This window comes from Cupressus sempervirens, chromosome 2 (genome assembly GCF_028749045.1).
Source record: "Cupressus sempervirens isolate cs-2001-9-10 chromosome 2, ASM2874904v1, whole genome shotgun sequence".
In the NCBI taxonomy this organism is placed as follows: domain Eukaryota; kingdom Viridiplantae; phylum Streptophyta; class Pinopsida; order Cupressales; family Cupressaceae; genus Cupressus; species Cupressus sempervirens.
The window spans coordinates 768209575-768281663 of NC_143119.1; the positions used below are offsets into that span (position 1 = coordinate 768209575).

General features: G+C 35.1%; 1 pseudogene across 1 annotated transcript in view; it reads right to left on the reverse strand.

Moving 5' to 3' along the window:
- The window catches only part of LOC149575713 (L-type lectin-domain containing receptor kinase SIT2 pseudogene), a 2667-nt pseudogene extending 1262 nt beyond the window's left edge, over positions 1-1405 (reverse strand). Inside the window, exon 1 of the transcript XR_016360215.1 lies at positions 1-1405. This exon is cut by the window's left edge and continues 1262 nt beyond it. The product of XR_016360215.1 is annotated as an L-type lectin-domain containing receptor kinase SIT2 pseudogene (transcript).
- Between the last annotated feature and the right edge of the window lie 70684 nt (positions 1406-72089).

A 72089-nucleotide genomic window follows, 5' to 3' on the forward strand; every position in this document is an offset into this window, starting at 1 on the left:
ATTGGTTCTCTTCGTTTCTTTCTTTTAAACCAAATTAATGTAACCGCTAGTGCTAGGAGAACAAGCATACCTGTGGTAACTCCGACAATTAGTGCCAATTTATGGAATTTGGATTTCGATTTCCCCTGTGAAATAGATGGAAGAATTGATGTATTCAACGCTGGGGCCGTTCCGTTTGTAGAGAAGCTCCAGGCGAGGATATAATTGGCTTCAATTGTCAATCCCGTTGATGCTGAGAAACCCACATACATTTCTTCTTCAAGAATGTCCGACAGACTTAGGTTTTTCATAGAAATCAGGGGAATCTCTGGGCGAGGGTTACCAGCAGGGGCTACCGTTACATTTAATTCTCGTAAAAGATTATCATAGTCGATCCAGGCTTGTATGTTGTGTCCACTCTTGAGATCCAGACCAAAAGATTGATTGCCAATCCAGTAACCTGCAGATTTGGACTGTTGAGAGATTAGGGAATTGAGATCCACACCCACATGATTGCCGTCAATATCATTGAATTCTTCGTTCTGTACGATGTCGAATTCAACCGCAAAGAGGTGATTGTAAGAGTGTCCCATGCTTGTAAAATTGTCGAAGATGCCGAGGTAGAGACCATCTAAAGCGGTGTCTTGAGATGGATGAGGGGCTATAATGAAGGCCAATCCATCTCCCGCAATTGAAATGTCAGTTGGGGGAAGTATGCAGAATACAAAAGTAGTGCTGAATGAAAGTGTATCATGAACAGACCCGGGATCTTTCATGCGCACAGGTTGTGAATGAACAGCTCTGCCCTTGACATGTTCTACTCGATCGGTGAGGCGGATGCCCGCATCAGGGATCACTGTTGCGTTTCCAGACAGACGTATGGAAGAGAAATTCGTTTGGTAAATGAATTTTGTTTGAGATTGGACAGGATGCCATGAACAGCAGAAGAGGAAGAAGAAGATAGAAACAGCAAGAGGCGTGCTTCTGCCTCCCATTGTTGTGATTATGGTGTAACTGGAGCATTCAATTGCGGGCTCATGGAGGTCTACTGAATTAACAAAAGAAGTAAATCGCCAAACTTGTTTGTAAGTGGGAAAAAGGAAATGGTTGAAAGTTGAAACTGACGCAGAGGAAAAAGTCGATTGAAATCCGCCCAAAACTGACCATAGAGTTCCCTCACGACAGATTTGCCATTTTTAAGACATTAAAAAGGAAATTGTTGAAAGTTGAAACTGACGCAGAGGAGGAAAAAGTCGATTGAAATCCGCCCAAAACTGACTTCATAGAGTTCCCCCACGACAGATTTGCCATTTTTAGGACATTAAGATAAAGGTGGGCAAAAACATCCATAGCTCACTTATGTCAAACAATATAAGCTGATCTGACACCAAAGGAAGACCAAAATAACTAGAAGTTTTAGGTGGCTTATGACACTCGTAGTTTGTCCCAGCAAGTATGTCAATGATAGAAATGCAAGAAAATTAGGGAAATCTTGGAAGTCAAGTAGGAAAGGTATGTTCAAAGAAGTACTAGTTTGACTGTGGGAATTTGGGGGTGTGGGTCGATTTAGCTATGGAGAAGTTCAATTTTTTTTCTCAGTGTAAAAGGGTTGGTATACTAACAATCTTATGGAGGTCCTAGCCATTTTATATGTTGTAAAGCAATGTTGTTTGAGGGGATGACCCAAGCTTATCTATGAATCTAACTCTCAAGTGGTGGTGAATTTGCTTATTTCGCAATTGCTTGAGGATGTTAGTTGGCAATTGGCTTCAATTGTTAATCAAACTCTTCTATTTTGTACTTCTCTAGAGTCTATTAGTTTTAATTACATTTATCGAGAATGGAACAAAGTTGTTGATTATATTCAGGATTGAAATATTGTGACTAGGGGACAACAACCCTTGGGTCTGTCTCGTGAGTTAGATGAACTTGTTGCTCAAGATACAACTCCTTGTTGAGCTCTCCTTTTTGTTTCTCTTTTTGTCTTAATGAATTTTTACCCCTCTTTTCATTTTGTTTCTCTTTTTGTCTTAATGAATTTTTACCCCTCTTTTCGTCAAGAAGGAGTAACTGGTGGAAATATAAGGGGGGACTGATGGTGAAGACAAACTGTTCTAATACAATCTTGACTCAATTTTATTGATTTGCTCTTTATGTCTATATATTAATTGGCTAATGGCATTAAGGATGAGACTTGAAGGTTTAGAAACTTAGAACAAATGAAATCTAACAAATGACAATTGACCATGGACATCAATTGTAAACTTACCAAAGAAAACATGTATTTCAAAGAGGAAATAATCAAACTAAATTAACTTGAAAGCAAGTTAGTAAGAAATCTTGTCTATGAAGCAAGAACTAAACCATATTAAAAATTATTTTTTTAAGGTAATAGAGAAAAGAAACACTTCACATTTACAAGAATTTGAATCAACAATAGAAAACATAAAGATCAAGGAGGCTTAAGGAACAAATAGAAGAGAAAAAATAGTAGGCAAAAGTAAAGAGAGGTTTGACAAAAAGTTGAAGAGAACTCATAGAGAACCATATTAGAGTGCAAATAGGAGGATTAAGGAATTAGGATAATACAACAACAAGTACAATAATAAAAAGATTGAATGACCATGGAGAATGTGAGCACACAAAAAAGTTAATAAGAGATTTTTTGCAAACAATATGGAATATATATGACGCATTCACCAAGTAAAATGGATTACAAGTGTTGCAAGATGGCATAACTAGAAATATAAGGGTGACATTGAAAAGTAGAGGACAAGAACAAAATTATGAGGGACAAAAGGTTTCTCAAAGGTACATAATCTGACCTAGATGAAGATTTTTTTTAAATACATATATAATTACTTTTTATATATCTAACTACAAATTATTATTTATAATTTTGTTTGTAATGCTTAAAAGAGGTAATTTGATAGTGTTACCAAATCTTCCTATTACCTAGTGTAATTCTTAATGTAGTCTTATGAAATATGCATGCTCGTATTATTTTGCTTATCTTAGAAGATATTGATATTTTTCGTAATTATAAAACAATAATGTAAGGAAGATTTAGACATTGTGTCTTTTGAAGTTTTCCAACCTTTGGTGAGGAAAGTCAATAGAATATTGGATTTTTCATCATCATATGTATTTGAATTAAATGAAGATGAGGGTATTGGCATTGTAGATGTCAAAGTTCTAAACCAATTATCTTCTGAGAATTTGAAGTCAAATATGGTTTTGGAGAAGAAAAGGGAATTTAAGCTTAAATCAATAATCACCTGCTCCCAAACAACTTCTACCTAGTCATTTTAAAGAATAACCTAACCTAACCTATATTTTAGAAAATGGGCCTTACATGATGGATGTGAAAGGTTTTTATGTCAAAGATTGGACCCTTGGACCCCTGATTTCAATCTCAAAAATGAGTCCATGGATGTTGTCGCTATTTGGGCAAGAATCTATTATTGGTTCTAACTAGTCGAGATTACTTTAGTGGCGAATCTTCACCATTTGGCGATCCCATCTCATGGGTCGATCATCATTTGGTAAATAGCACATGCAACGTAGGTCAACCATGTTGTCAAATATTTATTAGATTTGGGTCCAATGCTTGTGGTAGTCATCCATTAGTTATCAAATGATTGGTCAAAAATATTGGTCTAATCGCTAGTGCAATATACATTTTGGATACATTTATTTTAAACATTTCGCCATCCTTTGCATGTTGTTTCTTATTGGCCCATGTTCTTTTTCCATTACTACAACCAAATAATTTTCCCTTGGGTTGGGCGTCGCCTACCATTTTCTCAACGTGTGTCGACCACTAGCCCTATTTATCCAACTATTTCCTATTGTGGGCTTGCATAGGAATGTGCATTTTGCCTACATCTGAAATACCCACTTGTTAATCCTGCATAATTCGTCAACCTAGATTGGACTATAAGATATTATTATTCTATGCAATTCGCTCTTTTCTAGTTTGGAGACTGGCATTTCTTATTAATGTCAAAGTTTCAAAGTGCTGAGTGCATTGCCCATTGACTCGTGGACCGTGGTTTTCATAAAAGGCAAGTGATTTTTAATTTATTTTTTATGTCGACAGTGGTACTAGTTATTCTTTTAGTTTTACTGTCTAGTGTCCACCAGTGACTGGACATCTCACATGCTAAGATAGCCTATAGATTTGTGAATTATATTGGGTAGTACCATAGACTGTAGTACCTTTTTTTAAAGAATGAATCATATTATTGTTATTATATGTAGTCTAAGTAGTCTACTGTCATTGTTCATAGTCTTTGACTCGTCACTATTTGAGTCTTTTGTTCAACAACTAAGTTGATTTATTTATTGCAGCCTTTATCGATTTGCAATGTCAAACAAGAGGGGTAACAGGGGTTTCGGTAGGATCCTTGAAAGCCAAGAGAGGCCACCATTACCAAAATGCAAAACCATATTGGTATACTTTGGTGGTGGAAATGTTGGCCACCTACAAGATTCACAAGTTAGATCTCTAGTGCTTATTGAAAAATGAGATTCATCACAAGTTGGAGACTCAGACTGTATTGAAGAAGTTCAAGTTAGTGAACCTGATATCTCAGTCGAGGATGAACTTAAACACTATTTGGAGGCAATTCCCCTAAGTAGGGAGTTATAGACTGATATTATAGAGTTGGAGTCAGTTCCAGACCAGTTGGGTGAGAAAACCAAAAGTGATTCCATAAATCATGTTCATGCATAAAATGGGAAAAGAAAATTGGAATCAAAGAAAGATCGATCTCGCTAGGATCTCTCCAAAAGGAATTTTCAATTAGCATGGGCGGAAAAGTACTAGTTCATTGAAATAGTGGCCAATCCAATTGATGGTGAGCTTCTTGTAGAATGCAGATGTAAGATTTGCATAGAGATAACAAAGAAGGAGAAGAGTTTGTAGCTTAAACTTGATACAATAGAAAAGCATTTCGATAAAGTTTACAAAAAGGAAACTATAGATGGAGTTGAAAAATTTGTGCTAACTTGGAAAACAAAGGACAACTATTTGCATATCAGGAATGCCGAAATATATGAGTTACACTAGCAATTACAGGAGAAGCATTCTCCAATAAAAGGTTCCATTGAAGATTTCATTAGGAAAGCAATGGAAGTGCAAAATATGGGAAAATTAGTTAAATTAAGTGTGGTCTTTCATATTTTGAGTAGAGGATGTCCTATGATGGACTACCCTTCAATTACTACCTTATTGCACTTTTTCAAAGTTCAAAACTATCTGAATAGTCACTGGTCAGTAAATAGCAAGTGGGAATGGGCTAGATGTCTTGCACAGGTTGAAAAAGAAGATATAAAAGAAAAAATAAAACACTCAAAGTTCATTACATTGTCTCTAGATGAAGTTACAACGATTGATAATACTTCCTGGGTGTGCATGCATGTTTATACTGTAAATGATATTTGTCATCAACCATTTCTACTATCTGTTTCTAAATTGAATTGTAGTGTTACAACTGAAAATTTATATGATTTATTAAAGAGTACTCTAATTGAATGTGGAGGTTTGGATAACATGGAGATTGTCAAAAAGTCAGTGTGTATTGAAGCGATGGAGCTTCGGTTATGCAAGGTCATATGTCATGTCCCCTTTTCAAATAATTAAAAATAATAATCTTTTCTAAGGCAGGCAGGCCCAAAAAGGTGAAGTTTCGGAAAAAGGGGATAATCTTTGGAAGCTAATGGACTAATAAATAAAAAATATTATTAAAATATGTTTTATTAACCCCTCTTGGACATGAGTTAGGGTTATTCCCTCTTTTAAGGAGTTTGGAGGCATTTTGGGCTCATTCTAGAACTTGATTTTTGCTCATTTCTTTGTTATTCTTCAGAGGCTGTCAAACCTGTGGAGAAGGAGACCCAAGAACGGGAGTTTGCAAGTTTTCAGGAAGGCTAAGGATGGGAGTTTGAAGCTATTCCATGTGCATGCTCATGCAGAGTTTGCCTTTGTGCTGAACATTGCAGATTTGTGATTTTTCGGGTGTGTTTTTTGTAAGAGTTTGGTGTTTCCGGTTGAGTATTTCATATCAGTTTGGGTTGCTGCTATATATCAGACTTTTAAATGTTAAAATAGATCTGAATATATGTATTTGGATATGATTATACTTCTATGATAGATTATTAAGTTTTTGTGGTGATTCCAGGCTATTTTGTGCTATTGGAAGCCCGATGAGCATTGTTTTTGTCCTCCGTTTGGGAGCTATTGTGTGCATGTTATAAAGATCTAAAAATGTCATTTTATAGGTTGTTATGCTGCTCAAATTTCTATAAAAATTTCCACTTTCAAATTTATTAATAATAGGTGAAGCTGTGAAGCTTTTGGCACTATTTCTAGTATACCCGATTTGGGGTTTATTGAGAAATTGGTGGATCTTTGAAATATTGGTTGTTTGATTTTAAAGATCTGATTTGAGGCTTGAAATATCATATAAAATTAGAGAAATGGACATTTCTATGGTATCAGAGCTATGATCTTGCCAGCCTGAGGGTTTGTAGAAGTTTGCATGTTAGTTTTGACAACTACCCAGATCTTGCATGTCAAAATTTATGGTTGCATGCTACTTCTAATCATTTGCATGTTAGTTCTTGGTGAATTTGGTGGTTGCATGTTGCTTCTAATCAGCTGCATGTCAAAATTTATGGTCGCATGCAACTAAGTGAAAGAGAAAAAAGATATTTGCAGCGAGAAAAGAATAAAGAAATTTTGATCAAACCTCCAGTTGAAAGTAAAAGTACAAAATCCAAGGAAGGGAAAAGTATGGTTGATCCAGATGAGATGGCAAAGAAATTCTTCCAAGACATCCAAAATACTCAGAAGCAAACAGTGGATAGTTTGGCAGAAACTAGAGAGGCTTTGCAAATATTGACAGAAAAACTACAAGGAGTTGCATCTATTAATGAGAAAGGGAGCACTTCAAAGGAGCCAAGAAATTTGAAATCCACACCATCTAAATCAACCAAAACTATTTTCTTGCCTGCAGATGAGCCACCAGTACTAAATCTAGCCATTAATCTTGTGGAAGAGGTTACAGGTAACTTGATTGCATTAAGAGCTACTTACAATGGCTTAGATGATGACTTTCGTAGTTCGGTTCCTTTTAGAGAATATGTGGATATGATGAACGCTTTGATGCCCAAGAAAGAGAACAGGAGGGAGCATGACATAAGTGGAAGAGAGCTCAAAAATAAAATAAGCAAGTTTACAGTACCTACTTTTGATGGAACAAATAAAATTTCAGCTAGAGCATGGCTACAAAAATTACAGACTTTCTTCACACTTAACCCCATGAAGGAGAGTGATGTTGTTCAATTTGCAAGTCTACACTTGGAAGATGCAGCCTATGATTGGTGGTATCATGGAATGACTACTCAAGGTCATGATCAGGTAACTACATTTGATGACTTTAGTCAAAGAGTGATAGATAGATTTGACCTCAAGGATGATGAAGAGTACTTTAAAGAATTGTCAAAGTTGAAGCAAACCAAATAAGTTAATGAGTATATAGAAGAGTCAAAGCAAACAGATTTCCACAATCCATGAATATTGAAATGATTTCTGGGGAAGATTGTGTGAGAGTTTTTTCATCAATATAGAAGAGTTTCAAAAAGTGGCTGTTATGGTACCTGATATGAGTGAAAAGAGGATTGTTTATCTTTTTCTTGATGGTTTAGAAGATTCTATTAAGGGTTTGGTTAAGGCTTTCTCACCCTCAACCTTACAGGAAGCTATCAAAAGAAGCTTGCAACTTGAAACTTGCGTGCCTATGAAATCAGTCACTAATCAAAAACCCCCAAATCTTTGGCAACATAAGGGAAATTTTTAGAAAAAGACTTTCCCAACACTACCACCAAAAGATGTGATAAATTTGGCAAAAAAGAAGGTAGATGAAGAGACTAAGAGTGAATCACGAAGGAAAAAGCTTTGTTTTACTTGTAGAGAACCATGGGTTCCAAGACACAGATGTTTGGGGAAAGGTCAAGTGCACTATATTGAAGTTGCTTCAGAATCTGATTCAGATGAGCATGAGGAATTTCATGACACTAAGGAGGAGGTAGAAGAAGAGAAAGAAAAAGAAATCAGCAAGGATGGCACTTTAGCAGCATTATCAGGAGTCCCAAGATACCATCCCTTTCGAATTCGAGGGGTACTAGCAGGGAAAAGGTTGACAGTTCTTCTTGATAGTGGGGCAACTCACAATTTTATTGATGAGGGATTTGTCATGAAAAGAGGGCTTAAATCAGAAGATTTTGAGGGATTCAATGTTACTGTAGCTGATGGATTCACCATGCCTTGCACACGGGTGGTGAAACAACTCAAGATGACCTTAGGGGATTATGAGTTATGTGATGACTTCTATGTGGTTGGTATTAGGGAGACAGATCTTGTATTGGGTGTTCAATGGTTGCACTCTATTGGAGGCTATTACATGAACCATCAAACTATGGAGTTTAAATTTCATTCCAATGGGAAAGAAGTCATATTGAGAGGCTTATCGAATGGAGCACCTAAGGTAGTCTCTGCAAAGAGGATGGAGAGGACTTTTCAAAGAGGACAAGTAGCATGGGCAGCAGGAGTCATAATCCATCCAACAAGCTCTCCAAAGAATCAAGGTAATTTCCATTTTGAAATTCAAAATATTCTTGATAAGCATAGTATAGTTTTCAATGACTTGCCTCTAGGATTACCACCAGATAGAGGTTTTGAGCATGTTATAGAGTTAGAATAGGGTGCCAAACCAGTTATAACAACCCCATACTGCCATCAAAGAGGTTATAAGGAAGAAATTGAAAAAACTATTAAAGAACTCTTGGACATGGGATTCATAAGGCCTAGCTCTAGTCCATTTGCATCATCTGTGGTACTTGTCAAGAAAAAGGATGGTACAATGAGAATGTGTATAGACTACAGGGCTCTAAACAAGAAGACCATAAAAAATAGGTATCCCATACCACGCATAGATGAACTCATTGATGAGTTACATGGTGTTGTATACTTCTCAAAAATTGACTTAAGATCAGGGTACCATCAAATCCGAATGAGGAGTGAAGATGTGGAAAAGACTGCTTTCAGATGTCACTATGGGCACTTTGAATTTCTTGTTATGCCATTTGGCCTCACTAATGCACCTGCAACATTCCAATCTTGTATGAATAAGTTATTCAGCCAGCATCTTTGAAAATTTGTTTTGGTATTTTTTGATGATATCTTGATTTACAGTATAACATGGGAAGAGCATCTAAAGCACATAGACACTGTTTTGGGAATCTTGGAGTAGCAATCCTTCTATGCCAAGCTATCTAAATGTGAGTTTGGTTTGACAGAGATCCTATATTTGGGACATATTATAAGTTCTAAAGGAGTACAGGTTGATCAACAAAAAATCCAGACAATTTTGGATTGGCCTCCACCCACTAATCTTACACAGTTGAGAGGTTTTTTCGGGTTGTGTAGCTACTATAGGAGATTTGCCAAGGGATTTTCTCAGCTTGCTGCCCCCTTGACTAATTTGACAAAGAAAGGAGCTTTTGTTTGGATAGAAGAGGCACAAAAAACATTTGATAAGCTTAAGGAGGTAATGAGTTCATGCCCTGTGCTTGCAATTCCAAATTTCTCTTTACCTTTTCTTGTTGAATGTGATGCTTCTGGAGAAGGTATAGGGGCTGTCCTAACTCAAAGGGGACATCCAATAGCATTTGAGAGTAAAAAATTAAATAAATCAGAGAAAGGCTACTCCATCTATGATAAGGAAATGTTGGCAATCATGCATGCACTTCATAAGTTTAGACAATATTTGGTATGTGGGAGATTCATTGTAAAGACATACCATAATAGCCTCAGGTTCTTCTTGAACCAAAGGGATTTGAATGATCGTCAACAAATATGGGTAAGAAAATTGCAAGCTTATGATTTTGATATTGAATACATGAAAGGAAAGAATAATGTGGTTGTTGATGCTCAAAAAAAGAAAGGCTATGACATCTCCTAACTTAGCTAGTGATCAGTCACAGTGGGTTGTATCACTTTTTCATGGTGAGATGTTGACTGAGGTTGGTTTTTTTTATCAACATTATATTGCAAGGTATGTACATCAGTTAGCATTTGATCCTTGTGTTGAGGAGTGGATGGCAGGCAAATTTGGTTTAAGTTCCAATTCTTGCTGTTTATCTTGTGATGGCTTTTCACCATCAAGGGTGCATGGGAGTTATGGTTATGAGACAGTGGTCGGTGATCTACAGATTTGTGTTGACTGTAAGAGTTGTACAGTGTGTGATTTCTCCATACTTGGTAGAGTTTCATTCGGGAGCATTCACCATTGTTACAGAGTTGGATTGTACTTTTCGTATAGGCCAGTGGAATGCGTTGATGGTATTTACTGTGTTGGTAGTTTGATTTGTTTACTTGGGTTTTGATGTTCTAAGAGTTTGTGTCTCATGGGATTCTGACTGTGGAAGTTGTGACTTTGGAGTTTGGTTGAGCAGTAATTGTCAGTTTGATTATGGATTCCTCTTGGCTATATTGCAGAGGATATTGCAGGAGCCTGTATTAATTGACAATAGTATAGTTCATGACTACATTTGGGATCCAGGTGGATTGATTGGTTTATTGTTCAGCCATTGCTTGAGGAAAAGCAATATTTGGAAGGGGAGGACTTGTCATGTCCCCTTTTCAAATAATTAAAAATAATAATCTTTTCTAAGGCAGGCAGGTCCAAAAAGGTGAAGTTTAGGAAAAAGGGGATAATCTTTGGAAGCTAATGGACTAATAAATGAAAATTATTATTAAAATATGTTTTATTAACCCCTCTTGGACATGAGTTAGGGTTATGCCCTCTTTTATGGAGTTTGGAGGCATTTTGGGCTCATTCCAGAACTTGATTTTTGCTCATTTCTTTGTTATTTTTCAGAGGCTGTCAAACCTGTGGAGAAGGAGACCCAAGAATGGGAGTTTTCAGGTTTCTAGGAAGGCTAAGGATGGGATTTTGAAGCCATTCAATGTGAAAGCTCATGTAGAGTTTGGCTTTGTGCTAAACAGTGCAGATTTGTGATTTTTCGAGTGTGTTTTTTGTAAGAGTTTGGTGTTTCCGGTTGAGTATTTCATATCAGTTTGGGTTGTTGTTGTATATCAGACTTTTAAATGTTAAAATAGAGCTAAATATATGTATTTGGATATGATTATACTTCTGTGATAGATTATTAAGTTTTTGTGGTGATTTCGAGCTATTTTGTGCTATTCTCGAGAGCCCGATGAGCATTGTTTTTGTCTTCCGTTTGGGAGCTATTGTGTGCATGTTATACAAATCTGAAAATGTCATTTTATAGGCTGTTATGATGCTCAAATTTCTATAAAAATGTCCACTTTTAGATTTATTAATAATAGGTGAAGCTGTGAAGCTTTTGGCACTATTTCTGTCATACTCGATTTGGGGTTTATTGAGAAATTGGTGGATCTTTGAAATATTGGTTGTTTGATTTTAAAGATCTAATTTGAGGCTTGAAATATCATATAAAATTAGAGAAAGGGACATTTCATCATAAAGGTGTTCTTTGCAAAAAGATCAAGAATGATTTGGCACCCTACACTATTCCCATTCACTACATGGCCTATCAAATGAATCTAGCTTTTGGAATTGTCAACTATTTTGGTTGTGTAAATAAAGTGGAATATCTAATAAAAGAGATTTACCAATACTTTTGTTGAAGTCCAAAACGAGTCTGAGAATTTCAACACTTAAGCTCAAGGACTTACTGATGGGAGGAAGCTTCCTAAAGACAATGATACTAGATGGATCTCTTTGGATGGACCAACACATCGAGTAATCTCTGAATATCCTTTATTTCTTGGACTAATCCACTCTGTGTGAGACAGATTCCCTCAGCTATATTCAAGTATAACTAATGTTAAGATACTCTTAAATTTTGTAGCTATTCATACCCATGCTACAGGACATGAGAAATATTATAAAAAGGTTCAACAAAGAGCTATGTACATTGCAAAATATAATAAGCTACGTAAAATTACATGTAATAGCCTAGATACTCTGTATTGATTACTACCATTAGATGAATCAAAGTTTGCAAAGTGGATAGAAATCAGAAATTTGAACAATCATGTGAACTTTTTATGTATTGGTGCAAACGATGAGGTATGTGCCAGGGTACGTGGAGTTGACATACCACTGCAGTACTATGCTTGCATCAACCTTGACTCCAACCCCAATGAAGCAGGAAGCGAAGTAGATCTGAACCAGAAAAGGTACTTTCACATGTTACAAGTGAAAGACTTCAAGAAGATCAAAGACTTTGTGCTTGACTCTATCAAGCGAGTTTACTACAATCTTTTATTGGAAATTAGATTCATATTCCCTCCAGAGGAATTACTCAAAGCAATTCCAATTGTTTTTCCTCAATATTGGTCTCTAAACTGTCTGGCTAATTTTTGAAGAAGGATGAAGACTTTGATTCGACATTTTTGCAAACCTAAAGTAATCAATGAAGTAACTATAAATGGAATTTTAGATGAATCTTGACTGAGAGACCAATCATATTCTTTTGCAAACATAATGAGGGAACAATATGATCTTATGGAGAATCCAAATGAAGAGGGAGCGGTAACAAAGCTTTGGAAAAACCTTGGTGAGATCAATCAATTGAGAGAGTCAACACTAGAATATTTCAAGCTTACCAATTTATGTTTGACAATGATATTGGGTTCAGTGGAGGATGATAGAGTTTTTAGTACTTTGGGCTTTCTAAAGTCAAAGGTTAGAAATAAATTAGAGAAAAAATTGGATAATTGTTTGAGGCTCTATAATTCTAGGTGTGAGGTAGATAGCTTCCCTTATGACAAGGCTCTCAGCATTTGGAGAAACAAATTTCAAAGAAGAAGGATGGATAACATTTCAAACCCAAGTGGTAGTGGCAGTGGTAATGGTAGTGGTTCATGTCCTGATATTGGAAGCAATGAAGATGATGTTGACTTTGGCATGCATACTAACATTGATAGTGAATCTGAAGAAAACACAACGAACAATGAAATGTTATATGCAATAAATGAGGAGGATTCTAATGATAGTGATACTGAGCCAGTCCAGGTAGAGTGTCAACTATAGTAGCTTCTCAACTTCTGCGTGAGTCAAGTAGTAAGCTAGTAGCTTTGATCTAAGACTCTATCTACTAATTAATTATGTTTGTAGAAGTTAATTTATAGCCTTCATTCACTATCCTTTTATAGATGCTTAATTTTTTTTAAAACATGTTGATGTTACAAACTTACATGTTGAGATTTTCATTGATTGTATTTTTTAAACATGTTGAGATTTTCATTGATTCTAGTTTTAATACAATAGTACATGTTGAACTTGAGATTTTCATTCATTCTAGTTTTTAGACATTTTTACTTTTAGATTTTCATTGATTCTAGTTTCTTTAAGAAATTGTAACATAATGTATTTAACAGAATAAGCTCTATTTAAAAAAAATTGTATTATAATTTATAATTATAAATCAGCCTATAAAATAATACATTTAACAATTACAAAAAATTAAAACCCTTGGAAAATGACTCAATGTCAAATTGAAATGACCCTAAATTCCCTTTTGCAGATGCAAGGGAGCAACAATAGTTGTAGGTTAGTTTGTAATTGTATATATAATCAGATTATTACTACATAATACATTATGTGTGTACAATCACATTACCAATTTTCCACATTACCAATTGTACAATTTTTTCAAGTGGAAGTAGGGAAATTTTTTCCATATGCTCTATGTAGTAATAGTATGCCAGTGCCTGGCTGTCCAACTATCCTGATATGCTAGCTCTTGATTCATGTAACAATTAACATTAAACAAAGTTGAAATTAAAGAGCAACAAGTAACAAAATGATTATAGTACTATCACCTACTAAGTTGTTACTTCTTAGTGCTATCAGCTATGATTGTCACTAACCACAACAGTAATAGTTTGAGAAGATGACCCAACTCCAATGAATTTCTTTAGGGCACTCCATTCTGCATCATTTGGAAGCTCTATTTGTTTGAGGTTGTAGCTAAATAATTGTAACCTCCTCAATGTTAGGATTAAACCATAGATAGAAAATAAAAATTACATGCAAATATAACCAATAACAGAAAATAATAGATCACATAGAAAACATAAAATAATTTAGCTATCATCATCCAACCTCTTAAAGTAGACATAATGATCTAAATGACACCTACTACAATGATGCTCATGCATACAATTGTCAAATTTCAGATACCATTGTCGAGGTGCTTGCTTCAAGCCATATAAACTTTTCTTCAATTTGCACACTAAGTTCTCCTTACCTTTGACCTCAAATCCTCGTGACCGAGCCATATATATCTCTTCATCCAAATCACCATGAAGGAAGGTTGTTTTAATATCAAGCTGCTCAAAATGCAAATCTTCAATAGCCACAATACTTAAAATAGTATGGATAGAAATCATTTTAACAACATGACAAAATATCTCATCAAAATCAATTCCTTTTTTCTGTGCAAATCTTTTTACAATTAATATTGCTTTAAATATTTTCTTACCTCCATCATCTTCATTTAACCTGTAAATCCACTTATTCTGTAAAGATCTTTTACCTGTAAGCAACTTGCATAAATATCATGCCTTATTCTTCAGCAAAGAGTCCATTTCGTCTTTCATTGCAGACTCCCACTGAATCTTAGTATCCACCTGCAATGCTTCATCATAACCTTTGTAAGGAAAATTGGCAATAAAGAATATAACCATTTCCACATAACCCATAATAGATCTAAAATAAACACAGAATTAAAATTCACATGCAAGAGAATAGACAACATACCCACAAAAATTGTGACACAAGATATACCCTGGGAAACTCTCGTTGAGGAAAAAACTCAACCTCCAAAAGCATCCATCACCATATATTATTCAGCAAAAAATACCATTGCCATACAACCATGGAAGCCTTCATGGCCATAGCCACAACTAAGAAAACTATGTGAACACGCATGAATCCACACATCCCATGCCATGCTTCCAACCTTCACAAATGCTCCCTTGGCTAACCTGTCAAGCCTTGTCCTGCTCGACTCTTGCTTTTTTCACTCTCACTCTTTTTACTCTACAACAACTACCCTTGTGGCTGCTTATATAGTAGCAAGTCTCACAAAACCACCAAATGGTATTACATAAATCATGTGCTAAAACCATGTGCTACCTAACCCACTGACCCCACATTTAATATTGGGCATTTAATTTTTTTTCCCAATATTAAATAATTACATGAAATATTTTCACAATGTTACAATACAACTCATCAAGAATATTCTATGGGAATCTTTATATGTTGCATGTCCATCTAGGCACAACATTACATAATAAAATAAAATAATAAAATATAATAATATTATGCAATGTGTGCAGCACCCATTATCTCAACAATCTCCCACTTGTTGTATACATTGCATAGGGTCAATTCGTAGCCACATAAATGAACAAAGGAACAATCCCTCCTAGCACATCCACCATCATGGATCAAAATACACCAAGTGCTCCATCCTGGTACTCACAACAAAATCAAAGTATCTAGTATCTCAAACATGAATGATCTCACCTCCTATCATGCCACTGCCATTGGACATACATAGAAGCCATCCAAAGAGAAAAGCCACGCAACTTGCCCCATTAGAAGATCATAAAATCCTGTACCAATTGAAATTCCAAGCATAAATAACCTGATCCAAAGGTAATCACATGTATCCATAGCTATCAAAATATCCATAGTTGAAATAGCACCCACAACAAAGTGCCAACCCATCCAACTATCCATACCTCTAAAAGGTATATACCAAGTGAATCTCATATCACAGACATATCCAATCTATAACCTGCAATCACAAGCCTCAAGAGCAATACCTACCACATATATACCAAGAAGCTCCCACTGCAAAAGATAATGTCAAATCTATAACCAATCCACTTAACACATCTCAAAGAAGTGAATCCATGTAGTATCAAGGACATCCGCAATACATAAATTGATATCCTGCAAGAATAACTCTCATAACAAGTCTCCAATAGTCTGCCAAATTTTCCACAACCAACAGAGGAAAGAGATAAAAGAATAACCATGTCATCTCTCACATGACATACATGAGCACAAACTAGTGATCATAATCTCTAAACAATCTCAAATCCAATGTAAGCAAAATTGAACATCTAGGAAGATAACCAAGACTAGAGAAACCATGCAAATCATAACTTGTATCATGTCCTTCTACACACACCTCTAGATGCAAATTGTGCAAGTATGATCTCCTCCATTAAACCCCAACAAGAAGCTTCAACAACACCCAAACCATACCATATAACTAATCATGGATGTAAGCCTCTCACAAGAAGATCAAACTCATAAACCATTCCTAAACCAAGGAATAACCATTCCTAATCCAAGAAAAATGCCCAATATAAAACCATCTCCCAAACTCAACCAACATAACAACATATGCACATGGAGATAACCAATGCTAAACCATCTCTCAGATGAACCCTCTAGAACTAACTCATGTACCATAGCTCAAGATCCATATTCATGAAAGACAAGCATAAATATAATGCAACTAAGAGAAATAATGGGCTATACCTCTCAAGTAGCAAACCGCCGAGTAGACCCAGAGTGGGGAATGAGAATGCTCATCAAGATACCCAAGTCTCCAACCAAGACTCATCTAAGAACAATCTCTTCTCAAGTCCATATCAGGTGACTGCCCCTCGAACTTCCTATTGAAACCATCAACCGTCCCAACAAATACTTCTCTAATCCAAGAGAAATTAGCATCACCACCATCTCTAAGTATCCAAGAGCACCTATAACCAATCAATCCATGCCAACTCCAAATGCAACATAGCAATATCATGAAGTATCTAGCTTATGATCAATGTACTCAATACCAAGAAACTAAACCAAGATCAATGTCAAAGTTCCAACCATGGCCTCAAGAACATAAACATGAAATCATGATCTAACCATCTCAACCAAAGAGATAACATGCTCCACATGAACATACTATAATATGTCACAACTCTAAACATGTATCAAGAGTATACCATGACATAAAAATGAAACCATACTCACACCAAGGATAACATGCCAAATAAAAGCGTAAACTATACCTTTACCAAGAACTCTGTGAGTCCTCAAAATGCAACCATCTCCACACACATGAAGAAAAACCATCTCTACATACTAGGAAGAACCATCTCCACACACCATGAAGATAACCAAGAACTCCATGAGTCCTCAAGATCTAACCATCTTCACACACCATGAAGATAACAAGTGCACCATGCAAATGTCAAAGAAACTTCTACATCAACATGATCTAAGACAAACCTTCAACATCTGCAAACACTCAATAAATATATCAATGCCAACAACTCTCATTCAACTGTGGTACCAAGAATTCACCTATGGCATCATGAAATCCATCTCCTACATGAAAATCCAAACCAAATCAGGAACTAATCATGCACTGTCACCTCATCACTATCACAAGCTCCCACTAAACCATGTATCCAAGGTATCCATGACATAATGATGAAAAAATAATCCTCTAACCATGAGAATCAACCAAGGCATCAAACCATCAAATAACTCAAAGTGCACATCATGAGCTCCTCAAAAGAAATCAAATAACCATGATCCTCAACCAAGAAGATATACCACCATAACTAAATCAGAAATCCAAGCTAATGAACATCAAGGATGTACCTGTATATCCAATCATGTCATGCTAAAAAATCCATGACACCATGATCACATCCATGAACCAAGCATCTGTCTCTCAATATGTCCAACCTGTTAGCATATAGTCAACCACAATCCTCCACCATGACTGTACCTGGTAACAACATCTCATCCCTTCTACATGAAAAAAAATACCAGAAAATCAAGTGACTTAGGGCATAGGCAACCCAAATCCAAGCCACCAATCTGAATATGCATCAATAATGAAAGATCAATGGGCAAAGACAACCCATAACCAAGCTATGAATGCAACCTGTAAGTATAGACCACTTACAACACTACACAACTTGTAGATCCAACAAGTCATCATACATATCCAAACTAAACATTGATAACCATATCATCATGAGATCAAACTGAATAATGAGCTGAGTATACAATAACATCAAATCTTAAATCTCCAATGCCATAAACTCACAATGTTACCATAGTCAAAATATATCTATAAATTCTTTAGATCAATATATCACCAAATAAATCATGCCAAACTTGTACCAAATCTAAACAAATGTGTAGAGCTCTCCAAGAGCTTTCTATTGACTACTTGAAGTCCAAAATCTGACTCTGTATGCCCAAGTTATGCCCTAATCAGTGCTCAAAATAAACAACATCTGATTTTAGAGCTCTTAAAACCTAAAAAAATATCAAAATCATAGAACCAAACCTATACTATGTTGTAGTGCTTTGAATTAGCTTTCCAACGCCTATAAGAGCTTTGAAATCCGATATTCTGAGAGAAAGTTATGGTCATTTTACTAAGACATTCTTTTACCATTTTCACTGCGATTTTTTTTTTTTGTGACAAAAATTTCGACGGGATTTAATTTGATGGCCATCATGGGCTGAAATCAAAAAACTCTTTCATTTCCTCTAAACATGGCCAAACTAGGGCATATTATATATCAAAATTTTTGAAAATGTCAACTTGGATCCAATGGTGAGGTCTGTTTTTACCCAGGAGGTCATTTCTGCAAGCTCCCCCTAAAACCCTCATTTAAATGAAACATTCGAAAAAATTCTTTTGTCCAACAATTTCACATGCCCAAATATTTTAACATCCCATCATAACAACAAACCCAAAATCCTCAAATTTGCAATAAAAACTCATATATCTTGCCCTTTCCTTTTATCCTCTCATGCATTCCCATGGATTCAATCTAGGGTTACAATAATAAAACCATAGCTCTGATACCACTTGTAAGGAAAATTGCAAATAAAGAATATAACCATTTTCACATAACTCATAATAGATCTAAAAAAATATGGAATTAAAATTCACATGCAAGAGAATAGACAACATACCCACAAAAATTGTGACACAAGATATACCCTGAGAAACCCTCATTGAGAAAAAAACCTAGCCTCCAAAAGTAGCCATCGCCATATATTATTCAGCAAAAAATACCATTGCCATACAACCATGGAAGCCTTCATGGCCATAGCCACAACCGAGCAAACTATGTGAACAAGAATTAATCCACACATCCCATGCCATGCTTCCAACCTTCACAAATGCTCCCTTGACTAACTTGTCAAGCTTTGTCCTGCTCGACTCTTGCCTTTTTCACTCTCACTCTTTTTACTCTACAACAACTACCCTTGTGGTTGCTTATATAGTAGCAAGTCCCACAAATCACCAAGTGGTATTACATAAACCATGTGCTAAAATCATGTGCTACCTAACCCACTAACCCCACATTTACTATTGGGCATTTAATTCTTTTCACCAATATTAAATAATTACATGAAATATTTTCACAATGTTACAATACAACTCATCAAGAATATTCCATGGGAATCTTTACATGTTGCATGTCCATCTAGGCACAAGATTACATAATAAAATAAAATAATAAAATATAACAATATTATGCAATGTGTGCAACACCCATTATCTCAACAACCTTCAGGTTCACCAGCATCAGTAAGTAAAATTGAATACAAAGAGGGAGAAAATCTTTTTGGAGGTCTAATTTTCCTTGTCGACTATCTAACATTCATTGATGTGTTTGGTATTTGTTTTTACGGTTGTTGCACATCATAAATAATGGTTGGAACATCATCTTGTGGAGTATCATCCAACACTACATAATCATCTTCTTTCTTCTCATGTTGCTGCAATAGATCTTTGTACAACACTTTCTTATTGAATATGACATCCATGCTTCTTACAATTTTCTGATTTTCAAAATCCCAAAGCCTATAACCAAATTCATTAATGCCATATCCAATAAATACACATTTCTTTGATATAGCTTCTAGCTTGGTTCTATTTTTAGAATCTATGTGAGCAAATACTTCACAACAGAAAGTTTTGAGAAAAGAATAACTCACCTTCTTACTAGTCCATGCTTCCTTTGGAATACCACAACCCAAAGGAGTAGAAAGACCTCTATTAATCAAATATATAGTAGTATTGACAGCCTCCACCCACATGTGTAAGGGCAACCTAGCATGCAATCTCATACTCCTTGCACATTCCATTATAGTCATATTCATGCATTCAGCCACTCCACTTTCCTGTGGAGTCCTTGGAATAGTTTTATGTCTACAAATACCATTAGTGGAGCAATAATCTTCAAATTCATGACTACAATATTCATCACTATTATTAGATCTGAGACATTTTAATTTCTTACCAATCTCATTTTCAACCAAACATTTCCATATCTTAAAAGTTTGAAATACATCAGATTTCTATCTAAGAAAATAAACCCATAATTTTCTAGTTGTGTCATCAATAAATGTAACATAATGATGAGAGCCACCAAGGGAAGATACCTGAGTTGGTCCCCATACATTGGTATGCACAAGCTCTAATTTTTCCTTTTTGGTTTCCTTCTGAGTCTTCACAAAACTCACTCTCTTTTGTTTTCCATACACACAACTTTCACATAAATCCATATTAACACATTTTAGACATGGTAAAACTTTCTTTGGATGAAGTACTTTCATACCTTTCTCACTCATGTGCCCAAGTTTGTTGTGCCACAACACTGTATCAGAATTTACAACAGCTATTTGTTCTCCCTGCTCAACTGCAACAATTATTTCTGAACATTCATTTTTCTCTGAAAAAATTAAAGTAGAAGGAACAATATGACCTGTACAAAGATATAAGGTGGCTACTTTCACACCTTTTGCTACTACAAGGGAACCTTTTGAAACCTTCCAATTTTTATCATTAAAAGTAACTATACAACCCTCATCACCAAGTTGCTCTATTGAAATTAAATTTCTACTTAGCCTTGGAACATGTCTTACCTCATGTAGTAGCCAATGATTCCCATTCTGCAACTAAATCTTGACTTTTCCCTTTGCAACAATTTGACAAGGTTCATTATCCCCCAAATAAATAAGTTCAAAATCCCCTTGGATATAATCAATGAAATAACCTCTATGAGGTGTAGCATGAAATGAAGCACTAGAATCTAAAACCCATGAATCATCGACACTTTCTAAAGACAGAAGCAAAGCATCCTCTTTGGATTTGTCACTTACCACATTTGCCTCCTTGTCTCCATCTAGTTTATCTCTTTCATTTTTCTTTCAATTTCAACAATATTTCTTTTTGTGCCTTGGTTTTCCACAGTACCAATAGTCATTCAGTCCTCTCAATAGAGACCTCCTCCCCTTTGACTTTTCTCTTGATTTGCCACGATTTCCAAAATTATTTCCTCTCTTAGTTGTTTTGCCTAGACTTTGTGCATTCAAAGCACTTCTTGATGTAGATCCACCTGAGGATTTCCTGCAAGTTTTCTCACTCAAAATAACACTGATCACATCATCATATTTTAGGGTACTAGATCCAGGAATATAATTACTCATAGCCAATACCAAGTCATTCTAGTTTTTAGGCAAAGAACAAAAAATCAAGAGAGCCCTAATTTTTTCATCAAAATTGATACCCACAGAAGATAACTAACTAGTAATAGTATTAAACTCATTTAAATGAACTGCAATAGATCCACCTTCTTCCATTTTCATATCAAATAAATGCTTCATGAGAAATACCTTGTTTGAAGTAGAGGGCTTTTCATAGTTTCGTTAAAGTTTGCATCAATTCTTTTGTTGTCTTTGCTTTTGTAGTATTAAATGCCACTAATGATGCCAGGTGTAACCTAATGCTTTCGAGTGCCTTTCTGTCTAAAAGATCCCATTCGTCATTTAACATAGATCTCTAATTCTTGATTTTGCCTTCCAATGACTTTCATAAATCATTTTGATAAAGATAGTCTTCCATTTGCATCTTCCATAATTGAAAGTTTTGCCCATTAAACCTGTCAACCTTTAGCTTACCCTCATCTACCATTACTCCCACTCGACCGTGAGGCTCCCACTCAACTGTGAGACTTTCCTGTAGAGGATAACTTAAAAAAAAAAAAAAAAAACCACAACCTCTCTTTGATACCACTTGTTAGGATTAAACCACAGACAAAAAATAACAATTACATGCAAATATAACTAATAATAGAGAAAATATAACCAATAATAGAAAATAATAGATCACACAGAAAAGAACACAAGGACCCAAGATTTAATATGGTTCACCCAATCCTTGGGCTACATCCACCAAGCAACAAGTCTGATATTATTACGATCTAGTGATTATAACTTGATTAAAATTTGTAATCCCTTACAGCTCAATACCACCACAAGGATCAATTTCACATCACAAATTAATAAAAATAACTAACCCTAAGCCCTTTTATACAAGTAATTTTATGCTGCTTTAGGGTTACAACATGCCGTCCATATGTCGGCCATATATCAGCCACAACATCGGCCACAACCCAAATTTTTTTTTTAGGGCGATGCCCTAAACCCCAAAGAATTTATGAAGTATGTACAGTACTTTCCTGATTAGTCATCGTAAACTACAATAAAAAATGAATACTTCACAAACATAGTATTACATAAATCGAGAAATTTATTTATAACTGCATTCATTGTTGATAGCGGTTTGTGTATATGAGCAATGTTAGTATGCTAATAGAAACCAAATTTAAATAAAGCTTCTACAAACTAAACAAAATTCATAAACTTCAAGATAGACTAAGATGAGCTCTCAATTGAAAATATGAGCCATTAATGGGCTCTCTCAATGAGAAGCTCTCTTGTTGAGTGGCTTTATATAAATGGATAGGATGTATGCTCAATATGCTTCCAAAGGCTTCAATGGATGATTGTAGATTTTTGGTGTGGATAGATGGCTTTAGTATGGATTTGGCTCTCAAAATAGCATTATAACTTTACTTCATGGATTGTGTTATTTTGCAAAGGGGAAGGATCCAATTTATAGGCAAGAGGCTTGAGGGATTGAGGGCTAAGATGCAAGGATGGGAAAAAGCTCATGGAGGGCTTAGATTGCATGAGAGGAGAGCACATGGATTGTTCTTCCTTACAGCCAATCAAGGAGTGACACATGTCACATGGTGAGAGGATGGAGGAAAGGGGAATGATGAGTCAACAAAGGAGGCTCAAGGGATAAAATCTTCATAAAGACCCTCATAATTACTTGTAAGAGCAATAAAAGGGCTTGGAAGAGTCATTTATGGCCTAGTGGGCTTCATAAAGTTTTATGGTTGAGATATTTTGAGGGTGATGAGAGCAATTTTGACTTGGACTTGATTAGGAGGGTTTTAAGCTTGATTAGGCTTGTGCAAATGATTAGAGGATGGATTAGGATGGTTTAGGATTAGCTTAGGGATAGGCAAGTGGATGGCATTTAATGAGGGTGGGTGAAGGAGGAGATATTTGTTAACTTTGGCTTGGGTTAGTAATTCTTAACCCATGTTTAGAGAATGTGACAAGGTTAGGAGGGGATTAGGATTAGGTTTAAAGACATCTTCTAGAAGAGTCTAGACTTTGGATGAGGATAAAGACTTTCTAGAATAGTCTAGAATTTCCTAGGATGAGGATGAAGACTTTCTAGAAGAGTCTAGAACTTCTTAGGATGAGGATAAATTAGATTTTTAGGAAATAAATAAAGTTTTATTTATTTCAAGGCTTTGGGTTGAGGAGATATTTATTAAAACTTTTTTAATAAACATGAAGATTAATATTTAATTTTAATTAAATATTTTGAGTTGGGATTAGGGGTAGGAAATGATGGGATTAGCCTTTAATTAAAATTAAAGAAGGATTAGAAGATTTTGGAAGAGGTTAGTGGTCTTAAGGAAATTGGCCAAGTTTTGGGCAAAAAATAAAATTTTAATTTATTTTGGGTTTTTTGGTCAATTTATTAATTAAATAATTAATAAATAAGGAAATAATGTTTAAATAAGATTTAAACATTTTTGGGAGGGATTCCTTAATTAAATATTTTTAATTAAGATAAAGAGATTTAATGGCATAAAAATTAATTAATTAATTAATTAATGATATTGTCATCAGGACTTTTTCAGAAAATAAAAATACTTTATTTTTTAAAGGTTTTTAGGTGTCTATAGTTTGATGCAACTTGCAATTCTTTCTAGAGTGGTTTTCTCAGGCAAGTTGCCTAAATCGGAATTCACAATATTCTGCAACTGTTTCATGTAATCTTCTTTTCCAATGAATTTTTCATCTGAGTAAGCTATATTTGGTAATCCAAAATTTACCAAGTTCAATATGCTATGATTCATCTTCATCAAGTCTTTGGAAGCAGATTTGAGAGCTTCATCTATTTCCATTACTTGTTCACAATTGTGACAGACAGAAGAGGTCATTACATAGGCATCCAAGCGGTTGTTTATTTCATGGTTTTCCAAATCCCTATCACTAGATCTCTATACTTTATTCAAAATTTGTTTAGCAAGATTTTTTAAGGAATTGGTAAAGATTCCTCTTTTGCCCTCAACATCTTTTTTCACATTTTCAAAGACAAGCTTGAGATTGCTATTTAAATCAAGCCATTCAAAAAAACTATCACTGCTCTTCACTATTTTTTTCCAATTTTCTTGTTTGATAAGCTTAATCGTGTTTATTATAGTATCCTTGACATGATAGTCTTTAGAAGATGTTGTTCTATTTTGTGCAATTACATTCTCCATCTTTTTCTTCATTTTAGACATCTCTATTTCACTCTTTTTCTATATTTCTTCTAGTTGCCCTTGCCAATTAGTTGCTTTCTTCCTCCCATCCTCCAATTTGTTCTTCAAATCTTGGATTATCTCTGCAGTAGTTACCTCTTTTTTCTTCTCATCTTTGAGTTCCCTTTTCAAAGCATAGATTGTCTTCGTAGTGGACTCCTTTTTTTTTTTGTATTGTCCAATTTCTTCTTCAATTCATGGAGTGTTTGAGTACACTCCTCTTTCTTTGCGTTATCCAATTCCTTCTTCAAATCTAGAATTTTCTTTGCAGTTGATTCCTCTTTTTTCTTTGCATTCTCCAATTTCTTCTTCATATGGTGGATTGTGTTACTATTTGCAGTAGCACTAAACTCCATTTTCTTTGCATTCTCCAATTTCTTCTTCAAATCAAGGATTGTTTTTGTAGTTGACTCCTCTTTTGTCTTCATATTCTCCAATTTCTTCTTCAAATTGTGGATTGTGTTTGCACTAGACTCCTCTTTTTTCTTCTCATTCTCCAATTCCTTCTACATTTATCAATTATTAGACTCCTCTTTTTTCTTTTCATTCTCCAATTCAATCTTCAAATTATTATTTTCCTTGACAATAGAGTCTAGGTCAGTTTTCAATTTATTGTTGATCTGTGTACTACTATCTACAGACTTGAACAACTGTGTAGTAGAGGTGTTTTCATGCTGAATCTTTTTCTTGCACTCATCCAATTCTTTAGTCAAATTTTGCACTTGTTCATTCAGTTTTTCTTGCTAGACAATTGCCTCTGGTAGGAGAAGAATTCTTTATCTTATTTTGCAATTCTTTGAACCTATTGTCTGCTACTTTCTCCTTGGCCTTCACATTATCAAGGTCTGCCTATAACTTTTCTATTTGCTTTGTAAGCCTTTTGTTTTCCCTCTCCGCTTTCAGAAGTGTAGAGTAGACCATTTTGTTGCTCTTCTTTGATATATTGATTTTGTCAATATTTTTCACTTTTGACAAATCCATTTAAAAACTAGTAACATGTACATTGTAATGATTTAATACATTTTTAGTGGATTATTATCTCTAGCTAGGGGCATAACAGCCATGGAGTTCATCATTTCATTGTTTGGATCATATGTTGGAAATATTCTGTTAGTAGATCTTTGACATTCAACAACTGCATCACTTTTCAAAGTCTTCATAATTTGCCTATTTATTTTGCTTGTCTAGTCAAACTTTGATGTAAACTCATTCAAACTAAAATCTAGGTTTGCTGACACAATTGAGTGTTTGAAAGGTGAATTATTAGTTGTATTGTTGTATGCTTCTCCAACTCTAGTTAAACTTACTCCACCTACAATTGTATTTTGAGGATTGCCAACATGCTGAAGATGTCCTATTCTAAATCTTGACATTTTAGGACTATTTTTAGAGTTTTGTACAAAAACTACTAGTGCATACATTGGTGAAGTAATTGCTGACATTGCTTGCAATGTTATTGTCATAAATTTTTTCTTTTTTGCACAAGTTTCATCCATGCTAGTGTCAATGCCAGTGTTAGTGAGATCAACTATAATTGGATTTGAAGATTTAACAAATAATGTGTTGGGATGACCTTTAGAAGCAGAAGTATATTTTTTTTTGCCCTTTCTAGATGAATCATCTTCAATCTCATCAAAGATTCTAATGATTGGTTTACTTCCTCTTTTGGGTGGGTTTGGTATTGGAACTGGATTCCAAATCCCTTCACCACTTGCACCAATGGGTCCTATACCTGCATAACCCATTTTTTGTATCATAGTTGCCCCTTTATTATATGTTTGTTTAATAGAATCACTCATTTGAAGATTAACAATATGTTTGCCCCTGGTTGACCCAAAATCTTGAATACCTTGAATGTTGGCATCAAACTCGAGGTCTTTTTGTCTTTAAATATCACTATCACTGCAACTGCCAAAATCATATAGTACAATTGGATGCTCTTTATTTCAATAATCACTAAAAAGTTCATCCTCCTCAATTTCCTCAAAACCTGCTAATGTCTTTGGTTCACCCAAATTTTGCCTCATTTTCCAAAAATTAGTCATCTTGGTTTGGCACCATAATACAGATGTGCATGCCTCTTTAATTACTTTGAGCATAGACCTCTTAGAAGGTTGAGATGCTTTTTTGTAGAAATTTAAGTATGTCAAATGCTTTGATTTGTGTGACTCTAATATGTGCAATGTCATAATTTGGGATGACAATTCTTGCATTGAAATATTATTCTTTGTTGCATGTTTCTCCATCTCTTTCTTAACCTCATCCCACGAATCCTTGTTTTTTAACTTTTCTATCAATGGCATCTCTTGATGTTGGTATTTTCTCACAAAGTTTCTATTGGCAATAAGTCTTATTTTTATTATGTTCAATGGATCATAATTTCAGTGATTGAAAAAATCAATGCCAAAAAAAGTTACCAATTCATTTGCCACTTTGAAAGCCTTTCTCTCAAATGTGAGGCCTCCAATTGCAAAAAGCAAGGAAGAAAATATCATTTTCTTTTGTTGGCCAGCAAAAAGTTCATCTGCACTCTCCATCTACCATACATATTCTAGTGCAAAAACCCTTTCTCTAACATGCATTGGATGTTTGCATGGTTCAACCACTGAACTGTAAAACCTTAAGATAGTGTACTCTTTCATGAAGAACCAGTCAACTGATTGAATTTGACTTCCCAATTGAATGCAATCTTTACAAGACCAGGCAATCTAGGCATCGAAGTGCCTGTAATTTTTTGGTAAATAGGTGCCAAAAATAAGTCTACAAAATTGTTGTAGTTATTATTGTTAGCAGTCATCCTCATCTTACATGTCCACTCATATACTGCACTTGGAGTCTTTGATTTCTTCTGGATTTTCTCATCAAACTTATAGACCTCAATATCAAGCTTGTTGTTCTTTGTCTCAAATATTTGGCAATACTTTGGTAAAAGAAGGTAGCACAAGTAATTTGTGAACCTAAATGTCTTCATCTTGCATGTAGTTGTACTTTTTTTTATCATTACTAATTGTTGTTGCATAGATTCAACAATGTGTTGAACAAAATTATATCTTACATCTACCTTCTCAACTGACTAACCTTGACATTGGATATTATAAATCATTTCAAGAACACTGGCCCCCACTTCCTTGTTACTATCCAATCTCAGACAAAATGATAACAAAGAAATAATATTCTGAACCCATGGCACAAAAATATCATACTAATAAGGAGACTTATGGTCTATTTCCATTGTAACACTAGTAGATGACTCTAAGTTTATTAAACCTTTAATATATGAATCTTGAAAAACTCTTTCCAGTCTATCATAAGCCTGTACTAGTTTATCGAAGTCAATGCACTCGTTAAAGCTTTCTAGTTTAAATCCTAGCCCTAGGTCTAATATAGTGTAAAATTCACTCTCAATTATGGATAAAATTTCCTCCGTAGTGTTATGGTTCACAACTGCCTTTCTATTTTTATCATAATTTTGAGCGCATAGCATAACAATTTCAAGGCAAAAGAATACTTTGGGTACAACGAGGTTTGCTAATCTAGTAACCAAAGCAGCTAGTTTATTTGTATGTGCACGAATACTATTTTTATATTTGTAATAATTTCTCTCCTTCTGTGGATCTTTCCACTTATTAAATAATGAATGCCAATTCCCATGATTTGAAAATCTCCATGGATAATAGGATAAAAAATATGCATTCATTGGTGAAACCTAGAGTTTGTAGCACTTGCCTAAGTTCTATAATGTCTTACTTTTCCTTTATGCTTGCACTCGTAGTGGAGGTTTTAACGACTTTGTTTTGCCCATGCCTACTACTAGTTATTACACAAAATTCTTATTCAAGCCCTATTTAAAAAAATTGTAAAGTGTAAACCTAAGACAATAAAAATTAATATTTTTATTGTTGCAAATTGCAATGAAAAAAATTTAAATACTCATAATCGAGATTCGATAATTGGTGTTGTCCTGTGATACTCAAGTTTCACACTTTCAGTCTTCAGAACACAAAATGGAATTCAGTTAGTTTTTGAAAAGTTAAAATTTGAAAACCCTATTGTATCAGACTCTCGACTTGGAGAACTTTCAACTTCATACTCTATAAATATAGAAGGTAAATAGTTAAAAGTTAAAATGAAAGTATTAAGTAATTAATGGTTTTAGGTACTTTACTAAAAGTATGTACAATGTACATGTAAACGACATAAGGACTCAATAATGTAATAATGCACATAACTATAATAATAAAAAGTAAAAAATTATTACATTAATATACATTTGAATTTAAAATTTGTTCATTTTAAATAAATTAATTAATAAAAATTGAACTTAATTATCGATACGATTTTCAGGTCAATTTGTGGAATGCTATCGCTGTTGCCAAGAGTCATCTAGAATCATGATACTTGTCAAGGACACGTGTCACAATTCTGGATGTTTCTTGACAATAGTGATAGCGGATCCAAAATTCATCCTGGGTTGTTGTCATTGGTGTTGATCTACCTTTTACTTAACAATCACGGCATCGTCGAGTCAGGATTAAGTAATGATTTTTTTTAAAGACTAAACATAATAATTATTAATATTAACCGAGTCCTAACACTTAATTGAGCTTTGCAATGACCTGACATGTGTCAAAATTCTGGATGAATCTAGGCGAATGGGAAAACATTCCCCAAATTGGCCCAAAATTCATCTCAGACCGTCGATCTCTCTTTTAGTCAATAGTCAGAATTTCAAGTAGAATCTTCAAGTACACGTGCCTCGATTTTAAGTAGAAATAGAATTTAACTTCAATCTTTTAAAATTTGGCCCAAAAAAGAGCCACGATCATTGACCTATCATTCATTGAATAGTCCAAATCAAATCGTGAATCATTAAAACTTAAACCTTTCGAATAACTAATGCTAATTATTTAAACAAAGTTCCATAGCAACTAAGTTCGTGGCAAAAAAATGATAGAATTAGTAAAAAAATGATTTTAAAAAATATTAGTATGAAAAGAATTTAAATAGCATATTAATATAGAGAAAAATATTGAAATAAATATTATTAAAGAAATTGTTATTAATTATTATTATTTTATTTTAAAGTTTGAGCATGTCAAAATTATGATGTTAATTTAATTATAAATATATATATATATATATATAAAGAATTTTATTTTCTATTATAGAATGATTTTCTTTTCTATCATAAACTTTTTATTGTAAAGATGATATGAAAAGTTCAATGAAGATATATTAGATTTTATAAAATAAAATTGGTGCAAGATATGAAATAATAATGACAATAGTTTAATTTAAATAAAATAATTTAAATTTAAAAATATAATTACAAATGCTATATTTTTATTCATATTTATTATTTAGTTTCAAAATTAAAATGTTATTTAGTTTAATTATCTATAAATTATTAACATATATTGAAAATTGTGATAATTGTTTATAAACTATTCTTCATCATTTAAAATTTTTCATAATGAAAAAAAGTTAGGTGACAAGATAGGTATGAAATTAAAAATTGACACATAAATTATCAAAAATTTATTTAACTTTGTTAAGGTTATAATCTTTTGTTTTCCTTGAATCTGCTCTAATCGCTCCATTTGTTTTAACCAATCAGATTAAAGAAAAATAGTTTTAAAAATTACAAAACTTTTAATTGGATAGTTTTCAATTGAATAATTTTTTACTATAAATTGTTAATCAAATATGAAACCATAAAGGGATTGTTGAAACCCTTTTTTTGTTTCGAAGTTCTAACTTTATAACTATTAACAGTTAATTTTTTAATAACAAAGTCACAAACTAACATTTTAACAGTGCATTGAGATGCCAAAAACAAAGTTGTAGACTAACAGGAAAAATGATTTGAGAAGCCAAAAACTATTATTTTCATTGATAATATTTTAGAGTGTACAATGTACATTATATTGATTCATAGCATAGATATTCAAAATAGCTAATTAAATCAACCTAATTTTACTATTTTCTAATTTACATTAAAGGGCAAGGCCCAATCCAAAGAAAAAATAGATATCTTAAAAACATTTTTTTGCCCAAAGGGCAAGGGTTAAGGAAACAACATTCAAGAAACATGGAACAGGGAGCCAAGGAACAGGGAGGCTGGAAGCATTAGTGGGCTGAGGGGTTGAGGGCTTGAAGACTTCAATTAGAAAAGTCTTCAAGCCCCTCTGTGAGGAATCTATTGGAGAAGATGATCTTGCTGAACTCGTCCAGCCATGTGAAGTCAGTCTCACTGACATCGTCCAACAACAACCACTTCCATAGAAAATCCCTTCCCAGTCGTGCCCACTTCTGATGGTGAGTCAATTGTTGTTCATTCATACTGAGTAGGAAGGGACGCTTTTGTACAATGCTCTCTATGCCTTGCTCCCATCACTTGTTTGCTACGTCTACAAAAGGGATGCCAATGCTCAACTTTAGTACTTGCTTGACCAATACAAGAATTTTGACATCATCTTCTAAAAATGTTTCCTTAAAAATGTTACACAAAAGCATTAGAATGTCAATTTGACTACCTCCAAGGTCGAGAAGAGATGTGAGGAAGCGGGAGGTAATATTTGTGGACACACAATACTTCTTATCATTTCTTAAGAATTCATGGTTGAGAACCATCAATATAGCATGGCGTATAAAAAGACTTTGGGCATCCGGCTTGCAAACCATTGCAAGGACATCATCAAGAATCCTATCCAAAAAGGGCTTTTGCAGAGCCATTGTAGTGCATTTCAGGCGAATTGGTGTATCCATGACTAAGATTCAAGTAACTTTGCAAATCGAATTCAGATTGAAGAATTTGAGAAATGATAATGAAAGAGGAATTGAAGAGGTTGTTTAATGGCAGTTGCATTAAATTGTTTGTGTAAGAATTTGCCTAAAGGCAAAATTCACTCAAGAACTAAGTACTCAAACACAAGCACAATTGTAGACCAAAAATGGAGAGAGTATGATCAAAATAAAAATGTATTCAATACTTTATGCTTAAAGTACACTAGGAGTGTCTGATTATAAAGGCCTCAGGAGAGCTTCTAGAATGCATAGAAGTTAGCATCATGATGTGTTATACAACCAAGCACATGTCCACCAGATATGGATTATCCTCCATTAAGCACGGAAGTAAGTGCGGTGATGAGAGGATAAGCCTACAAGGGTGGGATATGCAAAATAGTGTTGTAGACACCATGTGCTCAAATAGAGTTGCATACTCCTGTGTTGTCAACATGACAAATCACAAGGTTGCACAAACTCCTAAGTGTCTCATAAATAAAAATAATAAAATAATGCATTAACCTAAGTAAACTTAAGTAAGTGTAAATAGTAAAGTACTAATTTACACCAACACCCCCCTTAAGTGCAAGTAAGGGGAATGCACTTAAGCTTACGAACTAGGATGAAGATGCATAATGGGTCTCGGCTACTAGGCCATGTTAGATACCCATGTACATAATGAAATGCAAATCTCCCATAAAGCGGGGAAAGAGGGAAAACCTCATGGGAAAAACCCTCCCCTAAAAAGAGAGATGAAGAAAGATGTATCGATGGATGGAGTAATCAAGACCCCCCCATTACGACATACATCCAGTATATACAAAAGAGAATGAGAGAAGGAAGAGAGACAGATTAGGCTCCCCCCCCAAAAGAAGAATGCCAACAAGTGAAAGCTGCTCCGATGAAGAAGTTGGTCCATGAATGCAAAATAGTGTTCCTCCGCTTAGGAAGAACCAATGCCCAAGGTACAGTCTTGAAGATGTGTGCTGGCCCAAAAACTTGCTCAAGTATCCCTGTACTAATGCTAAAGTTAACCCTATCCAACTGTGCTGAAAAGAATGAATGCAGATCTGGCAAGGATGTCTGTTGAACCCGTTCCACTGAACCATCTGTCTCCTCTACTGACAAAAAGCCCTCCACTATTGTTGGTCATAAGGATCCACAATCATGCCAACCTATGCAAATTGATCATGTAGATAATGGACATGAGGGTCAGAGTGAGCCCTCACAACAACTGTAGAAGTATCATCATTAATGAGAAGATGTATGTCCTCAAGTCTGTCTCCCAAGTCAAGTGAAGCTGGAGCAGGAAGACTAGATGTACCATGCTGAGATGGACCTTTCACTGTGGCAATGTAAGCATGTGGACTGGATTGATGTGATCTCTCACTACAACTGTCGATAGAACCCCACATGTCTAAACCTGTTGAAGCACTATCACTGGTGTCACTATCAGTTTCCACTGTGTATGATGTGCGAAGAGGAGTAGAGGATAAGCTTGGTCAACTTTCCTCAAAGTGAACATTCTTCTCCACAAAAATCTCATGTCTCTGGATCCATAAGTCTGTAAGCCTTCACATTGTCTTCATAACCAATAAAGGTACAAGGCCTAGGTGTCGGTGCCTTGCAACTCCTGGAAGAAATGTTAGCCCATGCTGGACAACCGAAGACTCTAAGGTGACTCACAACTGGTTTTCTGCCAAACCATGAGTCAAAAGGAGTCTTTCCATCTAAGGTTGGATGAGGAGACCTGTTAAGTATGTGAGTAGCACTGCTAATGGCTTCAACTTCTAATGTAGGATCGAGAGACTTGGCCTTTATCATGCAACTTGCCATGGTCTTGAGAGTCCTAATCCTCATTGTTGCAACATCTGTCTTGTGCGAACTAAATGCTGGTGAGTTCTGAAGATCAATCCCCTCAATTTTGCAAAAGTTCTTAAGTCTTCTGTCAACATATCTGTTCTCATTGTCCACTCTAAGTACTTGATGGCTTCCTTGACTTGTGTTCAACATGAGTCTTGAATTCTTGAAGCTTTTGAACTACTTCATTCTTGTGATGAAGGAAGAATACCCAAGTGAATCTGGAAAAGTCATCAACAAATGTGAGTATGTAGTGACCTTGGCTGACTGAAGTCACTGCAAATGGTCCTGCTAATACCATGTCAACTAGTTGAAGAAGAACTAGAGCTCGAGAAGACTTCCCTTTATCATACTTCTCCTTGAGATGCATATCCACTGAAATTGATGAACACTCCCCCTTAGAAAAGCTGATGTTGGGTAGACCTTTGCCCATGGGTTTTGAGAAAAGTTGTTGAAGAGAGCGAAAGTCAAGGTGACCAAACCACTCATGCCATAAGTTGATGTTTGAATGTGAGTGAGTTAACAAGGCTTGCGAAGAACTCTTAGGCACAAAATGGGAGAAGGAATAAAGCCTCCTATCATTATTGACTTTCCCAACTACTACCAATGAATATTCTTTTAGACTGCGCACCATCACTGAATCAGGAAGGAACTCAACCTTATGACCATCTCCAAGGTGAGTGATTTGGTAAACTGAGAGGAGATTGGAGCTTAGATTTGGAACATAGAGTACATCTTTGAATTCCCCATCTTCCATTTCCACATGTCCTTTCCCTTCAACTTCCATCTTTGCATCATCTCCCACGAAGATGTGTGGTACTTTTGACTGCTTCAATGAAGAAAAATCTTGCTTTGAAGAACCCATGTGGTAAGAGGCACCTGAGTCAAGTATCCATTCTAAAGAAGAATTTTTGTTTGCCATAAGTGCTTGACCTTTACCCTTCGAAGAGGTTGGAGTAGAATCCTTGGAAGTACCTGGCACTTGAATCTTATTCTTCTTGAGTAGATTTTCTAACTTGTCAATTCTTTTTGTCTTGCAATGATGCTCATCATGATTTGAATTTTTGCAATATGCACAAAAGAGTTTGTCCTTCTTTTCATTAGTTCCTTTCTTGTTTGAAGAAGAATCGCCTTGTTGAGAGGAGTCATGTTGTATCTCAGATTTTGTTTTCTGCTTCCAATGCTTCTTCTTGTTGTTGCTTTTATCCCCTTGACTAGATTTGGAATCATCACTAGCCACTAAGGCTTTGGTCTTAGATGACTTGAGAAGTCCAAAATCCACCAAGTGAGATTGTTCAACAATCAACATGTCTGCAAATCCATCAAAGGAAGTTTTTTGGTAAGCAGATCCCATGGTCAACTTGTGAGTATTAAAACTCGAAACAAAGTTAGCATACTCAGAAGGTAGCCGCTTCAGGATGTGATGTATCAACCTATCATCCTTAATGGGATTTCCACAATCATTTAGAAGTGCCCTATACTCATTGAATTTGATGATATAATCTTGAATTCTATCATAATTCTTAGGATCTAAGAGAAGTAGATCATCCTCAATCTGAAATCCCTTTTCTTCATCCACTTTACCATACAACTGTTCAAGTTTATCCCAAGCTTCCTTAGAGTCTGAAAAATTTTTAATGTGAAAGAGAAGATCCCCATGTACACAACTCCTAATTACACCTAAAGCCTGTCAGTCATGAATTGTCCAATCAATGAGTTCTTTAGCATCAGTAGGTTTAGTGATTGTGCCATCAACATACAAACTATATCCTTTTTCCATTAATCTACTCCATGCAATATCTTTACATGGAGAATAGTTTTGTGAAGTTAAAGGAGGACATTTAAAACCCATGATGCATAAATGAAAAAGCACAAAATAGAGACACAAGAACATAGTACACACCCCCCCTTTTCACTCAATCAAAAGACCCCCCCAAAAGAGATGCTTTGACACTTTATAAGTAGTGTGTTTACAATGAGCCACTTGTCAAAATGAACAAAGTGGACTTTCTAATTTGGCTTTTACAACTGCCTTATGAGGCTTAAATCTATCACTTAAGCATTGTAGCTTAGATGTACAACAATTCTGAAAAAGAACAAAGCTTTACAATGCCAAAGAAGGCCTAATTCTGAAAGTGAGAAATTTGTCCACACAACTCTAGAATCTAATTTTAGATCTGGAAAGTAGACGAAAAAATATGCACTTTCAAAAAAAAAGAACCTGAAAAGGTGACCAGATGTGCTCGTACGGAGCTTCTAAAGTTGTAAAAGGTAGGATTATGTAGGTACAGCCACCAAAACATGCAAATTCTGCAAAATTTGTGCACCAAAACCAAAAAAAAACACCACCACTTGAAAATTCAGGAAATTTTACCTGATTTCAAAAAAAATTGCACTTGAATCGGAGTCTGAATGTCCAAGTTATGAGCTCGCAAAGTCAGGCTGCCAAACTGAAAAGCAATCTGGAGAGGGGTCTGGAGGAGTAACTATGTGTCTAAATTTGATGATCAAACAGCTGTCAAAGCAATTTAAAAATGACCAAGAATGACGTCTTGACGGGCATCAATTTTAACCCAATGAAATGATGATGTCAGCAAAAAAATGCATTGTGCTGATGTGGCACGCTAACGTGGTGGTCCGTACCATACAAAAATGTTGACATTGCAAATGATGACCGTTTCCACTTGGTGACATGGTAGTATGGCTTGCATGTGTGTCACTGCGCACTTTTGTTGTCCTGCATGGCAAATAAGATCCATGTGTCCGCTGTTCGGTCTGGGCGAGAAAACAGTCGTAGGTGAGAAACTGCTTCAGTCAAAAAAGTAGATTGTTAGAAATCATGATAGTTGCCGGTGCCGAGAAAGGTCTGTGCGATCTCTAGTTTGAAGACCCTCACTGGAAGATCTTTGATCACGAGGGCCAGGGATGTCAAATTGCGACGCCTGTACAGGGCCAAAAACGATGCCGAAAAAAAGGAACAATTGGACAACTTCAAATCGCACCCAGAAAACTAGCAAAAATTGTCGTCGGGTTTGTTGTGCATCTACCAAAAGTAAAACACAGCACAGGCTAGAAGATGACGTGGGGGTTTCCAACTGCAGGTGAAATATTTAGCAAGATGCCGCCGGGTTGGGAAATTAATCCCACATGTGATGTGTGGGAAGCCTTCGAGCTGTTTAAAAATTTGAACCCACGGACAAATGAACAAAGAGTTCGCTGGGGCTTGATTGTGCCACCAGTTTGGGGCTCAACGCCGCTGAGTGGTAATAGATATGTCGAAGTTTGAGGAGGCCGATATGATAGAAGTCTGTGGGCTTCTCAGAGTGTATTTTAGTTATACAGTCTGAATTAAAAATGAAAACCTGCGACAATATAATACTTCCGAAAATGGCAGATCCGGGGTGTCACTGCCTGAGTCTATTAAATAAAATTTTCTCACAAGTGCCTGAGAGGCAAAGATTTCTACGAATATTGACAAAAATTACAGAGAAAAAAAATGCAGATCAAATAAATCAATTAAATCCACAAAAGACGATCATACCCATATCACAAATCGGGGCCTCTGAGTTCCGATTTGTAAAAAAAATTTCCTCACGATCGACTATGGGCCAAGGTAGGCGTGCTTATAGTCGATTTTCACCAGTTCAGCATTTTGAACGCAATGGAGAGGTCAGATCTGGTGCTAGACGCTCCTAATTTCTACAGCACTCCGAATTCAGATTGAGGTGAGGAAGCATACAAGAGGTCTCGAACGACTTGTGAAGAGAAAGTCTCCAAGCTCTAATACCATGTAAGAATTTGCCTAAAGGAAAAATTCACCGAAGAACTAAGTACTCAAACACAAGCACAACTATAGACCAAAAATGGAGAGAGTATGATTAGAATAACAATGTATTCAATACTTTATGCTTAAAGTACACTAGGAGTGCTTGATTATAAAGGCCTTAGGAGAGCTTTTAGAATGCATAGAAGTTAGCATCATGATGTGTCATACAACCAAGCACATGTCCACCAGATATGGATTATCCTCCATTAAGCACGGAAGTAAGTGCAGTGATGAGAGGATAAGCCTACAAGGGTGGGACACACAAAACAGTGTTGTAGATACCATGTGCTCAAATAGAGTTGCATACTCCTGTGTTGTCAACATGACAAATCACAAGGTTGCACAAACTCCTAAGTGTCTCATAAATAAAAATAATAAAATAATGCATTAACCTAAGTAAACTTAAGTAAGTGTAAATAATAAAGTGCTAATTTACACCAACAGTTTGGCATTTGTGATGTTTCATATCTTATTTTTTCGTATTCCTATTAATTTCTAAGCGTGCAAAATGCACTTACATTAATGTTAGATAGTTGAATGTGCCTAACATTGAGTACATTCCAGTTAATGGTTTTTCATGCAAAACTTCCCACGTGTCTCCATTCTAGAGAATTTCATGTGACTCCAAGTCTTTTCAAGCGAGTGGGCCCAAAATGCATCTTCTGTTGTTGATCTCTAATTAATAAATGATCAATAAAAATATTGTATTAACAATATGAAACTTGAAAGTGATGGCAACCTACTTGGTAATAGTGACACTAACATAACAACGTTATGACATTATTAATAATAGACTTAAGATAGTACACAAGTTGAAACTTGAAGTGACAACAAATTCACTTTTAGATTAAACAAATTTTCAGTTTACCACTAAAAATTAGCCAAGACCATTATTATCCATTTTCCTACAAAACAAGTAATTTGCCTCTGACATTATTGATTCATTTTTGACAAGGGAAAACATAGCCATCATTTATTCATATGTCAACAAGAAAAAACCTTAATTCACCACATTTAAAATAATTTTTTCTAGGGTAAGAAAAAATTCGCCAACATATAATATTTTATTTCCCTATATGGAAAAAAAAATTGCCCTCAACATTAAAATTTTCCTGCCCACAAAATGCTAGATTCGCCAGCATTTTAGGCATTTTTTTCAAGAAGGGTTTCTTAAAGTTATCATTGCTAACTGGTACTGGGTGGGGGGCAGGGGGGAAGGGGTGAATCAGTACTGACTATGAAACCAACATTCTTCTAAGCGCTCCAAGTATACTAGCCAACAACCACTTAAATGCTAACATGGTTATGAATGCTATAAAATAGAAATAAGTAAATCCAAACACAAAAGCATTCGTCAATGGACACATATTTTGTATGTGGAAACCTATTGATGAAACGATGGAAACCATAGTGGGGATAATATACCCAGTAGCCTTTTACTGCGAATAAAAGGTTTCCCAATCAAGAGCTACAACTTGTTCCTTCTACGAACACATTCAATTAGGAATGTCAGTAACATGCTAAGATTATAATCAGCCTACTAAGGTTACCTAGTTATAGGATTTAACAGAGCTTACAAAATGATTACAAGTGTTACAGAGAAACCAAAAGTGATCTAATGTGTATAACACTTCTTTCTTGATAGATCTCCAATGAATACCTTTTGAGATGACTTGATCTCCTCTTGTCACTTGGGTGCACTCTTTCACATCCTCTACATCACTCTATTTTCTTCTCTGCTTACCCCTATTTACAATGCACAATGTTTTCTTTTGGGTAGATATGGCTTTTCATCTTGATCCTCATCTTGACAACTCTCGACTCTCATTCTACTATCCCTTTGAATTGACTTAGTGCATCATTTTCACCTTTCGTTGTTGCTTCACACTGTTCACATTCAATTGCACCATCTCTTTCTAATTTTTGTATCAATACACCTTTTTGAGTGTGTGAACTCTCCTTTTATCTCTAGGTGTTAAAATCCTAGAAGATTATCTTGCTCAAACTAGTGAATTCAAAATTTGAATTTGATCTATTGAGTGGTTGATGCAAGGGCATCTGAGGTTCCTAAAGATTCTGGCATTTTTGGTGGTAGACTAGAGATGCTTGGTCATCTCTATGGTATTTATCAGTTGGAGGCTTGAGCCAATAGGCTTGGTGGATAAGCTTGATGTTCAATTGAAGTATGTCACTTGGTTGAGGAAGTGTTGCTCGGTCCTTATTGGGGTAGTTCATGGTTGCGGTGTTGACTTAGGAGCTCGGTCACTAAAGGAGCTCAGTCATAGAAGGCACTCGAACACTAAAGGAACTTCATGAAGATTATGTTGCTTGGGATATACTGTGTTCTTGGCATGTGTTTCTTGCTCAACTATATTGGCTTGCTCAGTGATTCTTGTGGGAGCTAGTCACCGTGCTTTCTCAGTGATGTATGGATGCTTTCTGGTTTTATTGACACTCAACAATGTAGTTCATTGAATGGAGTTCTTGGGGATTGGATTAGTCAACTTGGTGTATTTAATGTGTGATATCCTTATGTAGATTGATCATGGGGATGTGTGGACTTATTTGGGACTTGGATCTTTATTCTAGGTGCATTTATTGGGTGTTGTAAGCTGACTAATGTTGTGATGTGGAGCCTAATCAAATTTGGAGGTTTATTCATCATGGTTTTCTCCCCATATTATTTCTACAAGGTCCTAGGGTAGCACCCCAGGTACCCTTATATTGTAAAAGGTGTTGACTTCTAGTTTTCCTATTAAACAACTTATTCTATCCCTAATTTTGTAAGGGACAAAAAGCTTGTATAAAAAAGGCTTAGGGTTAGGGATTCCATAATGTAATGGTGATATTATAGCTTCTTGCAATGGTATTAAGCTGTAAAGGATTGGATTATAATTACTGGATAATAATAATATTAGACTTGTTGATGGATGTAGCCCAGGGATTGGGTGAACCGTGTTAAATCTTGGTCTCTTGTGTTCTCTTCTTTATGCAATCTACTATTTTCTGGTATTGGTTACATTTGCATGTAACTATTATTTCTATTTGAGGTTAATATTAACAACTAATGCATTTTGTATTTATTATTTGTCACATTCTCATGACCTTAACCCTAATCTTAGCTTTTAACCTTGTAAACATGCATGCAAGAGAGTTTCACCACTTCGCAGCCCTAACCATGGTTTTCCCTCAACTCTGTGTGATTATGCAAACAAGACTTTTTCATAGCATCACCATATTGACCTCGATTTGACCTTAACCACATGTGATGAAGTGATTAGAGGCATTTTGTAGCTTCACAACCTAAAAATGATTGTTAGCACAAACCATGGTGAAGCTGTGCAAATCGCAAACCTGACCATTTTGCATGCTCGTGACCTCCATGATAGTTAAGACCTAAACTGGCATGATGGGGCAAAAAGAGACTGATTGCAACTTGAAATTTTCAAGGTCATAACATGCAAATATAAAAGGTTGAAGACTTAGAGATAAAAGAAAAGACTAACGTTTTTAAATATCCCTATTAAGTTTGCATGGAAACAAAATAGATGGTCAGAAGAATGTGGACATGGCTTCTACCCTAGATATTATGATATTGGTCAATGTTGGCATTTTAGAAGGGTGGGGGGGCTTAAATGGTTAACATTTCTAGAAACTTAGAGGGGATTCTTATGTACTTGCCTACTAAGCATGGACTAGTGGCCATTAGCAATCCATTGGGATATAGAGTCACAAAAATGAACTTGTCATCTATCTGTATCTCCACAAAATTCTTCCTCTTCTACAATCACAAAACTTCAAAAATTTCTATCTCATAGAGAAATAGCATGTGCTCATGCACTTCTTGAAAAACTAGAAAAAAATTGAAAAACACCTACTCTACTATGTACAAAATTTTACAGATGTGAGAAGCTAAACAAACCCACTGACTACCTTGTTAAAATAGTTGCCCTTCCTCACAAGTTGATTTCTTGTTCCACGCATGTAGACAACTAAAAATAGAAGTAGACATAACAAACATGTTGCTACATGGAACACCTCTTTCCTAGTGCTAAAGAAAAGAAGTCACTCTCCAGGATTGGGACACCTTGCTCTTGAGCAAGATAGAATTGCTCCTCCTTGTGAAAATCTTCCTCATTCTTTAGAATGAGCATGACTAGGGGAAACTTATATTGTTGCAGAGATAGATGCCTAATATGGCATCCTCTTGATGGCATAGGGTCCAAGGAATCATCCTTAACCACTTGATTATGCTATGCAACCTTTGAATCCTCTTGGCTAGCAAGGGTTAGCTCTGATGGTATCTCTAGTGACATGTGTGTTTTTTCTTGATGTTGCAGATGCAACATGTATTCCTCCTCAAGCCCATGTGAATCCTTACAAACAAGGGGCTACACTTCCTGCACCTCTTGTGATGGGGGAGGGAGGGATGTTTGTGTCTCTTTTACCTCTGATGCAACACTCATCATGTTCATTAGCCTCTCTTACAGTTCCTTCTCACACCATTCCTTTTGTACAACTAACTCCCTTGCAAGAACTATTTCATGCTCTTGTTGTTGGGCCTCTAGACTTCTTGCAAACTCTACCTCAAGATTCCTTAAAAGCTTTGCCTCAAGCTGTGCTAGTTGTGCCTCTAGCTGCTGCAACAAATTTTCTCCCTCTAGAGTGTGTGATGGTTCATGAGCAGCAGTTGATATCTCTTGAACTTTAGGCAATAGATGCAAGGCTTCTTCCTTCATGATATCTTGGGAGGCCTCCTATTGCAACACATGATCTAGCTTTTCTTCCTTTTGCAATAGGTCCTCAGGCTCCATCTTAGGCTCATAAGCCAAATTTTTTTCCTCACGAACATGAACAACCTCTTGATTTTTCTCTTTCTTCTCCACCCTTGGAAGCATCTCATCATTAGGCTAAGGAGCTGCAGGCTCATGATCCTTGCAGCAAGGAATAGGAATCCAAAGGGGCTCACTCCTTCTTAAGCTAGAAAACTTGCATTTGGGTGGCTCTCCTTCAGATAGATTTGGCAATGTTTCTTCTGAGTGGGCATTTGGCTCTTGTGTGTTGTTTTGTAGAATAGGAGGACCACTCTACAAGAAGTGTACAAATTTTCTCTGTGGAGGCTCTTGTGCTTTAGTAGCTTGCTTTTGAGCAAGCTTGAGCCTCGTCTCTTCCTGATCTACAACCAATCTTCTTGCAAGATCCTCCTAAACCTAGGGCTTTATCAACTTCCACTCTAGAGAGTGAAAGAGAGTCATAAAATATAGCTCTTGTTGTTGGGGAGAGATCTGACAAGAATAATCTTTCCCATACTACTCATATTTTTCTTCCATCCATTGTTGCATATGAAATTTGTACTGGCTTCATGTCTCATCAAGCCGCCTATCCCAGACCAGCAACTACTTGGCATTTTCATTCACCTGGCTTTTGAAAGCCTACAACTACTCTCTACCCATGAAACTTGACATCCATATTCTTTTGGAATTCCACCACCATATCTTTAAGTTCTTTAAATGGAGATGTTGGGGCTAGAGGAGCAAGGGTGGGAGAAAAATATGCATATTGAATATGCTAACCATAATTGGGTTGTGGTTGAAACTAATATTGATAAAAAGAGGGATTGGAAGTACCATTTTTATGATATGGGGGAGGGGGAGAATAATAAGGGTTTCTATAAAATGGGTTCATGGTTAGAGTTTCATAAAATAAACATTTTCATAGAAACCTAGAATCACAAAAGGATCAAGAACCATCTTTACATACCAGCATTGTGTATATATAAAACTAGATAGATGCATAGAGTACCCATGGTGTTAGATGAATGCCTCCAAAGGCAAATTTCACTAATAATAACACCTAAATTCTCAATGAATGAACTTAAAAATTACTTCCAATGGACTTGAGTAGCTGAAATTGATTGTCCCACTAGGCATGCCAAAAAATGTTGACATAAAAGTCTACACCCTTTCTTGAGGTATGACCCTTAAGCAACCTTCAAGTGTGGGACTCACACTCAGAGGTTGAATACTCAAAGAAGGTTGACTTCCTTACAATTAAGATGCACCTAACTACACTTGAGAGGAAAAGGGAGAAGGATATGCATGAAAGAAAACTACCTAGTCTAGTATAAAGGGGGGTAATGCACCTAGATTGAATGGTCACAACTTTGTCTACAACTACACAAAACATCAATGAAAACCCAAAATACACTAGACTTAACTTCAATCTATCTCGCATAATGACATAGAAGCCTGAAACTGATGAAACATTGAAAGGAAGAATAATGTCCACTTATGCAATGATAACCAATAGATTAAACATAATATTTAAACTTAAGAAAATAGAAAAAAAACATTCTACAAGGCATATACATGCACTAGACAACAACATGGTAAAAAAAGGTAAGGAAATGATATTTCATTAATGAAGGGAAAAAGTTGCATAGCATAATGCTGCTACAAAATAGAGATAGGGAAGAACCTCTAAAACATATTTACAACTGTCTTTTATTGAGTTTAATCATAAGTTTGATATTTCATTGAGTTCAAACTCTAACTAGTTAGAGTTGAGATTGAAGAGAAGTAATAACTACTAGGCAGAAGAAATCATGATGAAATTCATGTCCCCATACAGGAAATCAAATCTTTTATGTGCAAATTTGGCTTTGAATGGACATAAATGACAGCCATCATTATTCTAGCTAGGTAGATGGATAAGCAAGCAGTAGGAGGAAGAAAACTATATTTATTAGGCATGGAGAACATTAATAGGAAGTTGTAGATGATCAAAAGGATCAATTTACCATAACGAGTTTCTTTCCTTCATTCTCAACATGCAAAATCAGATATATCATCAAGTCAAATAGAGTCAACCATCTAACTTGCCATGTGGACCAATGCCCTTTCATCATTCTGCCACCTCACTTAGCCTTCTATTTTGACATTGACCAGTGCCTTTTCTAATATTCTCAGCTTCAAAATCTAAATTTCTCTTTAATTGTTTGGCCTTGCAAAACTATGATTGCCCTTGTTTATGGTTGATCCTTGTGTTGTAGCTTGAAATAATATTGGCTCCTTAACTATCGTGACCTTGTGACATTATGAAATTGGCCCTTCACACCATCACCAAACTTTAGATCTAACAGTCTTCTAATCATTTGATGATGCAAAACCATTCATGTCATTGTGGTCTAAAGCCTGACTGCATCAAAGATTCCTACGATCTTGTGAAGACAAGGTTTTGACTATGATCACCCAATTGCCACTATCATTTTCTCTTTTCATCTAACCACTATGACCCCTCGAGGCCATCAATCTTGACTACTAGATGTTCCATCACAACATTGCAACTTAAAGTTTAACCTTACTATTTAACCTTGTGATGGTGCACGCTATGTGTATCATTACTTTTCCATCTTAACCCTAGGTTAGGACTAACCTTCTATGACCAAACAATGAAAGTATTTCATAGCTTTTTTGCTTTGACCATGATTTTCTCTTGACCACCTATGATGATGCGATGAAGGAGCTTCAACTATGGCCTTTTTGACTTTCGCATGGTCACAACTTAAATCTCTAAATCTCTTTGATGGAGTGCATTGATTCAACTAATCTATTTTCATTTGATGAATAACTCCTTCAAATTTGACCTTTGTGACACTGTGACTGGAGGATCTCAAAAGCACTTGAGACAGCATGACATGTGTCCATCTATTGCATACTCATGACCTAAACTCTAATCTTATCTTTTAACCCTATAAACATGCATGCAAGAGGCTTTCATCACTTCACATCCCTAACCATGGTTTGCCCTCAAATTCATGTGATTTTGTGAACAATTTTTTTTGCAGCATTGCCATATTGACATTGGGTTGACTTTAACCACCTGTGATGAAGCGATAAAAGGCATTTCATAGCTTCTCAACCTATAACTAAATGTTGGTACAAACTATTGTGAAGCTACACTAATCACAAATTTGACCATTTTGCATGCTTGCAACCTCTACAATAGTTATGACCTAAACTGGCATGATGGGGCAAAAAGAGATTGATCACAAGATCACAACTTGAAATTTTCAAGGTCATAATAAGATAATCTAAAAGGTTTAAGACTTTGGGATAAAAAGAAAAGACCAAGGTTTTGACATATCCCTATTAAGTTTGCATGGTAACAAAATAGATGGTTAGAAGAATGTGGACATGGCTGCCACCTTGGATATTATGAGACTAGTCAATGTTGGCATTTTAGAAAGGGGGGAATAAATTTTTAATAGTGTACTAACAATCTTATGGAGGTACTAGTCATTTTATATGTTGTGGAGCAATGTTGTTTGAGAGGATAGCGCAAGCTTATTTGTGAATCTTACTCTCAAGTAGTGGTGCATTTGCTTACTTTGTAGTTGTTTGAGGATGTTAGTTAGCAATTGGCTTCAATTGTTAAAAAAACTCTTCTCTTTTATACTTCTCTAGAGTCTATTAGTTTTAACTACATTCCTCAAGAATGGAACAAAGCTACTAATTGTTTGGCCAAATGGTCTTCTAATCATGTTTAGGAAGGGGAAAATTATGCATAGGGGTATGGTGCAAGAGCACCTAGGGTAAGGTCAAACCCTAAGTATTATTTTGGTTTATAGATGGAATAACCAACCATTGGGATAATAAGGAATAGTGATAAAGTCTCAAGGTGTGTTTAGGAGGTTTGAGTTGATAGGTTTTGGTTTAGGAGTCTAATCTAGTTAATTAGGTCCTAATAAGAGGAAATTGCAAAAATTCCTCTAGGAGGCAAAATGAGGCAAAATATCATGAAAATGGGAAAAGAATTGTGTAAAGATGGCCCTTAGGTGTTCTATGACCATCCTAGGAGGTTTGACAACATGATTTTCAAGTTTGAAGAGTCTAAGAGAAAAATTGCAAAAGTTGTCAAAAGGTTGCATTGACAACTTTGCAATTTTGAAAAATTGCTTGACAACTTTTCAAGTAGTTTTTGCAAAACCAACGAATTGGTTTGTTATGGTTTGAACTAAGTCTAGAATGAATTATTAGACTTTTCCAACTTAGTTCCAAGGCTTGGATAGTTGGGTGTATGGACAACACCTATAGCAGGATAGTTTTTGAGTATTTGAAGCGTAGTGTGAAGTTTTGGTTTGAATTTTGGATTGAATAAGGAGTTATTTTTAATGGAGTGGGATCTTGTGTTTATGCCTTGAATTTATGTGCCATTTTATTTTTTCAAATAAGCATTTGGTAGGGTTTAGAAAATTATTTGTTTCATGTAATCCTATTGTCTAGTTTTGTGTAACAAGTATGGAATGGTGTTGGAATTACATTAGAATAACTTGGGGGGGGGGGTGATACAATTATCCAAGGTCTATATGTATAAATAAAACTTTTCATAATTTAGTGAACCCATAAAAAATCCATATTCATGCATGCATCCATTGTGTATTTACTAAAACTTGTATGTTACTGTTAAATCAATTTGCAGTAGTGTAAAGCATAAAACACAAGACATTCATTAGCACACTTGACACAATGATTTATGTGGAAGCCCAATTTGGGAAAAACCACTAGTAACATTCTACTCCTTTTTCACTCTTCTGAAGTGATGCCTATGAAAGGCCAATGCTATTAACGGTTACAACACACACTGTTAAATTTGACTTGATTAAGGGATTTCAATCACCTTGTTAGAAGTGAGCTTGTTAGAGGACTTTAGGCCATTTACTTTGAATGCCACCTAGTTAAAGGATTTTCTAATGACTATTAAGTTAACCTTACTCCAAAGGATTTACCCTAGACTGATACAATTGTTAGAGAGTAACAGTAGAGCTTTGATCTGATACATCTTACAAATTTTTGTGCAAATTATAGATCTCTGTTTAGTCCTCAATTTTTCTTGGCTTTCACACTTTGTGGCTCTAACAACTTTTTCACCCTTCAAGCATATATCTCCTTAAGCCTTCTTGCTTAACATGTCATTGCAGACTCTTCTCTTGGGTCACTTGATGAAGCAAAACCCTTAATTCCTTCTCCTCCTTAGGTTCTCGCACATGACACCAACCTCTATCGCTTCATGACCAGACATTCCTATAAATAGGAAATTAGAATATTTTTCCACTCATTATCCATCATCCAAATTAGGGTTTTGGATAGATTAGGTAGGATACAATGTATCTACCCCATATCTTTTCTTTTCTAGAAACTTCTCCTAGAATCCATTTGAATTCGCCTAAAAGTGGTTTACATCAAATTCTGTATCACCAGCTCATCATCCTTATCTTCCTTCTAGTTCACAAGTTTCAAGAAATCAAACTTGTTAGCTTAGATTTGGTGAATCTTTGATCTTTATCATAATGCAGCAGCTCAACATTATCAATCTTCTAATGCTCAGCACATACTGCGTTGCTCGACATCAACTAAAGTGTAGTGCCTGCCCCTAGTTTACATTTTTGAGCTACATTTCTGATATCATTGCCAAACTCTTTTAGGCCAATTTATGTTTGATGATTAGTATTATTATTTTAGAGATTACCAGATGATGCTTACACTCAGTTTATTACATGATGAGATTACTTGGTACTCTATATTTCATGCATGTATGATGATTATTCAATGGTTTCAGATATCGATGATGATTAGTTAGATGGTTTATTATTCCATGTGCTTCTTATGGATACTTACCCCATACTGCATGTGTATGGTGTGCGTGATGTTTTATTTATGTATGGTGTTTCTGATATGGTTAAGGAAGGGAGTCGTAGTCACCTGCTAGTCGGGATCTACACGATGCACCACTTCCTGCCATTGTCTGTTTAGCTTAGAATATTGTGTTTGTACATGCGTGGATTTTATGCAGGTTGCAGGTACTGAGTATCGACTTCCCTGAATTGTCAGGATGAGCGTACCCTATTGCACTGTCTCAATGGTAAGAGAGGGGAGATAAACTCTTAAGTCCAAATCCTAAACCCTTTAGCCAATTGTCCTAATTGATAATTAGGACAAGTATCTGAGTTAAGTACCCTACGAATGCATCAAATGATGTAATTTCGTGATTATAACCCTTTTGTTTGATTTGGTATGTATTTTTCTATGATGGGTTTTCGTATGTTGCTTTATGAGTTCTTGTTGTGTTTCTATTAATTAAGTCTAATTAAAAAGATTAATTAATGATTTAATTTAATAGAGAATTATTATGATATCTTTATATTTAATTAATTAATTAATTAAATAAAAGAATTAAATTTGGAGATTAAAGTTCAAAGATAAATTTAGAACAGGATAATATTTATTTAATTTAATAATAATATATTTGGAGTTCATTTTTAAATAAATGCTAAATATTATTGTTATTTAAATTAATTAAATATGTTATCAATTAAGTTCTAAAATAAATTAAAAGTTGAAAGATATTAAATTATTAAGAATTTTAGATCGCATGATCTAAACATGAGTTTAAATATGAGAATTAAATTAAAAGATTAAATTATAGAAATTAATAATGTTATTTTAATTTCTTAAAAGTGCACATAAGATTTAAAGTAATAAATTAATTTAAGAATAGAAGTCAAGTGGAATTTTAAATAAAGTTATTTAATAATTCAACTTAATGTGCATGAAAGTTGAATGCAAAAAGATAAGAAAAGATAATAAAGGTTAATTTGGAGTTAACTGAGTTGTGCAAAGAGTCTTCTCAGGTAAACGCACAATTAGTGCCCCGATTTGAGGAGAAATTGCTTATCACAACTTTGGGGGTTCATTTTTGGGAGAGACGAATTTGGACGGGAATTTTTGGGAGACAATTTTTGGTAGCAAATTTCAAAAGGCTGATACCAAGAAAGTTTTCCACGAGAAGGTTATTGAGAGGAGCGAATTCTCTTACAGTTCCTGAGGATTTCTTAATAGCATCAGGATCAGGTAGGGTCTTGTGTTTTTGATTATCGATTAAATACGCAAATTATCCTTTCCTGTCTTCTTCGTGTCTGGGGTTTGTAAATCTGAATTCTCTATGATGAATGTTTAAACATTACGATATTAGATTTTATCAGATGCTTGTCTATAAACTTCTGTATAATAAATTTAAATGAGAAGGGTTGTATCTTAGACTGAAATTTTAAATTTAAATGTTCGGATGATTGACTATATTTTCTATATCCATATAAAGAAAGAATCAATTTTTCAATACATATATATATATATACATATATATATATATATATATATATATATATACATATATATATATATATATATATATACATATACATATATATATATATATATATATATATATATATATATATATATATATATATATATATATATATATATATATAGTTAAATTGGTTTATCAATAAAATTTTTATTATAAACAAATTGTATTAAAAATAATAATAAATATATAAAAAAAAAAATTTAAATGGGGAGAGGTCTTACTTTTTCCCCCCCCCAGCACTGTGTATCGCCGGCGGCGACCTGCGTCAGCAGGGGACCGCGCGGCTTTTGAAAAGCCGGCGGTACCCTATGACAGGGCCGCACGGCTCTCAATAGCCGACGGTACCCTGTGACAGGGCCACACGACTTTTTAGAGCCGGCGGTACCTTGTGACAGGGCCGCACGGCTCTTCATTGGGGGTTCTTTTTTTTTATATAAATGTTTATGTTTATTTTATTTTCAACAATGTTTTTATAATTTAAATTTTTAATAGATATTAATAATAAAAGTTTTTTTTTAATTAATTCTTTTTTTAATTAAATATATATATATATATATTTTATTAATAATTTAAAAAAAAAAAAAAGGAAACGTTCGTTGAAACTCAAACTGAGAATTTTCAAACTTAAAACCTTAGGGTGTATTATGGAAAAAAACCCGAACTATGAACTGAATCATATTATATTGTTTTGTTATACTATCCGTGTTTTGGGATGTTCTAGTATTAACCAGTTTAGGTTGTTACCAGAGGCCCGGGTTTGTGAATGTGATGTTATGATGATTTCTTCTCGATCTTTTCAAACCAACCAAGATAATGTGATTGTATGCTCTATGATGGATGTATTTACTGTTTGTTATTGCTTTTTGGTTTCCTTGTGTGAAGTTGAGGTGTATGTGTTTGAGATACCTGACTTAACCATTTTTGAGTCTCGATCAGTTATATTTGATAACCATTTTTGAGTCTCGATCAGTTATACTTGGATTTCTTTTTGGTCGCTTGAAAGGACTGAAGAGTTTGTTATGTTCTTGATGATGCCATGTGTTGACTTGACCATTTTTGGAGTCTTCGATCAGTATTGTAATTTACTATTGGGATACTTTCTGGTTGCTCATTGGAGAACCATTGGATTTTGTGACTTATCATTGATGCCTTCAGTTGCTGATAGAGAACTGTCGTGATCATATGATTACTAATTGATATTATCTGTTGCTCATGAAGAACTGATGTAATTTTGTGGGTTATCTTTTATGATGTTTTTTAGTTGCTTGTATAGGACTGAGGTGGTTTTATTATGATTCTTTGATTTATGATTTCATGAGCCTAGGGTAGGTTATCTATGTGTAGAGTCGGGAAGTGGCTTGCAATGGGGGTCGGAGCCCTAAGAGGCTGCCTTGAGAAACCCATTGTAAGTCATTTTTAATAAGTGAAAACATTTACACTAAATGAGAGAAAATGAACCTAACAAGATAATTGTATGTTCTCTCCCATGCCTTGAGTGCTAGTACAGACTAGGATGGGGTAGAGAGAACGCTTGGTTACGACCTTGCACTCCATAGTATGCCTCATTAGTACAAGAGGATACTAGTGGCCGCAGGATCAGTAGGGACCCAGGATTCCTAAGGGATTGCTCGGGTAACTTCTACATGACTTTTGCGATGACACTTTCCTGCTTGCATATTAGGTTTCCTATATGTCTTGTGGTACCTATGGGTTTAGATGTTGATCTTTTTAGTAACCCTTGAGTTAGCATACTTATAGGATTTCCTGGACTTAGAGAGTATTTATGATTATAGGTTTTGTTATCCTATTTGGGACTTGAGACTATCTCCTCAGTGCGGTGGGAGTGGACCATTTAGGTTTCACGCGGTCGGGTGGTAGTGTTTTTACTCTTACCATTGAGATCCGTTCCGTGGTCACCATGGCTGGAGTTTCGTGATTGGCATTTATCGTCACTATGTTCTTGAATTATTATGATGGATGGTTAGATTTTATGATAGATGTTTTATCATTATGGATGTATCATGTATGGTGAATAGTTTCATATATTTTACTTTACTTTGTATCATGGATTTGAGGATGTTGTATCTTGATCCTTACATATGTATATTCTTTTAAGCCTTTCATACCCTGTGACTTGTACAGTGGATGATTGAGCATTCCGAATTAATTTGCCGAGAGGCATTCAGAACAAATGTATATTATGGACATGGGACTTTCTGATTATTCTTTCATATGTATGTGATAGTTGTTAGACTTAGATTTAATTAAATTTAAACGTGACTCAACATCTTGGGATCTTTAAGAAATGTAACTTGTAATGTATGTTTGTCGATGATTACATGTTATTGCTTCCGCTACTATGTGTTTGATGTGTATGTTATACTTTCTTACTTTAAAATTTAAAAAAAAAAAAAAAAAAAATGTTTAGCAAACTTAGTGAAACTTTAGGTTAATTCTTTTGGATCCCTTGGTGGGGCGTTACATAAAGTTTACTAGTGTTTGACATTAACTAAACTTTACTCAGAATCAACTTTTTTTTCTTGCCATCCACTAAGCTTTTCTTTTACTTGGCTCCAATCGACTTTCTACTCAGCTTGCATTGACTTTTCTTGACACCTACTATCCACTCAATCAAGCTTGGTAGGCAAACTTTGTTTAACTTATTCTTTTAAATTTTCTAAGTGTAGCTAGTCATTTTGTAATCTTAAGTAGATCATCAATACATTATGTCATCACTATCTTAACTAATCCTTGTACTTCATTACATAATCATAACTCAACCTTTTCTCTAGGTTCTTTTGTTACATCTTATTGATCAAATCCCCCTCATCAATCAACTAAGTGATAGTACTTAAATCTTATAAGCAATTGTCTTACTAGCAAATAGCAGGTTTGATATCAGTGACAAAAAATGATTGAAACACGTAGTCTTCTTCAACAATCTCCTTCTTAACAATCTCTTTTTCAATTTGATTTCAACAATCTCCCTCTTTGGCATTGATTGCAAACCAAACTGATCAACCAAGTCAATCAAATGATGATCATCTCATTCAACCAATCTAACTAGGTTAAAACAGTAAGGCAATACCAAAGAGAAAATTTGTATTGAAATTTCTCCCTTTATCAGCAACTTCCATCTTCTGATTAAGTCACAAAAACTCTTTCTTATAACTCTCTCTTACTAGGTAGATTAGGATTTCTCCATGTTTCTTTTATAAGAGATTGATCAGCAAAGGATCTCCCTCTGATGATGATCTTTCTGGCTCTCTGATCAATGTTCTAATCAATGTCTTCCTCTTTGTTCTAACTAAATTCTTTGATTAATGTTTGCTATCTAATCAATAGATCAGTTTAGGACTTTCTCCCTCTTATCTCTTGCACTTGATCAGTAAAACTCTTCTTTTGATGATGATCAATTTAATATACTTTCTCCCTCTTTGACAACAATTCCAAAGACCTATACCAAAACCTTGTCATCCTTAAAATATGTAGATATAAGCTTTTGTAGTTTCCTCAATTTCTCCCTCTGTCACCTTGCTTGTGATTGATTTGAATTTTCAGCTCTGTGATTACTTTAGGTAGCTCCTAAAGTAAGATCATTTGCATCAACTTGTAACATTTGACAATTAGCTTGTTTGATACAGGGAAATCCTCTTGTTTCTTAGATAGCCTTTGATAAGGGTATCACCCCTAATTTACCTCTTAGATACTCATGAGCATCCTTAGGTAATGGTTTTGTGAAGATATTAGCAATTTTTTCCTTTGAGTTAACATATTCCATCTTCAGCTCTCTTGAACTAATTCTCTTACATAATGATACTTGATTGCAATGTGCTTTGTCTTTGTGTGTATCACTGGATTCTTTGATATATTGATAGCACTTGTATTATCACAATAAAGTATCACTTCTTCTATTATTTCTTCCTTCATTCCTTTGAGTAGTTGTTTGATCCATACAATGTTTGTGCAATTTATAGCAACATCAACATATTCTGCTTCAACAGTAGATTGTGAAGTACAACTCTATTTCTTGCTTGTCCATGTAACTATTCTCTTGCCTAAGAAAATACTCCTCCATTGGCACTCTTTCTGTCATCAATTTTTCCAGCCCAGTTAGTATCAATGTAGGCTCTTAATTCAAACTTTTCACTCCTCTTGTAGTATAGACCAAACTCTTCTATTCCTTTCAGATATCTCATTATCCTCTTCATAGTCATTAAGTGATTCTCCCTAGGATTAGAAAAGAATCTTGAAACTATCCCTACAGATAATGCAATATCAGGTCTACTATGTACTACATATTGCAATTTGCTAATCATAGACTTGTATAATGTTTGATTCACCTCAGTTAAATCATCATTCTTTAACAACTTATGTCCTATCACCATAGGTGTACTTACTAGTTTGGAATCCTCTAATCCAAATGTCTTCAATATCTCTTTGACATACTTTGATTGAGTGATACATATACCATACTTCATATGATATACTTCCAATCCCACAAAAATTTTGATTTCTCCAAACATAGATATTTCAAATTCTTGCTTCATCTAATTTGCAAAGTCCTTACATAAAGCATCTTGTCCTACAAATATGATATCATCAACAAATATTTTAGATAGCAAAATATCTTTGCCTTTTTGTCTTTATGTATAGATTTTTGTTATCGTCAGTTCTTTCAAATCCAATCTTCACAAGATAAGTATGAAGTCTCTCATACCATGCTCTTGGTGTTTGCTTCAATCCATATAGGGATTTGAGTAGTCTACATAGCATGTTCTTATTGTTATCATCAAAAAATCCTTCTAGTTGTTCTATGTAGACTTCCTCTTCTATTATGCCATTCAGAAATGCATATTTAACATCCATCTAATAAACTTTAAAACCTTTGTATGCAACATAAGCAAGTAGAGTTTTTACTCCTTCCATTCTTGCAATAGGAGAAAATGCCTCCCCATAGTCAATTCCTTCTTCTTGTGCATATCCCTTGCAAACTAATCTTGCTTTGTTTCTTGTGACTACACCATTCTCATCTAACTTCTTTATGAATACCCACTTGGTGCGAATCACATTCTTGTCTTCTAGTCTAGGAACTAGACTCCATTTTTTGTTCTTCTCTATATGTTCAATCTCTTCTTTCATGGCCTTGTACCAGTCATCATATTCTAATGCATCTTTTACTGATTTGGGCTCCTTCATGCTTAACAAACATGATTCACTTCTCAATCTATTTCTTGTCATTGGCCTAGCATCTTTGTTTCCAATGATTTGATCAGCAAGATGATGTCTTTTAACATATTTAGACAATCTTGGCTTAGGTCTCATTTTTTTATTTTGTCCTTTAGCTTCATAATCACTATGTACATCTCTGTTAAGTATCTCAGCATCTCTTTCATGTATACTAATCTTAGAATTAGAATGTGCATCTTCTTCATTTTGCAACTCAACATCCAAATGTAGCTCAGTTCTTGAATGCAACTTGACATTCATAGGGTGTGACTCAACAGTCACTGAAACTTGATGTTGATTTTCAACTTGATTTGCAGCATTTTCTTCAACAGACATTCCTTCATAAAAGTATAGAAATGATTTGTATTCTTCTAGTTCTTTCATAGGCTTAGCCACATGTACTTCTGTAAATTTATCAAAGTTTACATTTTCACTTTCTATAATTTTATTAGTCTTAGTACTTATACACTTGTAAGCTTTACTTCTCATGGAGTATTCAAGGAATATACATTCTTCACATTTTGTATCAAACTTTCCATTCCTAAAATCTTTAAGAATGTAACATTTACTCCCAACTACATTAAAGTATTTTACATTAGGTGGATATCCATACCATAGTTCAAAAGTGTTGAATGAGTACCTTTCTTGATTTGCACACGGTTCAAGGTATATACAGTAGTACTTATAGCTTTTGTCCAATATTTTAGAGCAACATTCTTCTCCATCATAAGTTTTCTGGCACAATCCATTATAGACCTGTTTCTCCTTTCAGAAATCCCATTTTTTGGAGGGGCCCTAGGTGCAAATGTCTATCTTTTGATTCCTCTATCATTACATAACATCTCAAACTCATTTGAAGTGAATTCTTCTCCTCTATCTGATCTCAAGCATTTTAGGGTCTTACCTATCTCTTTCTCAACTCTTGCCAAATACCACTTAAACATTTGAAAAGCATCAGATTTCTATTTTAGAAACATAACTACATTATTCTAGAGTAATCATCAACAAATAACATTATATACTTATCTCCTTTGTAGCTTTGCACTTCAATTGGTCCACATAAGTTAGTATGAACAATCTCTAGTATTTCTTTAGAGGTATAAGCTTTACTCTTAAATCTTGACTTTGACATTTTGCCTAGCTGACATTGTTTGCTCACTATATTATTAGGTTTCTTCAACTTAGGCAATCTTCTAACTTTCTTCATGTTACTGATACTAACCAAGTTATCAAAATTAACATGACATAATCTCTTGTGCCAAAGCGATACATCATCAAATTTTGCAATAAAACAAGTAGCATCCTTTATATCTAGATAGCAAAAAATTACTTCTAGTTTGATCACCTTTTCCATTTAGTTTCCCATTTGTGTCATATATCTTGGCAATTTTGTTTCTAGATTCAACCTTGCATCCTAAATTATTCAATTGTGACACACTTAACAAGTTATAATTTAGTCCTTCAACATATTAAGCATTGTCATATGAAATCTTGTTTATGATTTTGATAGAGCCTTTTCATTTTATCAAACATGGTGCATCATTAGCAAATCTTACACTATTTCCATCATAACAAGTTAAGGTAATGAACTTACTTCTGTCTCTAGTCATTTTCTATGAGCATTCACTATCAATGATCCATCTGTCATTTTTATTCACACAATTCACAAGTGAAGTTGCCTCATCTTCATTAGATTTTTCCTTCATTGCAACATATACCACTTCATCATCATGTTCATCAGAATTGTCCCTTCTTTCTTCTTCAGCAATGTAGCATGACTTCTTGCCTTTGTCTTTGTAGTCTCTATTGTCATCTTCTCTTATGTTTTTATACTTGTTTCCTTCTTTGTATGTCTTCTTTTGTCTACATCTTGTAGTAATATGACCAAATTCATTGCAATTGAAATAAATGATGGGTAACTTACCTTTGAACTTGCCTTTACCTCTGTGAAATCTTCTTGCCAGTAGTGCTTCCAATTGTTCAACATCTTCCTCATCTGTATCACTATCACTGGATACATACTTTATCTTTATCTTCTTCTTCTTTTGCTTCACCTCATCAGAATCCTTCAATAAAAACTTGGCTTTGAATGCAAATTCAAGACTCTCAAGTTTGTAATTATCAAAGTTAGATAGCTCAAAAGCAGTGAGTCTACCTACCAGACCTTCAAGAGTTAGATTATTTCTTGGAATACATCTCAATTCTTGGATTGCAGAAAATCTAATAGCATAAATAGGTAGTAATGTTCTCAAGACTTTATTTAACATAGTATCATCATCTATATGGCCAGTAGCTCCTCTTATTGCACTAATAACTTCTTTTGTCATAGCAACATATTGAGCAATAATTTTACCTTCTTCCATTCTCATATCATCAAACTTACCTCTAAGGCTCTTAGATTTGGCTCTTTGAACATTTTTGTCTCCTTCATAGATGGTGTGCAGGGCATCCCACATTTTCTTTATAGTGTTACAGCCTTTGATATCATCAAATTTGGCATAGTTTAGGGTAGAGGCAATCTCCAACATCGCCTGATTGTGTTCTTTTTTTTTCTTCATATCTTCAATAGTTAGGGCTCCTACTGGATTAACATGTTCAACTATAATGGTAGATTGTGCATGATCTCCAAGTCCTCCAAGGTTTAGCTTCATCAAACTTTGCCATGTACAAAATTTATCTCTATCAAGTTTGGGTACCTCTCTTTAAGACATCTAGATCTTTGTGCTTCTAGTACCTTAAAACTGGTCCTCTTAAGCGACAAAGCTCTGATACCAATTGTTGGAATTACTTTAGAATAACTGGGGGGGTGAATTAGCTATCTAAGGGCCACATGTATAAATAAAAAATTTCACAATTCAGTGAACCCATAAAACATTCATGTTCATGCATGCATCCATCGTGTATTTACTAAAACTTGTATGTTACTATCAAATCAATTTGCAGAAGTGTAAAGTGTGAAACACAACACATTCATCAACACACTTGACACAATGATTTACATGGAAACCCAATCTAGTAAAAACCACCAGTAACATGCTACTACTTTTTTACTCTTCTGAAGCGATGCCCTATGAAAGGCCAACCCTATTAAAGGTTACAATACACACTGTTAAATGTGATTCAATTAAGGGATTTCAATCACTCTATTAGAAGTGAGCCTTGTTAGAGGACTTTAGGCCATTTACTTGGAATGCCACCCAATTAAAGGATTTTCTAATGACTATTAGGTCAATCTTACTCCAAAGGATTTACCCTAGACTAATGTAATTGTTAGAGAATAACAGTAGAGCTTTGATCTGATACAACTTTCAACTTCTCTTACAGATTATAGATCTCTATTCAGTCCTCAATTCTACATGGCTTTCAAACTTTGTAGCACTGATAGCTTGTTCACCATTCAAGCATATATCTCCTTTAAGCCTTCTTGCTTAACATTTCATTGTAGACTCTTTTCTTGGGTCACTTGATGAAGCAAAACTCTTAATTCCTTCTCCTCCTTAGGTTCTCACACATGACACTAACCTCTATTGCTTCATGACTAGACATTCCTATAAATAGAAAATGAGAATATTTTCCTGCTCATTATCCATCATCCAAATTAGGGTTTTGGATGGATTAGGTAGGATACAATGTATCTACCCCATATCTTATCTTTTCTAGAAACTTCTCCTAGAATCCATTTGAATTCACCTAAAAATGAATTACATCAAATTTTGTGCCACCAACTCAGCATCCTTGTCTTCCTTCTAGTTCACAAGTTTCAAGAAAATAAACTTGTCGGCTTAGATTCGATGAATCTTTGATCTTTATCATAATGCAACAGCTTAACATTATCAATCTTCTGATGCTCAACACATACTGCATTGCTTGAAATCAACTATAAAATGACTTAGCATCAACTTAATTTTATCGGTGCTTAGCATCAACTATTTTGCTCAGCATCTAGTAGAATTTTCTTTTACTTGGCTCCAACTAACTTTCTGCTTGGCTTGCACTAACTTTTCTCGGCACCTATTGTCCACTCGATCAAGCTTGGCAAACAATTTTTTTAAAACTTATTCTTCTAAATTTTCTAAGTTTAGCCATTCAATTTTTAACCTTAAGTAGATCATCAATACATCATGTCATCACTATCTTAATTGATCCTTGTACTTCATTACATAATCATAACTCAACCTTTTCTCTAGGTGCTTTTGTTACATCTTATTAATCAAATCCTCCTCATCAATCAACTAAGTTATAGTACTTGAATCTTATAAGTAGTTTTCTTACTAGAAAATAGAAGGTTTGACATCAGTGACAAAACAATGGTTGAAACACATAGTCTTCTTCAACAATCTCCTTCTTAATAATCTCTTTTTCAATCAAATTTTAACAAATGGGATATAGCTTTAGTGTCCTTTGTCTAATCACCATGGCTCTTGGAGGCCAAGAAATAGCCTCTATACATAGTGTAAATATGGTTTGTGGAGGTTGTGGAAGGCCAAATTCTATTTTTACAACTGAGCGCTAGGCATGCAGACAAGCTTAGCAAGGTGCAAGCAGATGCTTGTAAAGAGTTTTTGTGATGAATAGATGATTGGCTTGGATCAATATTGAGTTGAAAATGTAGGAGCAGTGCATGAATGAAGAAAAACTCAAAGGAGGAGGCTAGGTATGGATTTTGGTGCTTGTGGAGGAAGAAACACTAACATTTCTTTTAAAACCCTTAAAAGTAGGGTATTATGAATCCATACAGTACGAACATTGTTAGAACGCTAGACCTACAAAATCTTCAAGGGTTGGTCATAGGGAAAAAAAGTCTAGTATACACCAAGGGGATTTATTAAGGGTTTTTTGTGAGTTTTATCTCTTTCCTTGTTTCTAGGAGGACTAATAGGGGCTCTTAGGGCTACAAGGCCTAACTAGTTAGATTTGTGATTTGGGTGAGAGAAACTTGAAAGAATGGTGGAGAATGATGGGGAATGAGTTAAGAACCTCAATAGGAAGGTTCAAACTTTTTTTTGAAGCACTTGGTGTTCTTGGGGAAGTTTTTACTATCTAGGCCAAAGAATGCATTTTAGGTGAATTGGGAGAATGGTATTGAAGTTTGAATTGGTGGGTGAGTTTCTTGGAGAAAGGGGGTCATAGAGGGTTCCTTTAATCTAGGTTTAGGAGAGAAGACCCTATAGTAAGATAGGAGTATCCTAGGATGAGCTAAAAAGCTATTAGTTGAAGAACCTCCTTATCAAAGTGGTATTAGAGCCATAAGATTAGGCTTGTGGTGGCATGTTGTATTCTACTAAGTCAAGTGGGTCTTCCAAGATAGTGACCAATGCAAAGTTGGAAAAGGAAGTAGATGAGCAAAAGAAGCTCTTAGAAGAATAGGGTTATGGATGAGGCCCTAGAGGAGATGAAAGAAAATTTGAAAGAGATAGAGTGTGCAGCCCAAGCTAAGGAAGATGAAGACTTTGGCAAGGCTAAAGAGAAGGTGAGTTTGGAGGATGAGAGACTTGAACCAGATCCTCTACTTGGTGAGCAAGAACCATTCCTAAAATCCCTCAAAGCATTTGAAGGGAAGAGTCTAGAGAATATTTCCTTATTCCATGGTAAGATGGATGTAGAGGTAGTTTTAGCATGGCTTGAGAGTATTGAGAACTACTTTGAGTGTGAAGGGAAAATAGAGGCCCAAAAGGTGAGGTTTGCAAAGTCTAGGCTGAAATGTCAAGATTTGACATGGTGGAAATTTGTGTAGGAAGAAAGAGAAAGTGAGGGGAAGAAGCCTATAGCTAATTGGAAAGTAATGGTGGCAAAGATCAAGGAAACATATCTACTAGAGGATTATGAGATCCAAATCCATAAGAAGAGGGAAAATCTCAAGCAAAAAGATCTTGATGTAGCTACCTATACTGAGAAGTTTCAAAAGTTGGCACTAAGATCAAGGGTGCAAGAAGCAAAGAGTATCAAAGTGACTAGGTATCTATATGGTCTTAAATGGTCCACGTAAGATGACTTGAGTTTGTTTAGACTCACCACCCTTTACAGTTGTTTTCAATTAGCTAGGAAGGTGGAAGAAAAATTGAGGAAGAAAGGAGACTCAAGTTATAAGAACAAGGACAGAGGTAAAGACTTCAAAGGTGGCTCAAGGGGAGGCTCTAGTGGCATGAGTAATGAGCAGAGAAACTATGGAGACTCTAAGTGGAGTGAGAAGACCAATGAAATCAATAAGAGGGAAGGCTCTAGCAGGGGTAAAGGGTCCAATAATGGTGGTAGAGGTAGGTATGGAAACAACAAAAAAGGTTCGCACTTTAGTAACATGAAGTGCTATAATTGTGGTAAGGTAGGACACCCTACTTATAGATGTCCAGAAAAGGCATCATCTTCTTATGGGAAAAATAAAATTACATATGTCCAAGAAGAGGACAATCAAAAGGAAGGAGAAGTGGACCTTGATGTGGAGAAAGGTGAGAACCTCATGTTGAGGAGAGTGTTGGTTAAGAATCCAACTAAAGATCAGCTAAAACAGAGGAGAGAATTGTTTAGAGCCACTAGAAAAATAATGGATAGAGCATGCAAGGTGATCATAGACTCAGGGTCTACTGATAATGCCTTGTCAGGGGAGATAGTACAAATGCTTGGTTTGACCAAGATTCCACATGTGTGTCCTTATAGGGTGACTTGGTTGAATAAGGGTAGAATATCATAGTGAATGAGCAAGTGTGGGAAGAGATCACCATTGGAAAGTATCTGGAAAAAATCTTATGTGATGTATTTCCCATGGATGTTTTTCACCTAATGTTGGGAAGACCTTGGTAGTATGATAGGAAGGCAGTGCATCATGGGAAGGAGACCAAATATTCCTTCAAGAAGGATGGAGTCACTTATAGGATCCAATATATAGTGGAAGAAGACAAGGTGGAGAAGTCTATTGCTAAAGCAGTGCTCATGAGTGGAAAGGAATTCCTTAAGGACTTGAAGGAGGGTGTAGGCTATGCCATTATGCTAAAACCTAAGAAGGAAAAGACATCTTCATCTACATTTATACCTATAGAAGTGAAACAGCTATTTGACTAGTTTAGAGACATCATCTATGATGGAGAACCACCAATCTTACCACCTAAGAGGGCCATAAGTCATCAAATTTACTTCATACCAAGACCATCACTACCAAACAAAGCTGCATAGAAAATGACTCCAGAGAAAAAAAAAGGAGATTTCAAGGCAAGTTCAAGAGTTGATTGATCAGGGAATGATTAGGAAGAGCATCAGTCCATGTGTCATACCAATGGTCAGAGCACCTAAAAAAAGAAGGTAAGTGGAGAATGTGTACTAATTCTAGGGAAATTTATAGAACCACGATTAGGTACAGATTTCCTATTCTTGGGATAGAAGACTTGATGGATTGTCTAGGTGGAGCTAGGTACTTCTCCAAAATTGATCTTAAAAGTGGATCCTATAAGATTAGAATAAAAGAAGGGGATGAATGGAAGTATGCATTTAAGACTAATAAGGGTCTTTATGAGTGGTTGGTAATGCCATTTTGCCTTACCAATGTATCGAGTACCTTCATGAGAGTCATGAATGAGGTTTTGAAGGACTATATAGGTGTATTTTTTGTGGTATACCTGGATGACATTCTCATCTTTAGCAAGACTAAGGAGGAACATATGAAACATTTAGAATTGGTATTAAGGAAGCTCCAAGAGGAGAAGTTGATAGTAAATTTGTAAAAAAGTGAGTTCATGAAAGAGGAACTGGTGTATTTGGGGTTTGTAGTATCCTAGGGGAGTCTTAAAATGGACAAGGAAAAGGTAGATCTACTACTACGATCAGGAGTTTCTATGGATCGACACAATTTTATAGGAATTTTGTAAGAAGGTTTAGTGAAATATGTGCACAGATGATGGATACAATCAAAGGGGGAATGAAGACCAAATTTATGTGGATTTTGCAAACCAGAGTTTTGAGAGGTTGAAGAAGGAGGTAGCAACAAAACGTATCTTGGTTCTACCTAGTTTTGAGAAACCATTTGTGGTGGAATGTGATGCTAGTGACATAGCATTTGGGGTAGTTTTTAGCCAAGAGGGTGGAATAGTAGCATTTTTTAGTGAGATTCTTAATGAAGCCAAGATAAGGTACTCAACATATGACCTAGAGCTTTATGCACTTGTCCAAGCCCTCAAGAAGTGGAGGCACTACTTGTTTCCTAAGGAGTTTGTCATCTTCATAGATAACAAAGCTTTGAGTTTCATCAACTTACAGGAGAAGCTAAGTCTAAGACACATCAAGTGGATGGAGTTCTTGTAGTCCTATACTTTCACTATGAAGCATAAGAAGGGGACAAACAATATGGTGGTAGATGCTTTGAGCAGGAGGTTGTTGAGAGTGCAAGAAGTCAAGTTGTAGAGCATTAGCTTGGATGGTTTCAAATATTTTTATGAGGACACTGGTTTCTAGTGGGCTTATAAGGTATATACTAATTTTGCTAATCATTTCCATAGTGATTTTCGTGAATATACCCCTTAGAATGGACTATTGTTCAAAGATCAATTTTTGTGCATCCCAAGGGGATCCATGAGGGAGAGTCTCATACAAGAGAAGCAAAATGGGAGCATGAGTGGGCACTTTGGTCTGAACGAGACCTTGGACCTTGTGGAAAGGTTCAATTACTAGCCTAAAATGTAGAGAGATATTAGGAGGTATGTGGAGTAATGCAACATATGTCAAAAAGGAAAAGGGAACTTCATTAAATTCATGGCTCTACCAACCTCTCCACATTCTTAATAGGCCTTGGGAGTACATCAACATGGATGTTATAGTGGGCTTACCAAGGACTATGATAATGATGGATAGTGTCTTTGTGGTAGTAGACAAGTTTAGCCAGATGAGCCACTTCATACCATGTAAGACTACACATGATGCAAGTAATGTTGCCAACCTATTCTTCAAGAAGGTGGTTAGGACTCATGGCTATCCAAGGAATATAGTCACTGGTAGAGATGTTAAGTTTATGGGGCATTTTTGGAAGACCCTATGGAAGAGGCTTGGAACAAACCTAGCACATAGCTATGCCTACTATCCTCAAAATAATGGTCAGATAGATTTGATAAACATGATATTGGGTAACCTATTAAGGTGCCTCACAAAAGAATATGGACAAACTTGGGAGAAACTTATTCCCCAAACTGAATTTTCATACAATGATAGCAAGAATAGGATAACAAGGTTAAGTCCTTTCCAAGTGGTGCATGGTACTCACTCAAGAGGTATAATGGACTTGAGGGATCTACCTTCACATGACAAGATCAGTGGGAAAGCTTATGACTTTGTACAATCAATGAAGGAGGTACATGATCAAGTAAAGCAAACTTTGATGGAAGCAAATCAAAAGTTGAAGAAGAAGAAGGATGAGGGGAAGAGAGAGTTGTAGTTTCAAGTGGGAGACTTGGTGATGGTGTATCTCAACAAGGAAAAATTACAAAAGGGAATCCCTAGCAAGTTGCAGATGAGGAGGATTGGGCCATGCAAGATCCTTGAGAAGTATGGATCCAATGCCTACAAGATAGCTCTACCAAAGAACATGTCCCTTTTTCAAATTTTCAATGTGAAAGACCTAATACCATATAAAGGTCCTAAGATGGATGACATAGAATATTAGGAAGAGTTGAACAATGATGTAGCAAACCTAAAGGTACCTAAATAGAAGCAACCACGGGTTGAGAAGATATTGGACTCTAGGGTGAAGAAGAGCATAAGAAATAAGGTCTATAAGGAGCATTTGGTGAAATCGATGGATTTACCTGAGGTTGAGGCAACTTAGGTTGTAGAGGGTGACTTCAAGAAGATAGGAATCAACATGGGGTTTTTATCTCTATTAGTAACCTAAACTTCTTCAAACATGGGGGAGAAGGGTGCAGGAGATTCTAGGGTAAGGTCAAACCCTAACTCTAATTTTTGGTTTGTAGATGGTTGTTGCCCAAGTTTTATTTCATATCTTTTTTACTTTAGGGTTTTGAGTTAAGTCAAGTATCAATGTCTTAAGTTTGATTCTAGATTTCCATTAGGATGGGCTTTCTTCTCATAATTCCTTTGAGCTAACCTAATACAGGGAATCACATGGGCAATACATCAGTCCAAAGCTAGGTGATTAAGGTTTGGGAGGTTTTTATGTTTCATCCTGATGAGAAGAAGGTTTGGATCTTCTATTTATTTGTTCCTAACCATGATGAAGAAAAAGATTCAATGTTACATTGTGGTTTCCATGGAAGACATTGCAGATGAACAAGATCAATGAGCAAAAGAAGCAATTCATGTATAAGAAAACATTTAAAACCTTCCTGAAGTCAAAATGTGAAGATAAGCAAATATGCATCATCAATTCGGTACATGAATGGTTTAGATGTGATCATAATAAGCTACATGGTCGAGAAAAGTTAAATGAATGAAAGAATATACACCATTGGCCAGTTGACAAGTCAAATGGTTCAGAAGACCAAATCCAAATCATTAATAAAGACAATATCAATGAAAGATGTTTTAATGATGGAAACATAAGTATTTGACGATGCATCTCATCGATTGTTAGAACAAAAATATATCTATGCTTGTTGCTATGTCATTAGAAAAATTTGCACAAAGATTAATCCTAATGACATAACGACAAGTCAACACCTATCCATGAGACCCAATTGAAGGTGGGACCTCCTTTCAGTCATACATAGTAATCAAAGAACATAATGAAGATCGTCAATTGTAGGAAAGATGTATGGCTGTCATTATGTTGCCATGGAAATTTGCTTGATTATTAATCATAGCAACATAACAATAGTTCAACACATGTACATGGAGGGACCCATGGAGGAATCTATAAAGGAAGAGTTATAATGTTTTAATCTCCATCGTTGGTTTAAGATTGATGGCCTAAATTCAAAATTGCAGTGACCATTGTAATATGAATAATATAGACTCGGCACGAAACAACAAAATATGAAGAAAATAATGATTTTTGATAGGATTCCTGATATGAAGTTGAGTATTCGTCTGATGTTTTTAGAAGTGCCATGGATTCATAAGCATTGATGCAAAAGATGACATGTGTTCATAATTTTATATATTATTCTCTTTCCTATTTTGTGATTGTTTCTTTGCTAAACTAAAGGGTAACAACAAACTATAAATGTAATCTCATTTGACAATACAAAGGTTAGCATACTTGATGGTGAATTGGTCTATAATTCCATTGGTCTATGATTCCATTTACTTTCCTTAAATATGGTTATGTTTCTTCTCTTGTTAATTTCATATCATGTTAGATAGTTTAATTGGGAGATGAAAGATAAATGTGTATGAATCTATTAATTATTGGTTGGATTTCATTTCATTCAAGATTTATAGTGAAAGCAATTCCATTTTCTCTCATGTGTATATCTCTTAATTCCTCTTCTAAATTTAGATGGTTAATTTGAATTTATAATATAATTAAGGGTTAGAAATCTCAAGATAATCTACTACAGTCATTCCATTGGGTGTGTTTTCCATAAGAATTTGATACTAGTTTTACAGCCTCAACTTGTTGAAGAAAAGAAGCAAAATCAAAGTTGAAGATTGGTAAGGTAAAATTCAAAACACTATTTTATTTGATACACCCTAGATTTCAAATATACCAAGAGTGCCATGGAGAAAGGGAAGATTGACCCAATACATGAAGAGCTCAAGAAGGCCAATTTTCCTATCCTAAAAGATCTTTACAGAAGAGGAAGAATACATGCAAGGGAATCTGTAATCAAGAATCTCCAAGATACTCTCTTATCTACAATTTTTCCTCCTATTAAAAAACAAATAATTCAATATTCCTCTCCTCTTGTTGCTAGGACTTCCATTCCTACAACTTTTGATGCTTTGTTGTTGATTGGTGCAACACTTCCAGTTTGTGTTACTTTTTAGACAAACCAAAATATACCAATAGCTATGGCACGACCATGGGGAAATGTTATTGTGTCTCTTTCCCTTGAAGCTAATAATGATTTTCCAAGAGAATTAAGGAAGAACTTTCCAAAATTTAATGGTGATGGTGCCACTTCTACAAAACAACACTTAAGTGCTTTCCATAAGGCTTGTAGTGTAGTAAATAATCAACATGAGGATGTGGCTATCAGAATGTTTGTAGATACTCTTTTAGATAATGTTGCTAACTAGTTTCAAGACCTACTTGTAGGATGCATCACAAAGTGGGATACTATGAAATAAAGGTTTGAAGAATGTTACAAAAGTATAGAAGATGCAAAAGTTTTTTTTTTGCAATCAGTATAGAGAAAGAAAGAACCATCAGTTTCTATGAGATATTTTAATGAAAGATTCAATAAATGCATCAAAAGAATACCTTCTACAAGTGCACCTAAAAATGATAATAAGAAGACTTTATACATTATCTCTGTGCCTCTTAATTTGGAATATCAAGTTAAAAGAACAAATGTAGAAAACTTGCAAGTTGTCCAGACACTAGCTATGGAGATGGAGGATGACATGATAGCCTCTGGTAAGAGGAAAAGAGAATTCCAATTTAGAACCATGGTTAATATATCTAGTACTTCTAATAATACAGAATCCATGCTTCAAAAATTATCTAATGAGCTTATTTCATTGAAGAAACAAATCAATAGGCCTGCTCATTCTTTTCATCAACCTCATCAAGAAGGTTATAGAAACCCAAATGGAGGTAAAGCATTGAAAATATCACCTATTCAACAAAGATTAGCAATTGAAGGTGCCTCCAAAAGACAAAATATGTGTGCTTTTCATCTAAGGGTAGATCATGATGGAGATACATGTGCCGATATGATTAGATATAGGCAGATGGTGAATAAAAAAGAACAAACAATTGAAAATATTGAAAGTGAGGATGATCATGCTCCTTGTGATGAATCTGAAAATTATTTCTTGGAGTGTGAATTAGATTCAAAAGTAGGAAGTGACTATTTTGCTACTATAGAAGGACCTCAGTTAACAATAATGAACAGAGGTCGAAAGAATAGAAATTAGACCAACAACTCAGTTCCTGTTAAAAGTAATACAAAATCAAACAAAGCTGATAAAGATATTGGAATAGGAACTTCATCTTCACAAAAGGAGCATAAAGGCAAGTCAACTAATTCCTTTGACATCATACAATACTATGAAGAAGTAAGAATCTAGATATCTCCATTGGATTTCTTAAAGTCTAATCCTAATCAATTGAAAAGATTAGTTGAGCATTATAATAATAAAGATGTAGGTCATATTAATATTAATGCTAATGTTGATCATAATAATGAAGCTAGCACTAGTGGAACTTCTTTGACTGATGAAGATTTTACACTCCATAAGTTGTTTAAAGAAGAAGAATCTCTTATCTTAGCCACATGCCCAAATGAAAAACTAAATCCCTTCTAAATTCTCTTGTTCATCAATGGAAATAGATTAACTGCATCATAGATTCAAGAGCTTTTGATAATGTAATGCCTACTTCTTTAACAAAAACTTTAGGACTTACACTAACTAAAAAATGTGGTAGATTTTATTCAATGGATGAAAACAAGTGCCTTTTCTTGGACAGATAAGAGATGCTCACGTTGCTCTTGTTGCCTATCCTTCCAAAAGGCTAAAACTAACTATCCTAGTGGAAGACATCCCTACAAGCTATGGCATGCTCCTAAGTAGAATTTTCTTCAAAGACACGGGGGGAGAAATAAAACTAAACTAGTCTTGTGCCACTATCCAAGTTGGAGATAAAAAGGTGAAGCTAGAACCAAAAGAGAAGGAAAAACTTACTATCCTAAAATTAGATGACCTTAGATCTCAGATCCTGTATCATGAAATGCAGTTTGGTAATTGCATGATTTTCTTTGACACCCCTAATATTTTAGAAGAATCTAAAAAAAATAAAGGTGATCAGCTGTGGACTCTGGAATTTGATGGAAGTTGCGCTAATGCTAGTTTAGGTGCAGGGGTTGTATTGACATCACCTAGTGGGGATATGACTTGCTTGGCCTATAAGTTATATTTCAAAAATACTAACAATATTGTAGAACATGAAGCTATTCTCCTTGGAATAATGTTAGAAAAGAAAAAATGAGTCAAGGTACTTAAAGCTCAAGGAGATGCAGAGTTGGTGGTGAGACAAGTCAAAAACCAATATGCAGTAAAGAACTCAAGATTGAGGAGATACCATAATAAGGTGTAGGATGAAATTGAGTGTTTTGATTCCTTCTCAATTACATCAATACTCAGAGAATTCAATTCAAGAGTTTATTCTTTGGTAGTCTTTGCATCATTACTCTTACCACATCCTAACTTTAAAGATCAAGTTTATAAAGTAGAAGTTCTATTCAGGCCCAATGTTCCTACTAATGAAGATTCATGGCAGGTGTTTGAAGATGATAAACACATACTAAAATTCATTGAAGGGGGAGATCCTTTTGAATTCTTATATTTTGAAGGAATCACTAATGCAAATGATGATGATTCAATGATAGGTGATAAAAGGAAAATAGAGTCTAATATGATTCAATTGAAAGGTAATAAGATTCCATCCTATCTAATCTCTTTAGAGAAAATTTTTGATAGGCATGATGCATACATAAAGAGAGAAATAGAAAAGAAAGGAAAAACATGTGGTTAATATGATGGAATCAATATAGGGATAGAAGTTAGCCCAAAGATGATAAACATAGGAAAGTTTTGCACACCAGTGGAGAGGGTAGAGATCAAGAAATTATTCATTGAATTTCAAGATGTATTTTCTTGGAGTTATGAAAACCTAAAGAATTTCATGGGTGGAAAGTTCAAACATGAAATCCCTCTTAAACTATAAGCAACACCATTCAGACAGAAACAAAGAAACTATAGCCCTATAGTTGAAGGAGCAATCCTTAAGGAAATTGACAAAATGTTGCATGTTAGGATTATATACCCTATTCATCATTCTACTTGGGTTGCTAATTATTGGTGTAAATAAGTATTTATTATTTACACTTTACTTAAGTTTACTTAGGTTAATGCATTATTTTGTTATATTGCATTATTTTATTATTTATTTAGGTGAGACACTTAGGAGCTTGCGTATTGTCATGAGTTGTCATGTTGACAACACTAGAGTAAGCAACTCTAATTCAGCACATGGTGTCTACAACACTAGAGTTTGCATCATTCACTAAGTTGTCATGTAGACAACACAGTTATCTGCACTGCCATTTTAGCACATGTTTTTGACAACATTAGTTTGCATGCTACACCATTGTAGGCTTATCCTCTCATCATCACACTTACTCCCGTGCTTAATGGAGGATAACCCATATCTAGTGGACATGTGCCTAGTTGTATGACTTATCATGTTTCTAACTTTTTTGCATTCTAGAAGCTTTCTAGAGGCCTTTATATATAGGCACTCCTAGTGTACTTTCACATGGTATATTGAATATTGAATGAATATATCATCATTATGATCATACTCATTCTAGTCTACTATTGTGCTTGTGTTTAAGTTCCTTGGTCTTGGGTGAATTTTTCCCTAAGAAAATTCTTACATGGTATCAGAGCTTGAGGATATTCTCTTCACATAGCCATTTGAGACCATAGTGTCTTTAGCACCTCGACCCGAATCTAGAGACTCTACAAAAATTGCGAGTGTCTAGAGTCAAATTAGACTTCACCATTATGTCTAAAATATCAATTTGGTGAAGATCGACTATAAATTTTCCTATGCTAGGCAAAAGTTGATTGTGAGGCAATTTTTTTTTTATAAATCGGCACCCAAAGGCTCGATTTGCAAGTTTGGGTATGGTCATTTAATTGATCTATGCATTTATTTTCAAATCTAATTTAATTTATTCTCTACAATTATTTTTTTGAATTTCTATTTTCAAAAAAAAAAATTGTCAAGTCGGGCTAGCATAGAATTTTTTTTTTGCAAAATCGGGCAGTGCAGCCTGGCCCTACAATTTGGGAGAATATTCCTTAATCGACAACATCTACATTATTTTGGCCACTACAGAGCATTATCGATGACTCATAATATTCCACTGAACCGCCACTACATTCTAGTGGCTAAATTCAAACTAGTGATCACTCCAACATAATCTGGTGGCAGCTCTAGTTTGTTTTATCTCCCATGGTAGAAAGCATTTAAAAAGCTTTGGAGTTGCATCCTACATCAATGTTGGATTAAACCCACAAAAAATGGGACTACAAATCAACATTTTAGCACCGCTATTTACCTTTCTCGGTGGTGAGTTATAATTCAACACCCAATAATAGTTACAACCCTGGCACCATGTATCACTTCTATAGACCCCTCTCACTATGACATGTGGCTTTTTTAACAGGTGCCATGTGTCTTTGTCATTAGGTACAGTCTACAGAAATTTTCCAGTGAGGAGCCCAATTGGCAAGCCACATGGAATCCAACCTAGTATTTCGTACTCCAGTCATCTCTTCATACCATCCCTATCAGCATCCATGTGTCAAGTCTGTACATGTGACAGCAATGCCACATCATTGACCGCAGATGCATAGTCAGCCATAGGTATAGTTGGCATCTGCTGGCATGTCAGCGTTGAATAGACATTCGAGTTAGCTCCTTGTAATCACCAGCTCATCACCTATGTCAACACACCCATTTAGTGGTTTCCATAAAGCTTTTCTCATATGTACAAAGCTGTACATGATGACATCATCATGATGTCACATTGACATCATCCAAGGGTGGACTTTTTGCTAACATTATCCATTCCTGAGCTTAAATTTGATGGTCATCTGACTGTCATTTAGGGGAAAATTTGAACTGCTGGGATGGTCATATGACCATCGAATTTAACCCTATCTTTTGCTGATTCAACCCCTCTCCAAATTGAGTTTTGATTTTGCAATCCGACTTTGGGAGGCCATATCTCAATCATTCAAACTCCAAATCAAGTGTAATTGTTTTTGAAATTGGGTAGAATTTCCTAAAAAATTTAGTGGTGCGGCCCTTTTCTAGTTTTGGTGTACAGATTTGTCAGAATTTGCATCTTTTGGTGACTGTACCTATCTAATCCTAGATTTTACAACTTTAAATGCTTTCTACAGGCTCATCTAGACACAAAAATAGGTTCTATTTTTTTTTAAAGTTTGTTATTTTTTGTGTAATTTCCATATCTGCAATCAGATAATAGAGTTGTGTGGACAAAATTTTCACTTTCAGAATTAGGTCCTTTTCTGCACTGTAATACTTTGATATATCTTCAGAATTGTTGTATATTTGAGATACATTGTAATGTTCTAGTTTTG